Source organism: Pollachius pollachius, assembly GCF_949987615.1.
Source record: "Pollachius pollachius genome assembly, chromosome: 13".
NCBI lineage: Eukaryota > Metazoa > Chordata > Actinopteri > Gadiformes > Gadidae > Pollachius > Pollachius pollachius.
In genome coordinates, this window is record NC_136946.1 from 13,916,784 (window position 1) to 13,976,783 (window position 60,000).

Below are 60,000 nucleotides of genomic sequence, written 5' to 3' on the forward strand. Positions count from 1 at the left end.
GCTGGATCGACTGTCGAGTGGTTTAGGTAGTTTCATGTTGTTGGGATCTGTCTTCTTACTCTGCAACACGAAACTGTCTTAATTGCCTCAGTTACAAACATCGAGTCCTCGGAGAAGATGTGATGTCTCGAAAATAGTGGAAAAATACCGGAGCTGTAAACCATTTAACCTCACACCAGTCAGGAGACAGGTTGTTGGCTGTGTTTATGACTACTCGGCAGTGTCATTTTTTCAAAATTATTCTTTAACTAGTGCAGTCTCGGTCCACTTTAGTGAAAGTAGTGTGGCTGCACCTATTACATCCAATTGTAACTAATCTATATCGCATCATAGCCGCGTGCATATAGCGTAAGGCTAGGAGAATATTTGCTCTGTTGTGACGCACACGCGTCAGACAAGGCCTCGGTTACGACCACTGCAGTGGAGGGGAAGGGGAAGTTGAGTGGGCAACAGCGACATCAGTGGCGCGCCGGTGGGGCAAATAGCACCGGATGCTTCTGCTGCTCAATGGTGTCCAAAGACAAAAGGGAGGAAGGACTTTATGGCGATATTTAGATCCGCCAGACAGCCTCTTATCTTCGGGCAAAAGAAGTGAATAGCCCTGCGGTAAACTCTGTGGCCCTGTTAAATCACGCGGTTCTGGGTTTATAACCTGAGCGCCCATTGCTCAGCCGGTTTTTTTCCAGAGGTGTTTGGCACTAACAATTCCTTTCTGTTAATTCCTCTGATGTCTCCCGTGTTTTTAGGATACTGTTACAAAGTGATTGAGCAACAAGGTTATGTGGTAGCCTACAGTTGTAATTGCGTGTAAGGTGAGCTTGCATGGTGGCTAAATCAGAGGAGGATGGGATTCCTCTTTTTGTTTAATTACTTTGCAACGCTTTGGTTCATTTGTCTCTATGCATAAGCCTAATACTTTGTTCATTTAAACAGAAATAACCTAGTGAGCGTAAATTCACTGTTTTAATTGATAGAAGTTTCAGTAAAACCGTGTGAACGTATAGGCCTATTTACTATTTCACACAAAACATTTAAACCTTTAAGGAAGGCTAGAATTAGTTTTCTTTCAATAATTAGGCTAATATCTAACATCAAAAGAGTAAGGGTGCTTCATATGTCGTATTGAATGGGTTAAGTTTAAAGAAAATATTATTATATTCTAAATTAGAGACATTTAGGCTTTCATAAAGACGATTATAGATCTATAGCATGTAGCAATTAATAACTATTGGAATTATGCTTAAAAGGCAGATGTGTTTTTATGTGTTTTTATAATCTTGCTATGAGGGCTTCGTTTTGCGTACTTTGTATGCGTAAATATATTATGTATTTTTCCATATAACCGTCCCTGATTCCAATTATAAATATTAGACTGGCCATAAATAGGTCGATATTCTAAATATTAGTAAATATTGCTATTCTTCTAAAACCCAATGTGTGTGTGTGTGTGTGTGTGTGTGTGTGTGTGTGTGTGTGTGTGTGTGAGTTTGAGTGTGAGTGTGTGTGTGTGTGTGTGTGTCTGTGTATCTGTCTGTGTGTGTTGGTTGCTGTGTGTGTGTGTGTGTGTGTGTGTGTGTGTGTGTGTCTACATGTTTGTTAGTCTGTCTTGGAGTATTTAACTTATTTACGTGTGATGAGAATAGCTTGTTAACAGGCGCTGTTATTGGTTAATGGGAGTGATAATAACAGCACAGGTCAACACAAGGGATTATGATGTTTGCTTTAATAGCTCGTCAAAAACCTAAAGGAAATAAAGTCGGCGGTGGACGTAGAAAATAAAATATGAGGCAAATGCGTATAATAACAAATACAATATATAAAAAATAGAAATATTTTATAAATGTGTGGCTATGAAACATCTATGCATATTATATATATGTATTATACTGATGCATTTCACATTAGTTTATGTATCACTTTACTGCAATGATAAATAGGCCTCCAGCTTGAACTATAGCATTTCTATTCATTTTTTTTCTTTTTCTATGCCGATAAGTTAAAATGAAGAATTACAAATTGATGAATGCCTTATTTGTTATTTTCCACAACAAAAAAATGTTTCATTTTAGATTAAAAACCTATGACATACATTTGTTGTTTGAATGTTTTATTTCGCACAAAAAGCAATTGCCGTAACCTGTGAGCCTAGCATTTCATGCAATCCGGCGCCACACTACTATCACATGGCTATATTTTAAAAACTACTAGGCTTTTGATTCAATGCAGAATTTGTTATATTGTTGAACAATTTACGTTGTGTATCGTAAGGTTGAACTTTCTCTGTTTCTATGTTATAGCCTATCTATAGGCCTATTCTTTATGTTTCACTGGTTCCAGCTTCCACGTTGAATTTAGTCCGGGGTTAGGAATGTTTTTTGCACTAGCCATCCATACGGCCATCAAACGGACGTTTGAAACACCTTATTTCTATCTTTATTTAGGTCATAGCTCCGTATAGTTTTTAGGTTCGTAGGTTTTCACCAATGCTATAAACATTGACCAATGAAGACATTGTTGGGCATAAACCGCTATGTGTTTGATACTTCTAAAGGACGATGTTCGATAATCCATGTGTTTTGGAGAGGGTCGGTCTGGGTATTTCAGGTCCTGTAAAGTACCTCGTAAAATAAACCCTTCTTAAACACACTGTATAATTTTGGATTGGTCTACTATGTGGTCATTTGAACACACACACGGCCTAACTCGACATAGATACATTTCTCAACATTTTGTCATTTCCCCATCTGATAGATTTATACGTTAGATTCTAATCCGATGTTAATTATTTGCCTTAAAACTATAGGCCGTTATAGGAGAGAACCGCGAGCATTTAATAGTCACTAGGATTGATTTATCCTTTATTGTTCAGCCTTTATGGTCACGTGCGCCTTCTCGCCCAATGGAACCCGAGTCTGCCTCTCCACTACGAGTCGACTGTAGTTCTTTGAGGAGTCAAGTTGCTACTTGATTTGTTCACATTGATGTTTGCGAGCCAGGGTTTAGTGAATGTGTTGGGTGCATGCATGTGTTGGGTGAGCGTTTTATTGTTGTTGTTGTTGTTGTTGTTGTTTGCATCTGTATATGAGTGGGTACATGTTTGAGTATCTTTGCCATGTCGACGTCCGGAACGCTAACTAGTTACTACGTAGATTCACTAATCCTACCCGAGAGTGAGGAGCTCACTGCGCCCCGATACCCCTCTGCTCCGGGGGGGCTACAACAGTCCAGGCAGTCCGCCTCCATCAACGACCACAATGATATTGGGACCTGCACGTTTTCCACCAAAGCTTCGGTATTCAGCCCGTCTTGGAGTCATGTCCAGGCGCCGTTCCCGGGCTCCGTGTATCACCATCACTACGGGCACCACCAGGGCTCGGTCAGCGGAGACAGCGATGCTCGCTACATGCAGTCCTGGCTCCTCGAGCCCATGTCCGGCTGCTTGCCCATGTCCGGATTACAAGCGAGCCACAATTACGGGATCAAACCGGAGGGTCTCGCAGCCAGAGGCGACGGTGCGCTCCCCGGTTCCCACACGGCGCTGCTGCTCTCCGATTACGCCAACGGGACGGTGGCGACATCGCCGGTAGAAAAGGACGCACCGCCGCTGCAGGGAGGGGACATTAAGGGCGAAGGAGACGTCAAACCGGCCCTCGATCCAAGTAAGTCGTCGCTGCCGGTCTTAAGTGATGTTTGTGTCGCGTAAAGCCGTGGGAATTCAGGTGGGCCTGCGTGCTGGAGTAGACGGAGGGGAGGGGGACGCTTTGGGAAAATGACCAAGCAGTAGCGAAATGGGATCCGTCTCTAATAGACCACTAGACTCTACTAGACTTGCTAATATGTTAGACCTTTATCACCATCGCCTCTTATGATATATTTGAGGTTTCAAATGCAATAATATATGAGAAGTAGTTTGCAGGGTAAATTACAACCGGATATTGCACGCCCATTCTAACAGCATAGCCGCCTAATGTACCCCCCCCCCCCCCAAAAATAGAAAATAGAAACAGGCTTATTTGTTGTTGTTTATTATTTTTGGACGGTCAGCTGGGCCTCACACCAGTTTCAAACCCCTCTTTCCAGATAACCCCGTGTCCAACTGGCTCCACGCAAGTGCCACGAGAAAAAAACGCTGTCCGTATACCAAGCACCAGATCCTGGAGTTGGAGAAAGAGTTCCTCTTTAATACGTACCTGACGCGGGAACGTAGGTATGAGGTGGCCAGGCAGCTAAACCTCACCGAGAGACAGGTTAAAATATGGTTCCAGAACCGTAGGATGAAGATGAAGAAGTTTAACAAAGACGGCAGACCGAAAGATGAATAACACTAACAATATATTCTGCAGCATGGGCTACTAAGGCTTGATGCGCTAAAGCTCTATCCTCTGCTGGACCATCTTTTTTAAACATCTTTGTTATTGTTTATTTTTTGCCCACAACAAAAGCTGTTAGGCATATTTGTCTTATAAAAAAACGCATGTCGGTTTTAAATGTAATGCAACTGCCTATATTGCACAATTTGACCAGTGCCCGTTTGTTGATTATGTTGGAATCTCGAGTCGCGTGTTAGTTGGCCTTGCCCCTGTGTTAGTTGTATGGATGTTTATAGGTGTGAATGTGTGTGTGTGTTCACTGGTTTGTAGCTATTTGTTGTCTAACTCAATGTCACTGAGCGTAGTTTGTAGAGTGTAACTAATTTTATTGATGTATGACTCTTATTGATAGTGCTGCTGTTGGAAGAACTGCAGTTTTAATTTAACATCTGGAAATCAGAATAATCGCATTAGATGCATCGGCCTTTTAAGCATAATTCCAATACAGTTATTAATTGCTACAGGCTATAGAACTATAATCTTCTTTTTGACTGTCTAAATGTCTCTCAACTACCTACAATAACCTATTTTTTTGCCAGCGATATGTGCTTGCATTAGATAATGACCAATGACTGAATTTCAGGGAGTAATAGTATTTGGAAAGGATATACTATTTGTTAGAGGGAAGGAAACACTGTAGTGTAATTAATAAATACCTCATGGTCTGATGACCCTTCAGATTTTTTTTTATTTGGTTCACAAATGTAATTTGTACTTTATTTATTGAATAAAACAAATTATATCTGCGAATGCATTCCCATCGCATCTCCAAGCCCTGTCGTGTATAGTTACTTTTTTCGTCACCTAATCCGACACACAATGCTCTACTTTGGCTAAGCTAACTTGAATATTATTTTAATGATGAGAGTATGTTTAAAAATGCTATGCTAATCGCTGTGCATGCTTGTGTGTGCGTGTGTGCTGTGTGTGTGTGTGTGTGTGTGTGTGTGTGTGTGTGTGTGTGTGTGTGTGTGCGTGTGTGTGTGTGTGTGTGTGTGTGTGTGTGTGTGTGTGTGTGATGTTTGGCTCGGATGTGTCTCAGATGGATTTTGAACCGAGTCGAGCAGCGGGTCTTGGCAGAGGATGTTGTTAGCTGTATACAGCCATAAAAGACAATTACCGCTATAACCGTTTATGGGGTGCAAAGCGCTGCAAGGCGAGAGGACACAAAACAAAAAAGACATCGACGACTTCGACAGCTGAGGCCTAACATTTTTAGCCGCCTAATTCCTCACTGACAATTTGTATTTTCAACTGATTATGGAGGATACAAACATTGACAGATACATCGACCATATTAAAAGTATTTAAATTATTTTGTGTACACACACACACACTCACACACACACACACACACACACACACACACACACACACACACACACATAATATATATATATGTATATATATATATATTATATAGATATAAATATAGATATAGATTGGATCTATCTTGGAACTTCAATACATTTTAGAGGTTTTGGAGCTACAAGCTATTTGCTTTGTTGTGACGCAGATGGACACAAACTTCAAAGAGTCGACCAGAGACAGTGCAATAAAACGCCTGGTCTGCTATACTGTCTGGCATTCCAGTTGTAATGGTTTTATGGCCATCCAGACACAATTAGCCCGTTTCCAGAATGGCAACCATTTGTTTTTTCTCTTTCTGTAGGACTGCACACGTAACAAAAGGTCCAGCGGAAATGATCGACTTTATTGGATTCTCTTCGACGGTTACGCGCAAGACTCACGGTCATTTCGAGCGACCCTTTGTCTATACCTGACTTGGGAACCTTTGACCCTCCGTTGCTTCGGGAGCAAACGCTGTAAATAAGGAACAATAAACCTTAGAAATGTGCAGGCGGGATTGAAAAAAATAGGCAACCAGGTTGCTGCAGCCTGAAAATACCCTCATCGTGCATACAACTAGATACATTCCATTTGAAATATAATATAACGGCCAATTAATAATAATACATTTAAGTCAATAATGCTTAAATAATAATTTCGATATCCCTCTTTTTTGAAAAAAGCTCTTTGCATCATTTGAACGTTTGTGCCTTGGTTAATCCACGATGCAATTCCAAGACATAACCAGGGGATGGCGCCAATTCTCTAGTCAACATTCTCACTCGCAGTAGTAAGTGTTCTACGACGTAATCAAACCATATTCATTCCAAATTACTCACGAGATATATAAACCTGGCATTGAATTAAAGATCCACTGGTTGTGTACATTTTAAACGAAACTCTTCTTCTCATTTTGGATGGAAAGAGGGCTTTTGCTTCTCATAGTTTATGCGCATATGCAATGTATTTGAGAAGATTTTTAAATTACCCAGACGCTTGATATAATTGACTAGAGCTCACACATAATAACATAGTAGATACCCAAAATAGCCTTTAAACAATAATAAGAATAACGAAAATTTCATAACATAGAACTACGCGTGGTGCATTATTTTTTCCTAAAAACGTTGTCATGTAAACTTGGGTGGTTATGGAGTTTCGGTAACATAACCAATCAATAATATTTAGAAAATGTAAAAATAATTGGCTTCAAGAAATAAGAATAATATAGAAATCCCTTTGCTTATTTCCTTATAAGGAAACTGTATGTTCTGTATACATTTCCAATTATATAAATATAAAAATATAAATAATCAACGCAATCTTAATTGTACCTACAATTCGATTTGATTTCTTCCTGAATTAATGTTTAAGTGAGCGTGCTTGTTTGTTTGTTCGTTGGTGTGTGTGTGTGTGTGTGTGTGTGTGTGTGTGTGTGTGTGTGTGTGTGTGTGTGTGTGTGTGTGTGTGTGTTTGTGTGTGTGGATGGGTGAGGATGTGTGTTTTCAATCGTGTGGGAGCGTAGCCAACGTGAGAGCATGAAGTTAATTGTACTCCACGGTCGGCGCCATAATGAAATCTATGTCCGGCTAGTGATTGGACGACAACGTTTAGGCCCAGATCACATGGGTAAGTTCTTTGGTCCAGGGGAAAATGGGCTTTGGTGTAAATCTAAGAGGTATTGCTATCATATATCACAGCTGCTCGTAAAAACGACACTGAGGATTCTGGGACAACAAATCAGACCGAGAAAATATGAGTTCTTATTATGTGGATAGTCGTTTTTTGTGCAAATATACGGCGGATAGTTATGCTTCCCAGAATGTAGTTTGGACTTTTTTAGGCGCTATTACACTGACTATAAAGACCTATGCTAGGACACATATATGGCGCCATTGCAAACGCCCTGTCCTTGCATGGGGTTAACGTGAGGAATGCAATGCAGGCCCATTCAACGCCGCAATGTTTACCTCGGGGTGTAGCCTGGGACTGGACATTTTGACAGTGTGTGTTCCTCAGTACCTTCGACCAGTCTGCTCAGTAACAGCTGTGACCGTCTGACTCAGACCAGCAGACAAGTTCCACTGTGTGTGCTCAAGGATTTCAAAATCTGGTATGACGGCGTCTCTGGATCCTGTGTGCATGGTCATAGAATAGATACATCTTGTTTTTCTTAATATTTACAAAATTTACTAAATACTTATTACATGGGACGTAATGGCTCGGATTATTTCGTATATACCTTGACCCATTAAACAACTTTCTTGTAAAACAAATAGGCCTACATTAGGCATTCGTTTCCTCTCCGTATTCCTTGTTGTTTTTCTTGTTCTATTATTGTGTTTCTGTCGGAGTCTATTCTCACCTTCGTGGTTGTTAAAATCAGAACTTCTCTTCCTATTGAGCAGGACTTTACAGTTTAACATTTAATTTGGGTTCAGGCGGCGGTATAGTGACAACACATGAACCATAAGGCCGTTTATTGCGGGCTTTATATCCCTCAATAAAGCGCCCGGCGGGTCTTCAGCTCTCTCCATATAGGATGGGAATTTCTCAGGGATTTAGAAGAATCGGTGATTCCCTTCACATTTGTTTAACACTGTTAGTGTGAAGAGCAGGTTAATATGTCTACACGGCTGAATCATACAAGAGACAGACCACTGTGCATTGTTTTTATTGAATTATAATTCGTCCAAGACATGTAAGTCATTCTTGTGGGTAGCATCTATAAACATAGAAATAATATGTTGGGTTGTTTTTTCCCAAAAGAGTGTAGTGTTACACAAACCTAATGGGATAAATGTTTCTATTTCTCACAGGCGGCAAATCGGTGCGGGAGGCACGCGCTCCATCTGAACTGGAATATATTTTTATCCATTTGTTTTTCTAGTGTGGTTATATCAATACAAATAAATGATATATAAATAAATACAAATATGGTATCAACCAAAACAGACCAACTAAACCAATTGTTATCTACTGGTTCTAAGAACATGCAATACATCAATACAAAACTATACGGAGAAACGAGGCCCAGATGGAACTGAGATCCGAACCCGGGGAAGAGGTCACTCTGATTGGTCCGAGGGAATTCTGGAGGAGACGGACAGAAAGACATCGATAGTTAATGAAGTGGTAAGGGAAAATTTACAATAGTTAATAGTCATTATGTGATCCTTCTGATAGGCCTATGTGTTCGCCACAAGTTTCATATGCCTAATAATTTCAACAATAAATAAGCTAACATGTATTTAAATTAGCTTTGGAAATTGATTACTTTATCGATTAATATCTAGATATGTGCAATATATCCGATGAAACGGGGGTGTTTCATTTGCAGTTCTTATTTGATTTGTATTAAAGTAATTTGTCAATGTAAATGATTGTAGTCTACCTTAATATTTTCAGCCTGTCATATTGTAAACATAATCAAACCCTCCTGGGCCGAGTGGCAATGCGTTTTCGGAGGGGAATGCAAACGCATTCAAGTGTCAAATGTAAATTCCCGAATGTTATAATGCTACTGATATAAATAAATTTGGAAAAAGGTAAACGCCTTAAATACAACATGAGTAGGCATTTGTGAATTATTAATAATTTCAATTATTACATTTATTATAATTATTCAGTGCACATTTACAAATGGAGCCACGTCTTTTATAAAAACAGCAATAATTCTAACAATAATGAATAGGCTACTAATATGAAAATGATTTTTTATACTAATATTGCTATTAAAACAACTAGAACTAATAGGCCTACTACCAACGATAATAAACAAAAAGGGATTTATCACACTCATCCTAATGATTATTGTGATATGTTATGCTTTACCCATACATAGCTCACTATTGGCCCATTCATGGTTCAAGGAAAGGCAGACATAATTTGGGGAATGCGAGCTATGGGGACGCGAGATGGGGCATGGCTGCTAGCTCGCAGGCTCATGATGCATGGGAAAATGCTGTTGAACGCTGCATTTCCTCTCCCCTCGGTAAGATGGCGCCTCTCTCACTGACCAAACCCCTTCCCTCATTCTTTCTCCCTCCCTCCTCCATTCCCCCCTGCTCTCCTCGCACAGGGTCATAAATCCGCCGTTGTTTATGGAAATTTACAACCTATGCAACTTTACGAGCCGTTGTGGTTTCTCATTGGCCGCAGATGGTCACATGGTAAAGAGCCGTGAACATGAACTTTTTTATAAAGGCCTATATATATAAATATATATATATATATAATAAATTATACATGTATATACTTTTCTGTAGCCTACCGATACAGAGAAGGCGTCATTTGACCGTCTCAGTCATGCACGGAGTTTGATTCTTTGAAGTACCTACGTTTTATTATGTTTGACATAATTTGGACCATCCTCCCTTTAAAAGGTTGACGATTTTATCGGGAAACAAAGAAGAGCCCAGTGGACAGCGCTGGGACTAGAGTTTGGACTAAATCGAGAAGGTATTATCATCATCATCTCGGAGTTTTGGAACAACATGGGAACGGACCCGGGCGCGTCTTTACACCCTGAGAGTGTTCGGATCCGTCAAGGGACTAGGCGGGTGCGTCACAGGGCAGCTTCTTGTCACCACGCGAGTGTACCTGCTAATTCACTCAACACATCTCGGCCGGTTGCAAGCGTGACAAGACACCGCATCAAGGTAGGACACGACTTATAACATTTTGCTCTTCCTATTTTTGCAGGTTAATCCAAAAAAATTATACTTAACCACTCCGTTGTTTTTTTTGGTTCGGTAAAGCTTATAAGTCAACTTGACATCTAAACCTGTACCGCCAATGCGTTGTAGGTAATTTTGATTATGTGCTAATGGTTGATGAACTGGCTGTAATTGCTCTGTACCTGTTCTGTTTCTATTCAGTCGAGGTTGACTATACTCTGTGATAGTTTCGTCAATGCTTCACGTGGTTTGGTGTAGATTTGATATGTAGGTAAATGACCTCTTCGTGTTAGTTAATTTTCTCAGTTGATTGTGGCAAACAAACATCCTCTCTGTCGCCCTCTTGTGGGAAGAATGTTAGATGCTTGTTTGTGGCCCTGCGTTGAACTTGCCAAGGTATATTTATTCATTTATCTGTGTCCGTGTTCAACCTTTAATCAGTTGCATTGTGTGTGTTGACAACCACATATTATTTACATTTCGGGCTTCTTTTTTTAAAAAAACTTTATGCTTATTTCATCTTCAAACTGTTGATTTAAAGCTTGCTGTGGCCTGTATGATTAACATGCTAATCTTGGCTATTTACTCTTACATAAGCATACAATGTATATACTATGCATGATGTGCACACAACTGTTTGTATGCCAAAATCATGCTAAGCTTGTTTTGGTGTTCTTACGGTTGGGGCGTAAACAGTCATTTTTACATTTGCCACATGTGTTGGCTTTGTTATAAAAAGCTGTTGTTCATCTATACGCTATAATATTATATAGAATGTTTTTGTTTTAGCTGCTTATTTAGACACATAAAATCGGCCTAGGTCCTTTTTAAATAAAAATAGTTTACGTGATGATAGTTGACATTTCCTCGCTTGACGCGCACAGGCAGTGATCCCTGCATGGTGTTAGTGTCTAAACGAGCCAGCAGGGAGCAGTGCCCCACCTTTGTTTCGCCTGCATGCTCCTGCTTCAAACCACATCACACGTTTGGCTATCACATTAGAGTCTACTGTTACAACGTTGTCTACATGCGTGTAAGGTTGTACAAACGTGTTGGTGTTTTTTTTTTCAGAAAAAATATATTTACTATAAACCTTATTACCAAACACAATAAGTAGCCTCCATAAATTCACAGCCAAAATGCATGGAACAGTTCACACACGCTCTCTGACCAAGGTGACGCAGTCACACCTGGAAGGTTATTCGGTTTGCCACCAAGACAGAGATATAATTACACACGTGCTGCTTTTCTTCATCAACTCAACCGGACAGAGAATATGTTGATATAAGCGACGAATCCATAGCAAAGCCTGAACTGTCCGTGTCGGCCAGTCTTGGCCGCAGCTTGGCGTGCACTGCTGCAGGCTGCTGGGTGCCCTATGCAGTTTCGTGTCATCGCTTTTGAAATATCGGAAGTGAATGACATATACTTTTATTTTTTACTTTGCTTATGTTCACTAGTGCGTTTAAATAGAGTGTCAACTAGGATAGGACTATGTGGAGTCTTTGATGACATTGCTATCACTAGGCTAAGGCATATGATGCACTGTATTTTGTAACCTACACGTTTTTTTACTTGCTATGTTAAGTTATATTATTATCGATAATAATTTAAATAGTAATAATACAGAATAGCTTATACTGATACTTATGATATAATAACACTATTAATCATGATAATAATACTCGTTTTTATTTTTATATTTCTTCAATTTTACCGACAAGGAGACATCGTATTGGATCTGATAGGACACCGTTTTAACATGTTGGTTGTATTGCTCTGAATCAATAGACATGGGAAATCTTATAATCACAACATTTTAAACGTATACGTTTATAAACTAAACAAAATGTAGGCGAAATAAAGAGCGTAGCTCAGCTACACTACGATAAGAAAAAATATTTGGTTTTTGCTTAGGCTACTTAAATATCTTAGCATGAACGGTAAGAAAGCATATTCAAAAAATATTTCTGCTGCTATTATTTAATAATAGCCTATTCAACGTTCATTCTTCTTAATTTATTAAAAACCTAACGACTTATTTCTTAAGTGTAAGTGCAGCATTTATGGGACAATTCAGTTTTTCCACTTTTGTAGTGCCTCCTCTGAATCTAGGCTTCTTATCTAGTGGAAGACGGTGTTTCCGATTTCTTTTTTGAAAAAAACCCCGTTATTATCCTGGTATAGGCTATATATATTTTTTTATTCTCAGAAAATTAAAATAGCGACATATCTGTATTTTTTCTTTAATTGAATATGGGATATACTGATCTTAATCTGCTTGCACTCCCAGCATGTCACTCGTATTGTTTGGAAAGCCATTACTTGTGCCGCAATGATCGTTAACCTCTGAATGACCCCGTTTGAAGCCAACGCCTCTAAAAATGACGCATTCGCGTAGTTCCCCAGTTCCGCCAGACGATGGTGCACGACGACAATTCAGATCACCGATTTCGAGCTCCCAAGATCCAAACTCAGACGCGCGTCGTTGCGCGTACCCTTTACATCCCACCCATATTTTCCACCGTGCACGAGTTTACCTCTGGAGGTCATCAAGCAGGATTTACGACTGGTCAACAAAAGCACGTGATTCTAAGCCGTACCCCATATTTGGGTGTCTACGTAAGAGAGAATCAAGTACATGTCCTACTCATTTCCATAATTCATCATAAATTGTGCAGGGGTGCTTTAGAACGCGCTAAACCATCAAGAGCCACAAATCAAGTACGTACGTTTATTGTATTTCTAAAATATAAAAGAAACTATACTTAAAACGAACAACCGTGGATTGTCAACAAATGAGCTCCTATTTTGTGAACTCATTCTGCGGACGTTACCCCAACGGCGCGGACTTTCAGTTACATAATTATGGAGATCATAGTTCGACAAACGAGCAATACAGGGACTCAACAGCCACCATGCATTCCAGTAGGTATGGCTATGGCTACAACGGGATGGACCTGACCGTCGGTCGGGCAGGACACTTTTTGGGCAACGAGCGATCGCAAGGCTACTCCCCGAACCATTCGGCGGCCACCACGTCCTCTGTCGAGCAAGTCAGGTACACTCAAACCGCCAACAGCACTGGGACCTCTTCGCTGTCCCCTCCACCTGACCCTCTTCCGTGCTCTTCGATCGCGAGCTTGTCCCCGGTCACCGAGCCTCAGCAGCAGCAGGTTCAGCACCGAGCTATCAAAAACTCCATCGCCAGCGCGTGTCCAACGCCGTGTTCCAACTCGAATGGCGGCGCGATGCTGAACCGGGCTGACTGTGCAGCCAAAGCCATGCCCCTGGAGGAGGACAAGCCCGCGGGAAGCGCACAGACAACTTCCCAAATTGTCACCGACTCAACCCAACCTCAGATCTATCCGTGGATGAGGAAACTACATATAAGTCATGGTAAACTTTCAAACTTCCCCATACTTCTTTGAAATGGTGTTATAGTAGCATGATTGACGATAGACGTCTTGGATAGTATAAACTTTACAAGAAGATTTAACGGACGTGTAGTCCTTTGGATTGCTATTTTTTGTAAAAGCGCTATTAGAAAGTGTCAATTTCCATCAGCACCAGTGATCACCTGTTTGTAATACCTAATTTTAAATACACATAAGCATAGGTTACCTCAGCGTCTTGGTCCATCTTTATGTGATAAAATATGCTATATGTTGATTAAAATGCCCCACGTGTAAACTTTTGTCGAACTTAGTTCATACTTTAAACTTAGGCTAATAAAATATGTGAGATGGCACATATCAATAAAGAAATGTGAATTATAGTATATTTTAAAATATAATTCGTAGTTCACACCTGCGGACTGCAAATGTTGCTAAAATCAATATAAGAAATTGTGGGTCAAATAACGATATGTATGCCCTGTGTTTTTGCCTATATCAGATATGTCTGGTCCAGAAGGGAAGAGGGCGAGAACTGCGTACACCCGGTACCAGACCCTGGAGTTGGAGAAAGAGTTTCACTTCAACCGGTACCTGACGCGCAGACGGAGGATCGAGATAGCCCATGCCCTCTGCCTCTCTGAGCGGCAGATCAAGATCTGGTTCCAGAACCGGCGGATGAAGTGGAAGAAAGACAACAAGCTCAAGAGCATGAGCATGGCAGCAGCTGGTGGCGGAGGCTACCGGCCTTGATATTGTGTCAAAGGATAGCACTCACAAAGAGAAGGTTCTGGAAAGTTCTGGTCTTGTATCATTCCCCCCATGCAAATTGTGCGAGAGACTTCTTGGACTTCTTGGTTGGGGCCGTGGGGCCCCTCGCATGCCAATGACGGGCCCTCTATTACTTCCGATACAATTATTATACGTTTTTCCTATTTTGGACCGTGTTTATGATTGTGTAAGTAATGATGATGTACAGTTCTGTTTAGAGTTAGAGGAAAGCGCAAAAATAAAATACACGTGTAACTTATTCCTTCTTGAGAAAGAATTCAATACAGTCATTTAAAAAATGTTGTGTCGCAAAAAAGCCAGTATGTGTAATGTCGCCTATACCAGAACAAAAACAGCCGAATAAAATAAATACATATGTTGGTATGAACTCTAGCTGCCATTATGTTTAGCCTTTTGTTTTATATGTATGTAAGTATGTATGTATGTATTTATTTAATTGATGTATTGTACCGAACATTTAACTTGCTTCTAGACCAACAACGTAAACCTTGTGTGGTTATTCTGTGCGTTGTGAGCCGTGTAAGGGCAGACGTCCCAATCCAATGTTGTATGTAGCTCTGCCTTGTATTCTCCTTTCTGCACGGGCTGCTACTTTGTTTTGCATTATTCGCCTCTCGCAGCATCTTAGTAAAATGTGCTTGTCTTTGTTTTATATATATTTTATATGTTGAAGGTCCCGCGGAGACCCCCAAATTGCATTAAGTGTATAGTGCCATCGTGATAAACCTTTTTGTAAATGTTTTTAAATGACTGGAAGTCGAGAAAATACTATAACGATGATGATGGGGATTATAATAAACTTTCTACTGGAACGGAAACACCAGACTGCATGGTTATTGAAAAAAGATATGGGCATGTTTGTTTATATATATATATATATTCTCACACTCATGGGTAGGCCTACAAAGTGTTGGAAGTCAGTATTTGTCGTTTACAAAACATTCTATTTTTTTTTTATTGCCCAGGTGTGGCAAAAGGTCCAATGAAAAAAGTTATATAATTCACAACTGTAAAATATTGACCACACTGCGTGAATTATTAGGCTGGCCAACCTCCCAAATGTTATCTTCCCAACAGGTAGACCCAAGGAAATGTGGTTGTTTCACTCACCTTGATAAGGTGGGCATAGATCCGCGGCCAGAGACCAGCTAGAGGACCCGTCGCCTGCTCCTGGGCTCGGACTTGGCGCTTTACTCAGACTTTGCCAGCTCTAAACTTTATTAGTCGGGTTCTGGCTCTCTGACATTTGGTGGCTAAATGAATGGAGGTTTGTCAATGAATTAGATCGTAAAATCATCCAGAGCGCGACCAGATAGGCTCGCTGGCCATAAGCGGTCACGTGGTAGCCATTAAAGTAAGTTTTATGGTTTTGGGGAGTTGACAGTATATTGCACATAACATATAATCGCCCTGACGCGAGGCTTCGTCTTTTACTCTCTCCTTGCAGGCTGTAAGTGTTGCTTGACCGTTTCACCACTTGCCTTGCTCACAGTGGTGACTCAAGATGGACCAGAGGCGCGCCAGGAGAAGGAACATTTCTCACGGTAAGTTTCTCCAGAACAAGTAGACTTGTTCATTTCTAGCGTGTGCGTGGCCCCAGAGTGGCCGGCCCGGTGCTAAACAGCGTTATGATTGTATTCGCTCTCTCTAGCTAGCCTGTATTAGTCAATTAAGCTCATTTGTGAGTTGTGCGGTGCTTGAATGCTGCTCTCGGCAGATGTTGGGCAGGGTAAGGTCCGGCTCATGGCTATTTAATTGCTTCCTTCCCCACTGTAACTTGTTTTCCTCCATCTGTGGTGTAACTCATAATCTATTTTACATGTTGGGTAATTATCTTTTGTCCTCATCCACCCCCTTACTAACCTCTGGTTGTTTAGTTGATTACTTGTTAGGATCAGCAGGCCAACTCTAAAGCTACTAGACGTGTCTGAAAGTTGGGGTTCTGGAGATGTTATCGGGAAGGGAGCACGCGCTAGAGGTACAGTTGAATTAGTCGGCAAATTTGATCTAATGGGCTTCCTTGAAATAATGTAGCGATACGCATCGACAAAGGACTGTTGCTTTTTCTGGACACTATTTTGCGCCACATGTTGGTGTCTTAATTGTTTTCGTTTATAGTATACACTGCCAAGTAAACACAATCCACGCGCGCACACACACACACACACACACACACAAACGCACACCCACACACACACTCACCCGCACACACACACACACACACACTCGCGCCCACACACCGACACACCGACTAACTCCGACACAAAACGTCACACACAAACACACACACACACACACACACACACACACACACACACACACACACACACACACACACACACACACACACACACACACAAACTTGTTCGTTTTGTTTTGTTTAAGACACGTCCCTTTCCAGTAAAAAGTCACCAAAAAGCCTCTCGTTTGAGTCTGTGCCTCTTTTCCGTGTGTGCACGCTCTTAAGTAAAGTTCCAACATGTAGGACTAACCCCAAGAATTGTACCCTACATTCAACATTTGAAATTGTTCATAAAAAAGTCCAGAAGTGGGATTATAATACATAATTTAGTTGGTTTTGTTGTGTAGTGTGGCGGGAGTGTAGGAAGGTGAAGCAGTTAATGGGAGTTCGATTACTTCTGTGTCCGAAAAAGGTTTTAAGGAAATCTTATTCCCATTTTGGGCACTAGTGGATTTAAACGTGCATGTAATGATTAGTTGATACAACAGACCAATCAGTTATTGTGAAGCAGTCTACCTTTACTTGTTTTTTGGCTGCAATCATGAATTCACACACATACACACAGACACACACACACGCACGCACGCACCAACTCTCCCTCACCCTCTCTTCTCTTCTCTCTCTCTCTCTCTCTCTCTCTCTCTCTCTCTCTCTCTCTCTCTCTCACTCCCTCAGCCACAAACACAGACACAGACACAGACAGACACACAGACACACAGACACACATACACACACGCGCGCGCACGCACACACACACACACACACACACACACACACACACACACATACACACACACACACATATACACGTACACAAACACATGGTACCAGATAATCATCCCTACAGAAAGCCACAAACGCGTGGTTTGGTTAACCTCGCGCACGAGTAGAACGATCTCATCCACACTGCTAAGAACCCTGATTCAACTTTAACAAGCAATTATTACGTTCTGCGGGCCTAAATGGACCTGAGTATAAACACAATGAACAATCATATTAGCTCTGCAGCTGGATTCGTCAGCTAGATTTTAATGAAAACATATTACGGCTTACATTGGATTTTTTTTTGGTAAAACAAGAGAAAAATACGCAAATTTCACATCATGGAGCAAAGGCATTTGCTCAGCAGTAACAGCAGCAACAGCAGCAGCAGCGGCAGCGCTACAGCGCCGCTCATAGAGGAAGGACGCATCCTCAGCTCTGGAGGTTCAACGGGAGGTCAGCCGCAGCAGAAAGATAAATCTGCATCCTCTCAGCGCCACCAGCAGGGCTCGCTTTAGGCCAAGTTCACTGTCAGCCTCCGCCTGTTCCCTCTCCGTATGTTCTAGAGGAGAACCCCCCCCCCCTCTCCACCCGAATACATACACACGTAAACACGCGCACAAACGCACACACACATACGGACAAACACACACACACACACACACGCACACACACACACACGCACACACAAACACGCGCACGCCCGCACACACAGGATAATATATTATATGGAAATGTTTCTGATGCAATGCCTTTGTTCTATAGGCCTGTATACATTTCGTTTGTATAAATTGACTATAACAAAAAGGGAAATATTTGAGTATAGTCCCTGCTCTCCACATTGCGTATTTTAACAAAATTGCAAATACATCCATTGCACAAAGGTATTTTCGTTGTTTTACTGCATCAACTGTTGAACGACAAGAGTTTAAGAGTCCATGTTTTCGTTGACAGTATTTTAGATTCGCTATTTTTAGGAAAATTAAGCAAAGTAGGCCTGAACGACATTTTCTTTCTACTATCATGCCTATTCTGACATCTTCAAACAATAAGCGTTAAATGGATGCATCAAAACAAAGTAGGCTAACAGAAAGATATACTTCTTAACAATTTTCAATCAAATGGCGATGCGATCATGCGAGATGCTTCTCGAGGGGTCAAAAGCTCGCGGAGACCGACGAGAAGGAGATAGGGGGTCAAAAGTGTACGCGCTGAACATGTCTCCCTCATCTGTTCTATTGGGGCTTGATGCCAGCCTTATAATGGCAGTCTTCGCGACGCAGACAAAAGATGGAATAGCGTTGAATTACATATGTTGGACGTTGCACTCCAGGTGAACCCTGGAAGCGGAGTGACCCCGCGCGCAGGACCAGGGGAGGGTCCCCCCTACACGTCCCAAACCTCAAGATTGAGTGTCTGGCGTTTTATTAGGGCGGTTGATTGGTGAATTTCCTTTGAATAAATTACATTTGATATGTTTGGGGACGAAGGCAAAATTAGCATTTTGAGGATTGATTCTTTCGACCGGGTCACAGGGTAATGGATAGGCCTGCAGGCCCAAATTATGTCCGTGGATCCTTTAAAAAAAACTTAGACTTCCTTATCTTGATCAAATATAACGGTATTTGGTAACGTAGACTAGGCATATAGAAAGTGTCGTTACTATGTGTATTATTTTATGTTGACCCACGATAATATATTTATAAATATGTGTATGTTCACATATTGGACTTTCACCACAGAGTATCAGACAACAACGCATTTCAATACAGACCCCTTTATCATCAAATAATGTTTAGAATAAAAAATAGAACATCGTTTCGATTCAAGTTTAATCTTAGAATTTCGATTCTGGTTTTGTAAGCATGATCATAGGACGAAATAGGAATACAAATAAAAATGAAAAAATATAAATACAAAATAAGTAATACGCCGAGAATTCTCAGTTGATATTGTAGGCTACATTCCAGGATTCAAGAGCACCTCTCTCTCGCAATTTACAATCGTAGGTCATCTGTAGTAATTCAATATCAACAACATCATCATTATTGGCATAAAATAATAGGTGTGCAAATGTGAATACTTTCGTTTATATAATAAATTCATTTTATAAATAAAAGGTCTTGAGGGTTGACCCGGTCCGTTGCGTGAGACTGCATCTCAAAGATATGTTCAACTCAACTCATACAATATGGAAAACCTAGGCTGGCCTACACATTTATAAAATGTATAACAATGCTAAATCCGTTAACTTAGGTCACAATATTGAATAAAAAAGAACAACACTAATTTAAAAAACATATACCAACTACAAATATAGAAATATACAAATAAAAAATGCTATTTAAGCCTAGATAATTATTACAAAACATATATAAATGTTAAGAACGATAATGTGTTTTTTTTATTTAGACTATGTTTCTCCAAGGAAACGTCTTTAAAAGCCCGTTATCGAAATTTGACCTATTTTTAGTTTTTTATAAACTGAGCAGCCAGTCAAAGCCAGGAGTATATTAAATAGTTTTAAGTTTGGGTTTTGTATTGATTATTTAGTGTTGATAATATTGGCTACTTGTTTGCTTGGTTATATGTTTCTGTAAAAAAATATCTGCATAAATGTGTCTGTTTGACGTTGAATCCGTTATATGAAACTGTGTTTGGCCATACTCTCAATACAACTCATTTATAGCTTTATGTATTATCCACATGGACTTCTATGCCTACGTATACATCTGCCCGATGTCGCATTAGCTTACCGGTTGCTTGGTTTGTGGTAACGGAGCATTAACAAACAGTTTCTCTCTCGATAAACATCGACATACAAATGAGAAGGCCTATCTATAAAACAGTCAATGGTGTTTCTTCCATAAACTGGATGGTTTAGCCCAGGCCCAGCTTCTATACTATAGTGCAAACTCTCCCTTTCTACAGGAGAGGAATGTATAGCGAGAGCAGTATTTAAAGTGTCGCTATCGTCACAGCACTTGTCAGAAAACCTACATGTACAGTGCACTGTCTTTGTGATGGACCATCAGTTCAATAGACATTCACTTCACAGTATATCCTTTCCCAAGTGCCGGCTTGTTTTGGATGTAGGATTAGATTGATGTAAACACAACCTGTCACAAGCGTTTAGAGCCTACCAATTTTTTAAATGTACAATTGGATATTGTAAAAACTTCTAAAATAATTTGCATTTTCTTTATTTTGGCCTTTATTTTGGCCTTTTCAATAGTCTTAATAGAGTTCAACAGGCTTAAGCAACATTTTCGTCATAATAAACTATAACAAGCTTAGGGCCTAGCTCAACTTCTGCAGTTGTTCAACATAGGCAGTAGGCTTTCATTCTGCAGGCATACTGACAAAGTATGCCCCACATTAATCAAAGTTGATACTTTAATACCTATCCCGAGGTCCTTGCTACAGCAACAAGTAGACCGACCTGTCAAAAAAAGATAGCCGTCATTCACGCAAGGATGACTTACTGTAAGTGGATAATAGTCCCACTGACCCAGTCCATCCCTTTCTCTCTATCTCCCACCCTCTGATACATTGAATACATTGGCAGCAGACTGTAAATTTAGATATCATGTGAAGTTGTCTTACCTTGTAACATTATGTTGATAAATTGCCTCTTAGGTGGTCTTCGGAGTATACGGGTATGCCCATGTGTGGGGTACCATTCGCTTCTGCACGAGTTAGGTGAAACAAAGGGAAATTTAATGAAAAACATTCCCTAGCTAAATTAACTTACAGCAAGTGGTGGCTCTTGTATATTACATTTAAAGATGCATACTTTATTGAAGAAAACAAATAGACAATAGAAAACAAAATACTTCATATGTTAAACGAAAAAATGAATAATACACCTAACAACGTGGTCAGGCCTCTACATTCACGAGCTGGAGAATATTGTTGGTCAAGTTGGAGCTACAGGATTCAAATAACTGAATTAAACACAAAAGTATTCAACATGGAAAAATAGAGACAATGATTGCCAAATATTATATCTTAATATATCTATTTAACATTTTATTATTTTCGTGGGGCTTTCGCCTCGCTTTAAGCAGTTTAATACCACGCTTGGTGTTTTTCAAATGGCTTTGTGGCATTTCAACAAAATTGTAGTATCTTGTTGGGACGTCCCTGGGTGTTGACCCACGCTAAGTGCTCTCCCATCTCCCCCAGAGTTGGGCAGACGTTGGAGATTGTGAAGTCCAAGTCCGGGGTGAACTCGAGGTCACTGCGTCTAAGAGATATGAAAATGTCGCCTCTTTGGAGAAGGGCACGCCTTGTTGTTTAACAAAGACTGTCAATGCCCAAGATTAATCAGAAACAAAATGGAAACGGTGTCACTCTGGGGTCAGCAGAAGTTATCTCTGTTTAGGGCCAGGAATACAATGGCGGGGAGAAAAAGGGGAAAGAACGCTTTCAATATTTCCGAGGTTTGTCCTCGTCTTTCACGACGCAGGGGCCTTCTCCGAGTGGACAGTTAAGGATAACTTCAGTAAAGTCTCTTTGGCTCAAAGGGAATTACACAGTTGTTCACGTTGGATTTGTTCTGTGCGGATATGTGAAGAAACAAGTTGTGAAGATGGAGATTTGCGTGACACTGTGGGCAGAGGAGCAATACGGTCAGCGGCTGCTATATTTATCTCATTGGTTTATTGTCTGCCTTTTCTCTTTTCATCTGGATCATTTTATTCTCCGGAGCGTATGAATGCATATCTTCATATCATAGGAATGTAAGCATATTTGTTAATATTGAACTCTCCCTCTACGTATTACTATCTTCTACGGCTTCAATCCAAAATATATGTATAATTCATATAACAATAATAACAACCATCATGATAACCATAATAATAACCATAATAGTAATAATAACAGATATAAAAAATAAGCACAATACCTGTTATTAATTCATACTTGGCTACCCCTTATATATTATTCATATTTTCATAGAGGCCTACTAAAGCAGGCCTAATTGCTCCAGCCTTTTGTTGCATGAGGGTGTCTCTGCACATTGTTTTACCCGATTTTGGAGATTTCATTCAAGGGCTTCTATTTTGGACACTAATTACTTGCAGGGAAAGTTGTGGTGCTACGGCGTCAGGTCATCCACTTGTTATATGATTGTGCGGTGTAAATCCCACTATCTATCTTGCTATCGAAGGACCAGGGGGCTCGCACGAGGGTGTGCTGCTACATGCACTTGTTCATCCAAGGGAAAAACACAAAACGAAACAACGTTTTTGATTGGGTAGAAAATAAATTATATCTCAGAAAGATATTTGATTATGGTTGCAGTGCGTATAGGTCCATTGCTCTGTAATATATGTTAAAACCGAGGAGGAAAAATCGAGTTATCTTTATTTTTGGTAGGAGAAATGGTTTATTAATGACGTAATGCGTAAACCTCTTGGATTGATGTTGCCTGAGCAACATTGTGTTTAAAGTCGAGCTCACGAGAAGAGTAGGGAGTCAAAGGTTTCTTAATATCGTTATATAAAACCGGCTGCTCGTAGAGAGTCTCTCTCTTTCTCTTTCAGATCAGTAAAACATATCTGTTTTTTTATCATTTTATTTAGTTATTTTTAATAACGTGACAACGTGCTAAAATGACTGTCTCTTTCTGTTCTGGTGTCAGTTAACAGCCTCGTGTGTAGAGCTGTGCACGAAGACGCACGCTAACCTAAAATTCATTAATGTTCCATCAGAGATATTCTTTTGTTTGTGAAGAAGTACATTCCCATCCATAACTTTGATTTCATGGGGATGCTGGATTTTCTCGGATATAGGGCCAAATCAAGGTCGGCGGACGCTGCCCATACTTTGGTCCATGCAGTAAACAAGTCGCTTGATTGGATTTTCTTTATATACTGTGATTTAATAAGGAAAACACAAACGTAAGCTAGTCCGAGCAATTTTCGTTGTGCAAAATGCCATGCTTTCCATTGGTTCCTGTTTACATGATGCCCACAGGAGACACCGTGATTGGTGGTGCTTTACACGTGACCAGACAACTTTGTACATTTGACAGGGAGTAGGAGGGTTTTGTGGAGATCAGAAAAACGACAGCGCGATAAAAATTAGTATTGTTGCACTTCACAAATTAATGACCATGAGTTCCTATTTGATAAACTCGAACTATATCGAACCATCCTTTCCTCCATGCGACGAATACCAACAAAGCGGATACATCCCCACGCCCGGGGATTACTACGAACGGCAAAAAGACACAGGTTTTCCCCATCACGACGATGCATCCTATCCGAGGTCAAACTACACAGATCCGAGCTACGATTACGGCAATGTCCCCACCAACGGACTGGAGGATTTCAGCGAGGGGCATCACGCACAGCCGCAGCCCGTCCCCCAGAGCCACGGTACTCGCCTGAACACGGTTCCCGAGAGCGGCGCAGGGACGAACACCAGCAAAGACTGCAGCCTCGCAAATGAGCCATATCCCGGCGTACCAAAGGGCAAGGAACCGGTGGTCTATCCATGGATGAAAAAGGTCCACGTTAGTAACGGTGAGTTATCGTTACAGTTAAATGGTAGAACCACAGAGAGCCGACCGCTGGAACATACGCAAACCCATTGAGGCAGCACTAGTAGCGCCCCTTACAACAGCAATTTACGACTATCGAGCAGCAGGGTCGGTAATTAAGGACCCTCGTAAATTTTATTGCCTGTGTTCGTCTGTCTGGGCCATGTGCCTTTGTTGCTTTTTAACCTAAACTACCTCTACGGGTGGACCAAAGCCAAAGTATGATATTTAGTCCTGCTGTTTGGTTAATCATTTGTACGCTTAATCTATCCCTGGGTACGAATTCTAACACAGACGGCATCGCCAAATTAAGCGCATTTCTGCGCACGAACGTGAGAGGACATGATGCAAAAAGTGGGATAGTAATCGCCATTTATGTCACATCGTCCTTATAGTCTTTCATTTTAGATAGAATCTTGGGAATTTTTTTGTGGAAGGAAAACCTTTCGCTTCACGTAACACCTGCTTGCTTTGCATGTGCATGGTTTTTGCAGTCAGTGCCAGTTACAACGGAGGAGTGCCCAAGAGATCCCGCACCGCCTACACTCGCCAGCAGGCTCTTGAGTTAGAGAAAGAATTCCACTTCAACCGTTATCTGACCCGACGCAGGCGGGTGGAGATCGCGCACACCATGTGTCTATCCGAACGCCAGGTGAAGATTTGGTTCCAGAACCGGCGAATGAAGTGGAAGAAGGACCACAAGCTGCCCAACACAAAGATCCGCTCCTCCAACACAGCCTCGACTTCAGTCTCTGGAGCCCAGCAGCAGCAGATCAAAACAGGCCAACAGCTCGTGCCTACACCGTGCGCCGCCAGTCTATAGTGCGTGAACCGCAGCAAACCCACACCACAACACAGACTGAGAATGCAAATTACAAAAGTGGAAATTTTTGTGGACCGACTTTCCGGTGTGTTACACATGTTGTAATCCCCCCCCCCCTCTTTTCCCAAACTTCTGCCATTGGGTTTTACAAGTCCATCGTTCCTTGAAAACCACCTCTGCTCCTCGTTTGTCCTCGTCATATAAGCTTGAAATTCACCTCTAATCACCCAAGACGGCAACTGAAGTGTACATGTATTTGTTTAATTTTATGATACAAAAAAGTGGAACGCACGTTCAAAGCAAGGACTTGGGTTATTATACAGGTTAAATGAAGTGAGGCAAACGTAAGTCATTTTTTATCAGTATTATCATTTTTTGTATTGCTCATGGAAAAGTCTAATATACTTGAAAGATATATAGCAAATCTCTAGGTCATGCAGAGTAACATTGTAGTTTTTTTTCTGTGTGTGTAAGAGAGAGTGTGAGTGAGAGTGAAAGATAGATAGTGTGTGTGTGTGTGTGTGTGTCTGTCTGTGTGTCTGTGCGTCTGTCTGTCTGTCTGTCTGTCTGTCTGTCTGTGTGTATGTGTGTGTGTGTGTGTGTGTGTGTGTGTGTGTGTGTGTGTGTGTGTGTGTGTGTGTGTGTGTGTGTGTGTGTGTGTGTATCAGAGAGAGAGAGAGAGAGAGAGAGAGAGACAGAGTGTGTTGGTTTACTGTTGAATGTAGCCCAGGTGACTTTTGCATCTGATGTATATAGACAAATCACTAAGAAGGCACAATGAAAATAACATTTTGTCTTTAGAATTATGTTTGTCGTTCTAGTTAAGTCGTGATAGTGTACCACATGTCGTGCTGTGTTCTAAACTGTGAATATCTGTATGTTCTGTCGAAATAATTGTCGTTGTAATGTAGGCTAAATAGCTGTTCTTGTGAAATAAATATATTCTTCACTGAATGATATGGCTTGAAAAATCTGCATATAGAAATGGCGCACATCAAAATGCTGAATAATTATAAACGGGCCAATTGCATAGGATAATATATTTTTTCGTTTTGTTTTTTATTTAGTATTAGGGCATCGTCCGTCCGTTTTATCACCTTCGTTGTTTTGAGTAGTCAGTTTGTGATTTTTTGTAAGGGTATTAAAAAAAACCAATTGATATTATTTGCTACTTTAAACGGTGTCTATTTCATTTCAAACATGAAGAAGAGTTACCCTCCTCTGTTCTTAAAATATAGCACGGACGATTTGTCTCATAAGAGGCCACACTCATTTGTTCCATTCCCGATTGTTGTCTTTTTCTGTCAACTGACTTTGTAGCAATATCTGTCAACACGTTATTATAAGTATCCCTAACAAAGTTTATAGACGTTTTCATCGAATAAATTATTGAATAGTAGTTGTTGTAGAATAATTTGTTTGTTCTTATTGCAGAAACAGCTTGAGGTGCTAATTCTCCACTACTCGCGTTAGGTCTAAACATCGAAAGGGTTTATAGTGATCCAGCAAACAGTCTTTTTTGGACACTAATTCCATAGCGAACATAAGTGAACTAATGTTTAACTGTTGTTTGCTACCTGCTACATCCAAACAATAGGAAGTTCAACCAGAGGACACAACCGTCCCTGACCAATCAGCGGCGCGTAGCCCTTCTCCTGACCCCTGACCTTAAGACACGCACAATGTTCATATCATACATCAGTGCAATACCACTTTGGCTTTCTTCATTTCGTGTTTTCTTCATCAAACAATGCCCTGAAAAAATGTGTAGACCTTAATGTCTGACTTGTATTTCTAAACGTATTCATTTTCCTGCACATTTCTATACAGCAGTGTTACGGAAATAGTTTACCTGATGGCCAGGATACATATGTACAAACAAAATGCATTTCAGCCCTCTTTTTAGCTAATGTATCTTTAGGAAATACATTGCCGATCACCTTGCACGAGGCCTAATTGAAAAATCCTATGGGCCATAAACAACCGTTCTTGGCGTGAGAGTCCCATTGCTGCGTCATTTGCATTTATTCTTTAGTCATTATATGAAATCGTCATATAATGGCCACTAACTTATCATCTTCTATTGTCAAAATCATTCAGGGCATACTTTACGCACAGACATAGTTGTAGGGATGTGCAAAAAAATTGCGGTTGACCTGATTGGCACCCATTTTACGCAACCTATCAAGATGTCGAACAAGTTAAATTCAAGATTTCCACTCATTTTATACCACAATGGAGGTCACTTCCAGGGTTCTAAAAATTTAATTCGCTCATCCACGTGACTCGATGAATAATGAATGCCCTCGGGTCAGAAATAGATATGAAATTCGGCCGTAATTCCATTTGAAGTGATCCTCGGCAGTGTGCGAGATACAGTTCTGGTGATAAGCTCTCGGTTATTCCTTCGTTCTGTTGAAGAAGCCTTCGTGACTCTGTGTGAGTATATTTCAGATTCTCAGCAATTCCTTTGGGACTTTAAAATGATGTAGTTTCGGCTAACCTGCACGTAAGAGTAGGCCTAACTAATTAGTTGCATGTACAAAGCAAAACAAAATGCAAACCAAAACAAAACGATAGTCTTTTGGTGCCGTGTGTTATGATCATCGCACGTCCATTCATTTCTTCCGGGCGACTAACCATTTATGTTATCATCATGAAAAAAAGGGACAAACAAGACGTTTAGTAATAGATGTTTTGGGTGCTTAGCTAGTGTCTGCCTGATTTTACATAATTGAATATGTATATTATTGTCTTGTTAGCTGTAGCATAAACTGTTTATAGCCTGCTCCTGTGCTCAATGATAATGCCAAATACCAAGACACAAAAATCTAAACGGGGGCTTCAAAATATGAACATTGGTCTTATAAATATGAGGCCCTAAATGTAGGATATCATCCAATAAGAATCCACTGTGTGACAAACAAGCTGATAAATTCGATTACAAAAGCTAAATCACATGGCAACTTGTTGAACAACATAGGCCGAATTTAAACAAATATAGCTTATGCCTCACTAATGTGAGGCTGTTTCACCTCATTAGTAGGCCTAATCTTTATTCATTTGATTTATGTGTAACTTAGTGTTAAAACTTTAAAAGTACAGTTAACTGTTATTTTGAAGTACCATGAAAGATCTAAAAGGCTTGACCACATAAGGGACAGAAGACTGACAATTTGGGGGATTAACATTCCAACGTCTTTATCATATACGGATTATTGGTGATATTGGCATTAAAATTGTCATTACTTTTATTATTTATTAATATATTATTGGTATGATTATTGTCTTTATGATATGCTATTATTATTACTATTATCATGAGCCCTAATATTAAAGCGGAGCCTGTTATTAGCATCATATGTTAGTACCTGAAATTCTAGTGGTCTTATAGTTTCTGTAGTTTGAAATAGAAAAAATACAAAAAGCTAATACAACACAAACAACACAAACAAATATTAACTCTTTATTGAAACTAGTTAAACAATCCACATGAACGACTCACAGTACAAACATTGAAACGCCTTCAAACTCTCCTTCTGCCATTAAACAGTGAACCAGAAGGGCACTAGATAAACTGTTGAATTTCACATTAGCCTTGATGTTGGCGGTTGTAAACCTTCGAGTAGCATTTATCTTTTGTGGAGTTTATCGGTAACCTAAGCCTACTCGTTAGACCTCCGGATGTCAACATTGTGGGGAGATATGTAGCGCTCTCTGGCCGCCATCCAAAGAGAGAATGGTGACAAGTGGTTTGCGCCTTTAGTTCCCTTTAGTTGTCAGCAAATATGCATTTGCGATTGCATATCTACCTCTTTTCAAACAACGGAGCAGTGTTATAAACGTTCAAAACAATACGTTCAAATTATATTTGCCTACGAATTGAACCACAGTTAGGGTCCAGGTCTTATGGGTCTTATAAGGTAGTGTATACGTTCTTAGGAATAAGATTGATTGTCTGTAAAACAAATGTCCTTGATAGACTATGTGCCTTCTTTTCCACGACTTCTGGATTTTAAACTTCACACTTTGGTTGTCTCTCCCCGGGTCAGGGAAAAGTTCAGGTGCGGTGGCGAAAGGCTGCGTGGGAGTATAGGGTCTGCTTTCTGTCCTGCGTTACGTCCGCCAAACATTCTCCAGCGCCTCCAGCATTCTCCAACTTTCCTGTTTAGTTGACGATCCTGGATAAACACATGGACCGCGATTAGAAAAAAAGTACACAAATACAATAAAAGAACAAGAAAGTACAACCGTAACAACGACATCCAAACAGCATGCTCCATAACACAATCAAGCACCGCGTAAACTATCTAAATTGTATTACGCGTAAACTATCTATTACGCGTTCGGTGCTCTCGGCCGTTATATTTGCATTGTGAAGATGTATTGAAAGATATGCTCTTCTCCAGCCCGTGCCTTTAAAAGTTTACTGCTCAACTTGTAGTTTGAGAAAACAAAGGCTGGTGTGGGAGTGGGGCGATGTTCATGTCCGCCCAGAATGATTAATAGTTGTGGCTGGTCTTTTCCACGCCTGCAACTCCATGTTGACGGGAAATAAGCGCCAAACCTTGCAGAGAGAGAGAGAGAGAGAGAGAGAGAGAGAGAGCGAGAGAGCGAGAGAGAGAGAGAGAGACGTCTTCTGGTCAATACTTTTTGGCAATATCTCAAGAAGCTATATAGGTCAAAACATTTATCCAAGAGGTCAAATAACCAATGATGCAAAAAATTCAACAAAACATATCCATAGTTAGGGCAGACTCATATAGATATGGTTGGCAGGTTATTGGCCGATAAAAAATACCATACAAGATATGATCCCATTAATAGCCCCATTTTAGATATCGTATAGCCTATACTCTTGGCACCGGACCGCCATCCCCCTTTGCACCGTCTGTACTACTACATCACTAAGATGTTCATAGGAATCACGCAGGTCAATGTAGGCGGAATGGTGATCCCTGTTATACTACGTGGGGTCACGGACTCATGTTTGGTGGTCACGTATTTAGAGCTACACTCTCAGCCCACCGCTGACTGACAGAGGCTATAGGTACATGTACCACTTAGGACCACCGCGGCGCACGCGTCTTCTCAGAAGACCCAACAGGTAATGCTATTGTGTGCTGTGAGTTATAATGGGTCCGCATCACGCACGGCGGTAACTGAGACACACACAGGGCGTTATGACATAACGCAGGAGTAAAGAACGGGGGGGGAAGCATTGAGTACTTGCTTCAGGCTTTTCACTGTAGGTCCTTGATTTCCTAAAGAGGAGATGTTGTAATACCCTAATTAGGGCACCCTAAAGGGATGTTTTGGAAGCTACAATCCTCTCCATCTTCTTCAGTACGAATTGTCTCACCTCGAAGCGCAAACGTACTACTACTACTACTACTACTACTACTACTACTACTGCAAAAGCAGTCGCTGCGACTGCGTTTAAACTGCAGATAATATAGCAGGTATAGCACACTAAGCTCACTTACCGCTAATGGCCAGTAAATATATGGCACTTTAAAAGCGACAGAACACCCACTCCTCTGAATGGGGCGACATGTGGAAAAAGCTGCTGCTGCTCTGCGAGAGACCCGCTCCTCTTGCCAGATACATTGTAATGTCATGTAACCCTCTTTTTTCTCCGTCCAAACGGATCCGTTTCTCCTCGGGGGCAACGACTGCCTCCATTAATGATTCACGGACTCAAATAAAACGGATTTAAGTTGACGTTGCGTCACGTGAGCGGACGCATAATAATGTTCCGTGTTATGGTACGGGGAGGAAAAGCGTTGTCCCGATGCGGGCATATGATGCTGATTATGTGCGAGTTACCCCCACTTTCCGCGAGGGGGGTCTGGGCTTTGTTTTAATCGAGAGAAATAGGGAGATACGTTGAAAGGGAGGTGTAGGAAGAATCGCGGTTTTTGTGGATGGTATTTTACGGCTTTCACCGACGGATATGTTTTTTCCACGGGGACAAAATCCGAGTCCATTCGTTGGGAGGATGGATTTTATTTTGAGGTATTTCCGCCGATTGTTCATTATTGTCGTGAGTTATGGCCGCTCGAGGTTGGGGTCAGTTGAAAAGAGAAGCGGCTCCTCGCCTGGGTGCAAGAGGAGCCGTAATAGGAGGCTATTAATATCAGGATATCTGCAGGTATCGAGGATTTAACAAATGCACCTTAACGTAGCAAGCTTTTCAAATCAATTATAAACAGCTCTCAAAAATGTACAGCTTATTTATTGTGATCAGGATTGCAAATGCCTTGTACTTGCATTCACAAGGAGCGCAATTATTGTAAATATATATTTGCAATATATAATTGAAGACCAATAAATTACCCTACATTGTTTTTGAAAACAGACTCGGGCAAAGCATTCATTGGAACGCCAGTCCTACAATGTACCGCACCAAGGCCTTAAAGTCCTTCCTACAATTGTGCAATAATCTTGTCTCTTTACATGGATTAGTGGAGTAAATGATAAATCAAACACGAGCCGGTTTAAAAAGTAAGGGAAAGCAGTAGGATTGTGTCGCTCCACGAGGGAAACGAGTATATAATGGAAGACGGAGTGCCATCGAGGACCGCGCGGCCGCGCTGAGGTCACGACGCCCGCTTGTGATTTATGGGCGCGGGGACTCAGGGAAGCCGCCGCGCGACAGCTAATGACTATTCGATCAATTTCTCAGCATAGTGGTATAGGAAATACACGAAACAAAAAAAATATATACATTTAAAAGGTACTCATAAAAAATAAGCACAAGTTGTGTTGTGAGTTGTGTTCAGTGCGAAGCTATATGTGATTCAGGTTGTTGTTGTTGTGTTAGTAGACTAAACAACGCGTGTGTGGCGCTATAAACGAGCTGGCCCTTACTAAAGAGACTTGTGATTCAGACACATTTTTTCGTTATCTTAGTTGCACTGATAACAGACATTATTGACTATTTAAGCAACCAAAATATAAATAATATAATCCCCGGGCTAATTAATTGCTGTAGCGTATTTTGTTCGAATTATCGCAACACTTATGTGTAAATAAACTCCATATATAAACAGTGCATTAGTTGACCTATATATTTGATTTGCTGGATGTAGGTACAGGCCCAAGCGGCGTTGAAGCTTATGGCTAGACATACGAAGCATGAATTTAAAACCGAAATTAAATTAATAATATCACACATATTATCGCAGTATAAACTGTTCAGTGTTTGTGCGTGTGAGTGTTAGTCTAAGTGCTCTGACTCTTTGTTTCAGACCGCTGTCGAGGTGAACGCAGAAGGCCTTGGTACGATCGTCCAGAGAGCCTGCTTAGCCGCCGGTAAGTCCACACGCCCAGCTCCATATCTGTATCGATTTTAAGCTATGAACGCTCGGTGATAATATCCTTATTCAATTTATAATAACGCAGCACGCGCGCCCGCCAAGGCGCTCACAGGGAGAGGCGCGCGGCCTCAGCACATCTCCTCCCCGCTGCAGCGGAAGAACCGCGAGGAGGCTGATAGCAATAATCCCTTCTCGTCCACTTGTCTTTGTCGCGCCATTCATCACTATAAAAATGACGAAGGGAATCGTACCTCTTAGAGCGGGCGCCTTACTCCTCGGAAGATACTTTCTCGGACGCTCACATGGTCTTCCCCCAAATATAGTTGGCTATTTCCAACTCAAGCAACCCCTTTTTTTTTACTCACATTTTCAGAATAAGGGTAAAATGTTTGTGTCTTATTATTCAGCCCCGGCAATGCAACCCACTTACTCCTTTGACATTTAACCCTTAAGCTATAGTGACTTCAAAGAGAAACACGAATCAGCATTTCACCAAAAGACAACGGAGTAAATAATTATACAAATGCCCCCGTACTCCTGTTAGGAAAAGCCACGTTGGCTAAAAAAAACCTAATGCGTGATTTTTTTTGTCCCACTCGCCCTCCCACGCCGGTGTGCTCTACTTTTTAATTGTGTCGTTGTGTCTCCGTCCCAAAACCAGAAGGAGCTACTGACGTGTTTACAGCCTGAAGAAGCGAGAGGACATAAATCTTGTTTTTTTCCCTTTGGTCTACAAAAGACACCATTAACATGCAGAGGGATTCCCCGGCTGTCGGCTCCCCTCTCTCCCTCTGATACCTCTCCGCGCGTGCTCCTCCGTCCGCCTTATGAAACCTTAGATTTGTATCGCCAAGCTTCTGGTAGCAGTCGTCGTTTTGAATCAGGAAATAAAACAAATTCCATTCAACTTGTTCCTTTCCTGGATGACGCCTAGGTTTTTTTTGTTGGCAATCCGATTAAAATATCCCCCCTTAAAAAACTAGAAGCGACCGTGTCCATTAAAGCCCGTTTTGTGTATGAAAAGAAGGATAGAGCAGTGTCTTGGAGGGCTTGGTTAATGATTAATCGGTGAATAGAAGCTCTGTGTAATCCCTGGGAAACCCTTGTCAGCGGTTGCTCCACGCTGCACTATACACAGGCATGCCCTAATATTTCCTCGCAGAGCATTTAATGCAAAGAAAACACATATTTGCAGTGGGCTCGCGTGCATTGTTTTTTTTTTCCATATACACTAACTGATTTAGTGGGTGTGGAGAGGCAGTCACTTGATTTGAACATAGCGCTGCTTAATTTGCATAATTGTTCTTGTCTACGGTGACGCTATGGTTCGGGGGAGTTCACTGTGAGTGTGCATGGTGGACTTGTGAACGACGACATAGTCCAGCCTAGCCCTGGCTACGTTAAATATGTGTATGAAGCCCGGGTATAGCTCGAGCAGCATGTGATAAGTTCAATCGTCAGGGCAGATAGCGCTTATCGTCGTGACCCGAGTGCTCACGCCTGCTTTCGTAATCTCAGTTTACCCATCCACGTCAAACAGGAGAAGGAGAGAGAAAGAAAAAAAGGAAAAGGTGAAAGGATTTTGTTTCTCCTGCACGAGGAGTCCTCCTGGTTCCCTGCCTTTTTTGTGTTGTGGTCGCCAATGCATGGTCTATGGGTCGCAGTCTGTTGCTGTTCAACCCCAGCTGCATTTACCTAAACTTTTATCTGGATTACTGCTTTGATCGATTTGGTCGCTGAATGAGAAATTATTGCGGCGTGCTCTGCATTCGTCGTCAGAGGATAAGGTAAGCAGGCCAGGAATAGGCTCCCTCGGTTGTAAATGGCAGAGTTTGTGTGTCTTGCGGTGATTTATCACCGTATGACTTACATCTCGGTTCAGGAAGAGTTCACACAGTCAGGCAAGCAGATTTCTCTCGCGTGGACCGTGGAGTGCACAGAGAGCTCGTCTGTCTTTTGTGTTGCTTTTGTTTTTTAAGGAAAGATTTATTTTGTTACATATGAATATTCCCGGTGTCTATTCCCGATGATCCTTTGTGGAGCCGATTTAGTCATGCGTCCAATTTGCACACAACGGATTAGCCCACCTTGGCCACGGCAGAATATGGGTTTGATTTTTTACAGATTTGTCGGTTGTAATTGAAGTTTTACTGCGAACATGTTGTTCACGACTTGCCATGCCACTTTTACCTTTTAAATATATAATTAGATACTATCTTTGAAATCGAGTAGGCATACTAAATGAGCAGTCGTCGTTGCATAATAATGTAATTTGTTAATGTAATGCCCACGGAGTATTTTGGGGTCGGACAAGCTTACCTTACCTTAACCACAACGAGTTGTATATCTTTGTATTTGTTGGAGATAAGGGCTATTTGGTCTTATTTTAACTTGTTTACTTACTTGATTATATGATAGCAGTTTTGTATTTCAGATATATTTGATAATAATCTAGCATGTTCACGGTTTACATCTGACAAATAAAGGCCTCTTTGACTTGTCATAAATCATAGACTATGGGCATTAAATATATGCAATGTTAATTTTATTATTGTTATTATTATTCTCAGTAGTATTCTTAGTATTACTAACATTAGTAGAAGCCTATGTTTAGTAGGTTCCCCAGTGTTGTATTAGTTGGATTATATTTAAATGTCTATAACTAGAAACAAGCCGTTATTATGGTTTATTATTTATTATTAGTTTAATATTTTAGATCTATTCGTTATTTATACCCTGTACCTTGCCGGAGGAGATAATGGGAATCATCTTATTCAAACAGGCCTAGCGGAATATCCTGCTTTCAAAGAAAGAATCTTGTGTTATGTCGATCAAGATTAACGGTTTTATCGTCAATAAAATAACAGCATATATGGACATTAGGAATATATATATATTTACTTATTTGGGTCCTTCACGTGTAGATTAGTCGGGCATATAGTTTCTCTGTTTGAACACAAATCCTGACTGGACTGGTAACTGGGCCGCTCTTTCCTCGTGAGTTGTCTCGGTACGGTGACCCCCATATATCACTGAGACTGGCCACTGCCACCGGCAAACGCCACTGATTGAAGCCATTGTTACGAGCCTGCAAGGAAAAGTTCACCGTGGCCGCGGAGACGCACCGGTGCAGCCCGGTTTTTCAGGTTTCGTTGCGGCGCGTTCACTTATCTTGCAAAGAACAAAAAAATACTTTTGCGAATGTTTATGCTTCGCGCCAGGTGGCCGTGCAACCAGAGCTCACTGTTTTTTTTTGTCACGATAGGACGTTTGGTTTGTAGTTACAAATAATAATGAACCGTGTGTAAATTGCATGTGAGGTGTAAAGACACTTTGAAAGTGGATTGAGATCAAATAATAGGCTGCATCGTTAAAAGCACTATACAGCTTATCCATTTGGACTAAATTATGTATGCATTATATCCATGGATGTTCTTTAACATTATTATCTACGGTTATCCAGCGATTGATAAAACTGTGTTCGCATTTGGATAACATTGTACCAAAATGATGTTGCAAAGTTGTTATAAGATTCAATTGGTTAAAAAAAATAGAAAATGTGAAAACGGTGTAATGCACAGATGGTAATGCACGGTTAGTACATGCCTTTGTGCCCTCCTTAAGCCATAAGGTAAACGGTAATATTCTACAGGGCTGTTGGCCCTATCTTGCCTCCATAGTCTCCCGTGTCATGCCTGTATTGAAAAGTAAGATGGATCGCCACCATTTCTTCCCCTCACAGTGCTTCTTGTAACCCTAGGTTCACCCGAGGAGGCCATTGGCGGAGAGGCGTCACGTGATCAGAGGGTGCCAATGTTATTCTACAAGGGTGTCAAGACCCTGTCAGTTTCTGAAATAAATATTGGGAAACGGCGAGATGCAAAAGGCAACCTACTACGACAGCTCCGCAATTTACACTGGCTACCCGTATCAAAGCGCAAATGGCTTCAGTTATGATGCCAATCAAGTCCAATATCCCCGGGCTTCTCATGTGGAAAGTGAGTACCATCGACCTGCATGCTCCCTGCAGTCTCCCGACGGCTCCGTGGCCTTGCAGAAGCAGGGGGAGATGGCGGAGAGCTGTGACAGAACCTCCGCCATTCAGGCGGCACAGTCCACGGTACATCCCGAAAGCAATCAAGCACAGGTGTCGGTGTCAGGGCCTCCTCCTCCCCCTCCTCCTCCACAATCTCCCGACGCTGTCGCCCAAAACACGAGCAACGGGTCCAACCAGCCGGCTTGTGTAAAGAATGGCTCGCCGACGTCATCGGCACGCAGCAAGCAAATCTTTCCCTGGATGAAGGAATCCCGCCAGAACACCAAGCAGAAACCCACCAGTAGTACCAGTTCAGGTAGGCCCCACACCTGGTCTATGACACCCACAGAAACACGCGTGCAGGCCCCCACGCCCAAGCGCACGCACTTACACGCAAAATCACTCACACACACACACACACACACACACACACACACACACACACACACACACACACACACACACACACACACACACACACACACACACTCTCACACACAAACACACACACACACTCCCACCCACACACAAAAATACACAAAAACACACACTCTACACAGTGAAAAAAAAAAGTGTAGTAATTGCAGATACACATGCATGCATACCCACGTACGAACGCACACACACGTTCGGCATGCAAACTATTGATACGATTCAGTACTAGTGAATTATAATGGGCGGAATGATCTGTAGCAAATCACTCTCCCGTTCCCTCTCCCTCTGTCCTGTACTTGACCCGCTCTTACAGTAAGCACACAACATTATGCAGCCCCCCTCCCTTCTTCCCTGCGTGTCAATAAACAAACAAAACAGTTGTCGCGTTATTTTCATTTGTAAAGATCTTGCTGAGTGGGGCGGTAGGCACTTGTTTACACATGGAGCCTTCAGTTCGCAGATAGATTCCCACGACCCCTTCACTGTTATCGCGTGGCTGTGGAGTGAGGGGTGGGGGGGGCGTGTGGGGATTTTTATTAGCTTATAACGGAGCAGATTTGTATTTCAAACGGTATGACGTCATCACAGCAAGGAGATCGTTGTAACTTTTCCCAGATATTAACCTACATTGTCAGGATATTACAAGAGCAAGAAATGAAATTCCTTTTACCCTAATAATGTTGTCCAATCCGTCTTCATGATACAGCATCTAACGTCTGACTTCATTACGCAGTTAAGCAATACAAAATATATCGGCGATTAATTGGTATTCATTGAATTAATAATATTGGTAATTGTGCTGAATGGAAACCGCATTAGCCCCCAGCCCACCTTCTCTAGATTCACTTAGCCCTCCTTTTTTTTTTATTAATATATGTTTTTAACGCAGACAAGTTATACAATATCATGGTGCCTTTATTTTGAACAGCGGCCGGTAAAAATGTATTAGAGCTTGGCAGTCTGCCATACACCTCTCTGCTCTTGCAGCCAGATTCCAGCCTCTTGGAAGGTGAGGCTTGTCGGTTACGAGCAATGGGAGCTAACTTTATGTACCCTGAGGAATACATAACGTATGTGTTCCCATTACACGCGCTTCCACCATGGGCTACAGGGAGAGATGGGGGTCAAATGGCTTCCAAGTGGCTTTTTTGAGGTCATGTTTTTTCGGAACGAATTTTATAGGCTACAACTCGTGGCGGTGTCGGGTGCATCTTTGTGATGTGTGATTAGTTTGAACGTGAAAAAGGCCCTTCCACGCGGATTATATTTTAAATGTTAATTGGCTTAGTGGAACCCTGTAGATAACCGCGGTATTTAACAGCAGGAAGAGGATTTATCAAAACCTCATGATGGTACTAATGTGCAAGCACAGGCATGCATGCACACACACAACACACACACACACACACACACACACACACACACACACACATACACACACACACACACACAATCAGATGATTCAGGTTCTGTTTGAGCAATCAGGCCCAGCGAATTTATCTTCAAAGTATATGATTCATTTCTCTGTAAACCTCACGGTTAATACCCTCCTGACTTTATATTCCTCACTGCTTGTGTTTGATTGTGTGATTGTGTGTGTGTGTGTGGGGGGGGGAGGGGGGGGGGGGGCGCACGGGGTGTGTGGTGTATGTGCGCGTGCGCGCAAGTGTGCAGGGGTGTAATGTATTATTGACTAACATCCCCTCACTTTCCCGCCCTAACAGTAGAGAGTTGCCCCGGAGACAAGAGTCCACCGGGGTCGGCGGCGTCGAAGAGGGCGCGGACAGCTTACACGAGCGCCCAGCTGGTGGAGCTCGAGAAGGAGTTCCACTTCAACCGCTATCTCTGCCGGCCGCGGAGGGTGGAGATGGCCAACTTGCTGAGCCTCACCGAGAGACAAATTAAAATTTGGTTCCAGAACCGTCGGATGAAATACAAGAAGGATCAGAAGGGGGTGGGGATGATGCCCTCCCCTGGCGGCCAGTCCCCGCGCAGCCCCGGGGGGCCAGGTTCCGCTAATGGCGGAGGAGGAGGATACCTCAACTCTATGCATTCTCTTGTCAACAGTGTTCCTTATGAATCCCAGTCGCCGACGTCGTACAACAAACCACACCAAAATGCATACGGTATTGCGACGTCATATCCCCCTCCGTTGAACAGCTCTCTGAACAACTGCCCGCCCTCCCAGAAGAGGTATGCTGGGACGGACTCGGCCACGCCCGAGTATGACGCGCACCCTCTCCAAGGCAATGGCAACTACGGGACGCACATGCAGAGCAGCCCTGTGTATGTTGGCGGAGGCTACATCGATTCAATAGCCAACTCTGGGCCCTCCGTGTTCGGTCTGACGCATCTCTCGCACCCGCCGTCCGCAAACATGGACTATAACGGAGCAATCACAATGGGCACCAACAGTCACCACCACGGAGTGTGTGATCCGAACCCGACATACACAGACCTTACGCCGCACTATTCTCAGGGAAGAATTCAGGAAGCGCCCAAACTGACGCATCTGTAGCGGTGTGGCGCAGCCCGCCCCATTGTCTTATACTTCCAGACAAATTATGTATTTCTTTCTCAACGACCTCCTTGTCTCTTTCTCTCTGCTTTTAGTTTTTTCTATAGTTTTTTGTGTGAAATAGCTTAGGAAAAATAATCACGCTTGCTTGAATTCGTCTCTATTTACTTGTGTCATTGTTCCACAAAAGCATTATTTGTGCAGTGGGGGGGAGGGGGGATGGGATGAGGGGGTGCGCAACATTATATGCATACGCCTATTTAATCTTTTGCCGTTGTTGTTTTAAAGCCAACAATCAAACAGGGTATTATGAACATATTTTTATGCTATTCATTTTTAATGTGAATCTGTCCGTTGTTTTTATTTATCCGCATTTGAAGAAATTGTGTTTTGCATTTTGTTGCACGTGTGGAAGGATTATAGGGAACCACGAGCCGGGTTCACGTGGAATGATACATTTTCAGAAGGAGGGTCTTGAGCTTACACATGACCCCACCCCCTCCCCGCTTGTTTTGTTCATATTGACCTTCTTATGTTATTTATTTTTTTATTTGAAAAATAGAATAGTTTAGTATTATTTGGAGGATGTAATTGAGCGTATAGCGATCCGTCCCAATTCATAGACCTACCTGTAGTTTCCATCAGTTACTCAGCACCAGACTACTTTATGGTCGCTGCTATGGTTCTTTGTGTGTGTGTGTGTGTGTGTGTGTGTGTGTGTGTGTGTGTGTGTGTGTGTGTGTGTTTGTGCGCGTGCATGAGTGTGTGCGTAGGCGTTTTTTTGGTTTCTTGCAGGAGTTTTTATTTTTCTCTAAGAATGTAAAATCAATCAATCATGCAATAAGGGTGGGAAGCGTTACACATGAACAATTTCTTTTATTGAACAGAGAGAAATAAATATCCTCTTTTTTATTTCAAACATTCCATGCTGCTCCAGTTTGAATAAATAAATAAATGAATTAAGAAATATATATAGATTATCTTCAGTCTTAATGTGATACGTTGCAAACGTTTACTTAAATGGCCGACAGTGTAAAACATCGAAATAAAAAAATTATGCAAGCATTAGAATATGTCAAAATATCGAAAATAATTTAATATTTTAGAGAACAATATAGAGACTCACAAAAGTAGCTCATGCCAAGCTTTAGGTATTGATATGAGGTTTAGCATCCAAAGCTAAAACAACACAATTTAAATGGCATCTTTCAAATGAGGACACGAATGTACACGTGTCTATCAAGAAAACGTTTTTTTATTTGGTTGAAATGAATTGACAAAATGTTTTTTTACATCCACAGAAAAGGCTGGCAATGTTAACTAGGCCTATTCTTAAGCCCCTGAAAACGCTCACGTAGCATTCACTCCGGATTCTTAACTGCGTGGTCACAGTCACAACACTTCGCAGGACCTTCTTGAATATCTGCAAGAATAAGAGAAGCATAATGAGAAATAGCACAAAAAATAAGAAATTTAGAGATCCCTTTAAGAAAAGCCTGACGCGCTACAAAGACCCCACTTCAATACTATGACCCCTTACTTCATTATTTGGTCAATTCCAACGATAATGCTGAAAACTGCATTTCATTTGAAATGCATCAAGACTCTTCCAGCAAAGTTTTCAGAAACGAACCATCATTCAAAGTGAACATATTTTAGGGCAATGCTAATTCAATCAACTATAGGCGACATAAGCAATGGGCGACTGTAGTCCTACATCATTTCTCAAATGTAGCGAACCAGCCTGTGTACCAGAACATTTATTTTTGTTCAGAATTGTCATTCTGTTGTGGTGCTACTAAATTACACAGCTTATTATTTCCAAATGGCATAGGCTGGCTTCTTTCGTCCTTTAATTATGTGGGTGTTTGAATTATGTTTTAAACGTGTTATTACATAATCTACTCAGACTTGCTCATCATTTAATGTAGCAACTGTTCCTCCATTGAAAATGATTGATATTGGAGGGCATGAACATTACTGCCCCCAACATATGGTTAGCAGGGGAACCTAGAACAATTGAACCATGGTGTGCCTGTGAAAAGAGATGATGTATATGACCAAATCTGGATCCAGCATGCACTCACACGCTGTTAAGCACTCCGATACAACACAACAGCGACGTCCAACAAATATGTTACAAGCACAAATACAATTATGTCCATTTTTTATTTTTTTATTTGATCAAATTCCCATTCACTTATTATTGTCCAAGACGCTGTTAGGAAAACTGTGTAGGCCGACCATGTATCCACAGAATGCCTCCACCCACTCCCTCTCCCTGCACACAAAGGCTTGAATTCCCAACGCTGCTTTATCTCAACCCAAAGATAAAGCAACAGCAGCCCTAAAGTCACCATCATTGGAGTAAACCTAAAATAAAATAGAACGAATAGCAACGAATTCCCTGAATACATTGACAATGGAAAGCACCGTTACTGCTCCACCTACCGTGCGCGCATTGTGGCTCGTCACAAGGTAATCCTTGCGCCAGGTTGTTCGATTATTTTTATAAACATATTTAAAGATGTCCCTCCAGCTATACGCCGCCTATTACTGAGAACAGAGACTGGTTCCAATCTGAGTGACCAGTGTTTCTCGCTACTTCCTGGCTGCATTTGATCCGAGAGAGAGTTAGAAGCCTTAAATGTGTTCTGAGGGCACCGAGCTGTCAGACCTTTTGGCGAGTAAGATTGATCGCGTGCAGGCTTCCAGGACTCTTTGTTTGGTATATAAGCAATAAACAGAACGAGACCTACCTCTTCTCTTCTTTCCCCTTTCCCACTCACTATTTCAGTTTTTGGGAGAAAAAAGACTTGATGAAAAAACATCCTAAAATGTGGCTTTCCCAGAGTATTCAGTGGCAGCCATTACACAGCATAAACACGGCGGGGTGGATTTATAGTTAAAGACAATCTCCATCAGCTTTACATCTTATTGAAGTAAAATACTGTTTCAAAATTGTTGTTTCAGGTCAAAATAACAAATATACCTCAGAACGATACGAATCGTACCTATTGCTAGTGCATCCAACACCTTTTCCTGATCTATCCTGGGTCAGAGCACTCAATTGTCATGTAAAGATGCCTATGCGACTGCAGATGTATAATATTAAGAGAAAATGGTAGCGGACTTCCATTTGTGTTATTGTGTCATTTTGTGTTATTTACACTGCACTTTGTGTTATTACTGCATGTATTACTACATGCATGGTTCTTACAGTATTTGGTTGTATATTCACACACTGTGCTGCTTGAATACACCCTTTGTGGGTGATATGCTACAGACAATATCAGTAGCTAGCATCTCTCACGTGTTGCTGCTAGATATTTGGATGAAATGTTATTGACCTTTCTTATAGTCAATGGATATATCGGGACCAAACACATCTCACATGTCAGTCATAAGAGAGAAATATGTAATTCGGTGTGTAGGCCTAAGCTATGCAGTTTGTTTGACCTATATTTAGGCACAGGACCTCAGATGAATAGTGAGATTTACTATGGGCACTTTAACACCGAGTCAGAGATTCTTACTGTACGTTTGTTGGTAGATTATTTCATGGCTTTCAGTTTGACTTGCCTGTATGAATAGCTAGATTGGCTAATGACCGCAGGCTTAGCATGAGGCAAAGCTACTGGTGTGATTTGTGTGTGGTGGGGGCGTTCTCGACTGACATTCTCTAACAATAAGAGAAAGAGGAGTGCACGAGCCCGCGCACCCCGCAAGCTACTTCCCAGTAATACCGAGCGTCAGCCATTCTTAAAACATTTGGTAGATTAGTGGAGTGGACTGGGGAAGCGAGAGGAGGATAAACTAACCGGACAAAGATGTAAATAAAAACAGTCGTCCCCACAGAGCGAGGCGGTCTTCACCAGAGTGTTTTTGGATCAATCAGGCAGACAGTGGCTTCTTTTGATTAAACACTAAATTGTCATTGGGCAGAAGTAATCATGTGACAGGCAATTCGGTCCAATTTCAACCTTGTCTCCATGAATTCAATAGTTTAATAGCAGCTCGGTCCCCACACGGCCGTAATCATTGAAATAGGAAAAAAGGACACGAGGAGATTTTTTTAAATGTTTTTTTCTCTCTCTTTCTCACTGAGCCGCCACATTTATAAAAATACTCGTGCAAACTTTCCTCGGCTCTCAGGGAGCGGAGATGAATTACGAATACGAGCGAGAGAGCGGTTTTATCAATAGTCAGCCGTCGCTTGCTGAGTGCCTGACATCTTTCCCCCCTGTCGGTGATTCATTTCAAAGTTCATCAATCAAGAGCTCGACGCTTTCACGCCCGACACTTATTCCTCCTCCTTTTGAGCAGACCATTCCCAGCCTCAACCCGGGCAGCCATCCGCGGCACAGCCGGCCTAGGCATAGCCCCGATGGATGCAGTCCACTGCCCACAGCCTCCTTACCCCCGGAGTACCCATGGATGCGGGAGAAGAAAGCCTCCAAGAAGAACCACATGCCAACTTCCACCGCCACCACAATCTCGAATGGACCTATGTGCTTCTCTCCAAAAGGTGGGTGATTTTTGAATTACAACAAATTAGGAATATAATTGGTAAAGAACAGGGTGGTCAAGTGTGCTGTTCATTAACTATTTATTGCTAAGTTGGAGCCCCAGAGTAAAAGGCCCAACCCCAGAAAGGCATAAGCTAAGGGAACTCCTTGGGTTGTGACAAACCTAGTTGTATATAACTTAGCTGTTCAATAATGGAAACAATCCTATGGGTGAAGCAGTGTAAGCTACTGTACGATGATTTATTTGATTTCAACGCTGGCCCTCACCGCCTAGCATTGCCAGAGTTTTGATATGTGACAGTAATGAAGAGTGATGGAGTGCTTTTGCCGAGAAGGGCAGCTGGAGAATTCATTAGATCCCCACTCTACTACTAGGCGCCATTGTCTTTAAAGCACAGCTTTTAATTGTTTTACGTTTTTGTTTATCTCTTTGCGCGTAAAATGTGGAATCCAACGTGGAGCGCTCTCAAATATAACACCACATAATCTGTGCAAATGTATGCTTGTGTGTTTGTGGAGCCAGCGGCCATTTTGCTGCAGTGACCAATGCGTTGTGGACTAGCCTCCAGTAGTTTTTACCGACTGTGTTTTATAGCCCTAACTGCGTGCTTTACTTTGCTTTAATATCCCACTAATTTATGGTGCTGCTGTTGTTATTATAGGCTCGCCTGAGATTCTGGAGAGTGGTGGTGGCGGAGGAGGGGGCTCCCGACGACTGAGGACAGCCTATACTAACACACAGCTGCTGGAGCTCGAGAAGGAATTCCACTTCAACAAGTATCTCTGCAGACCGAGGCGAGTCGAGATAGCTGCCCTGCTGGACCTCACCGAGAGGCAGGTGAAAGTGTGGTTCCAGAACCGACGCATGAAGCACAAGCGTCAGAACCACAGCAAAGAGAACCACAACGGAGAGGGGAAAGCGCCCGGCTCCGAGGACGGCATCCACAGCGATGAGGACGACGAGGGATCAATGTACGAGAAGAGTTGCAACCCTGGGAACGGAGCCCTGCTGGAGAGAGATACCTGCTCCTTTCAGCTCAACCCGCTCGGTTCAACGCAGCAGCTCCAGAATGTAGGCCCGCACAATAGCGAGGTTGCGGGCTTTACAGTTTCGCCACTGAACAGCAATGACAAAAATCTGAAACATTTCTCCAACCCGTCTCCCACTGTTCCAGGCTGCATGTCAACAATAGGCCCCGGCTCTGCATCTGGCCCGGACAATGGTGACTGTCCCACAAGCCTGGATCTTTCTATACACGATTTCCAAGCATTCTCTTCGGATTCTTGCCTTCAGCTCTCCGATGCAGCCTCGCCAGACTTGTCAGAATCACTGGACAGTCCAGTGGACATATCTACGGACAGCTTTTATTTTTTCTCGGAGTCTCTTACTACGATCGACTTGCAGCATCTAAACTATTAAGGGAATTCAATCAAAAACGTGTTTCTTCAGGGACGGTGCAGCCAGGCAGTGATGGTATTAACTATAATGTTAGTTCTGTTTCTGGTTCTGTATATCCGGGACAGTTATTAATTATATTAAACAAGGAGATTAAACCAAGGTAAGGAAGAAAGTTTATAATTTAACATTAAAAACAACAACCGTTCATATAGTTACCATAACAAATTGTTCTCCTTAAATAGAATTTCTGAGTGTATGGGAAATATATGAAAATATTAGGCAAATGGAACCTGGTAACTTTTATTTTTGTATAGCTCCAATGTCTTCGATATTTTTTTTAGAATACAATTAACTTGCTACAAATACCTTTTCGTGTGTCTCTTTTTTCTTGCGCAGTCATACTTGTTCTGTTTAAAGATCTTTTTAAAAAGTATTAATATGTTAATGTGATTGACTAGCACCCAATGACCTCATGCAAAATGGCTATACGTATACAACAATACGGAGATAATTATTTACGGCTTACGGTTTAACGATTAAAAAATAGTAGAATTCGCTTGTATGCTTTTGTATATACTTGGTCAGTACAAATATACATTTTGATATAATTTTCAAAAACCAAGAAAATACTGTGTAGTTCGAACAGACCTTTCTAGAAAACTACTTTGAAATTTTGAAAACTTTTACTTGCAAATAGGCCATTATAAAGAGGCCTAATCTTATCCTCTTAATTTAATTAACAAATTAATGTGGTATATTTATGTTGAATTAAATTGACTGCACTGGTGTTTAAATCCAACACCAACACTTAATCCAGGGTAAGTGCTGTATTATGTTACCAAGAACAGTAGGCCTATAGCATTTTTAGGGCTATAAACAAAATAAAAACTATAAACAAAATAGTATTGGCCAAGCAAACCCACAGCAACTACTTTCAAAGCATTCATTTAAAACATCCAAACTCTGTCGAGTAGGCTATAACGAGTAAGTAGGCTATAACCACTTAGCTAGCAAGAAAGCTCATGGAGCACATCTCCTTAGCACTGGGTGCACGCGCCGGCGAACACAGCGCGGGTGTTTGCCTTCGCGAGCTCATAAATCAAGCCGTGGCATGAATGAGACGGACAGAGAGCAATTGTGACGCAATGTGCACAAATAAAAACCCTCTTACATTTTCATATGCTTCTCCCATAGCCAGTAGAAAAAGGAAGAGAGGCTTGGCGTACGTTTGGCAATAATTCATTTTTATAGCTTGTTTAAACACGCATCGCGCGGCGAGAGTAGTGGTAGCAGTAGCGGCCCACCCAAGCTAAGACTGCATCCCTCCTCAGTTGTTAATAGCGGGGTGATTCAAAACAGATTGCATAGGAGGCCAATTTATTTTACCTTGTAAAATTTCATCAAAAAATAATACATTATCTGGTGGAAATTGTATAGCCTAGGTATATTGGGTATTTTTATAGAGTGTGATAATGCAAATAAAATAGCAAGTTTCCCTGCTGGGTCTGCAATGGAGGTAAAGAGCGTAATGTGGGACTATTTCTGAAATGTACTAAATGTTTTGATTAATGGAAATTTTGTGACTTGGCATAAAGTGTGCGTGTGTGTGTATGTGTGTGTGTGTGTGTGTATGCGTGTGTGTGTGCGTATGCGTGTGCGTGTGTGTGTGTGCGCGCGCGTGCAAAAAGCTAACAACCACCAGTTGCAATCCCACTGTGATCGATTCATATACTAATCTACATATATTAAGTCCATATCCTTGTGAGTATGTTTATCAGCGTCCAGTATCTGGTTTATCGAATATTCTGGAAACAATAAGCAGCAACCATTGACTGTTTGAACATATGTTTGAGTCGAACATGGGTTAGTGTGTGTGTGTGTGTGTGTGTGTGTGTGTGTGTGTGTGTGTGTGTGTGTGTGTGTGTGTGTGTGTGTGTGTGTCTGTGTGTTTGTGTACGTGGGCGTGTGCGTGCGTGCACGTGCGTATTCCTTTAGTACTATCCCTACAGAATTTTCGAACCAATAATGACTGAAACGAACTAAGGACCAGTAACAAAATCATTCCGAGAGAGCGCGCCTTTTCTCTGAGCATGTGCTCACACAAAGGGCTGGGAGCTCCGAGGTCTGCAGTAGGGTTGCACAAAGTTTGGAGAAGCCAGGGATTCATGCGCCCACGCACTCCTTTTCGGGAACAGAGGCAGCTGGCGAGAGGAGGGGGGATGGGGAGAGGGAGACCGATATAGGGGTCCAGTTATAACGGGCCTATCTATGGGAAATACTTATCTGTTTAATAAATTAAATAAAATAATAATACGTAACATTTTTTTTTTTTTTTAAAGATTTACTCTTTCACTTCACCAGGTAGGCTGTTGCTATATTCGGCTAATGTCATGCTCCTACCTTCCAAAGCAAACTTTACTCTGTACAACCATTGCACTACTGCTTTTCTTAGTTAGGGTTAGGGTTAATGCAACCCGCAGGAAACCAAAAATATAGCACATGCTATACATTTAGTCTAATGTAAGTCTACTTACAATCTTATTATGCACACGGTATAGGGTGTAAGCCCTAATACATTTTCCATTGGTCTTTAGGAGATTTGAAAAAAAATCCTTATTTCAGATCTGCTCTTTAAAATCGGACTGAATATGGGTTCGTTACGGCATGTGCCGTGTATTTTTGGCTAAACGTCCAGTGGGGGCGCAGATCCATTATCCGACAACCCTTTCTCTGCCCTCCCTCCCTCTCTTTTTTTCCTTTTTTGCCTTCCCCTGTGTGATGATTGGAGTGCTGTTCATCGGCTGTGCGACTACATCGTTTTTCTACAACAGCCTCCTACGCACACATTGGCCTGCCTTAAGTCTTTTCAGGAGTTCTTTTCATTAAAACCAATTTCTCATCATGGTGTATTTGGTAAATAATCTTAATAAGACAAGCAGCAACCCACGTTCCCGCCTCGGGTATTGCCTTGACTCCAGCGACAGGGCTCGCTATCAAATCAAATCACCTGATGAGTGTACATCCATAATTAAAATGTCTTGGCGTGGCTGTCTATGGTAGACATATGACCTCGTGACCCTATGCCAGGAAACAACCGCACAATATAGCGTGTCGTAATGCCATTAGTGACGTTCCCTCAAGATGAAACAGCAATAGAGCATTTTCACCATGACCTGCGTGGGAAAACAAAGAGCAGGCTATCACTAACTGTCATTTATTAAAATATAAATTCTGTCTAATCAATCCGCATCGTAATCCTCCACCGCAACACTACTGTGGAAACTCGGGAAAATACATCGGTCACATTAAACAGGATCACAACCACGTGACAATTGCACTCCACGCCTTCCAAATGGATGCGCCTCCTCAAAAAGAGACCGTTCGACGCGCTTACAAAGAAAATAGGCTGCACGCACCGAGGGCACGCTCAAGCACATCAACATACAACCACGCACGCTCTCTTTCTCCCTCTCTCTCTTTCTCTCTCTCTCTCTCTCTCTCTCTCTCTCTCTCTCTCTCTCTCTCTCTCTCTCTCTCACACACACACACACCCATCCACCCACCCACCCACCCACCCACACACACACACACACACACACACACACACACACACGAGCATATTCCAAAATGCCATACCTTGTTTCAGTGTGATGGTATTCACAAGAAAAACCTCTAAGATGCAACCTTTTCCGTTCCCTGCTCTCCGTGCGACCCTGGGGCTGCCCACTGCCGTCTGCCTCCCGGCTCATTGTTTGCCCAGCCAATACATTAGTGCAGACGCGCGTCACCTTGATCGACGAGCGCTTGGAATTTAAATACCCTCTCAAACACCAATCTGTCACCGCGAAAGGGGAACGGGACAAGTACCTGACTGGCTGACCCCGGGCCACGTGACAGCAAGCGTTTATTGATATCGGCACATGCGCCCCCTCCCTTTTTTGTGATCGGGAAAGAGTTTCCCATAGGTAAACGTTGGCACGGTCACTCAGGGTAAAAAGGGAGATTCGTCACCACCTGTCTCCTCGCGCACCGTCCCTCAGTCCGATTAAAACAATGCGACAATGAGCAGCTTCTTAGATTACTCAGTGATGAGCGGAGAGGGCGGCTCGTGCTCGGTCAGGGCATTCCACGCTGACCATGGGATTACAACTTTTCAGTCCTGTGCTGTTGCCCTGAACAACTGCGGGGCGGATGACCGCTTCACGTCAAACAGGGCTTCCCCAGACAACGCTTCCCACCAAGCCGGGTCATACCAGTCGAATCCGGGGTCTCTTGGTTTGGCTTATGGGGCCCATCCGGCGTGTAGCTATGGGCCCCAAAACTTCTGCGCAACCTATAACCATTACACGCTCAACCAGGAAGTGGAGTCAGCAACAGGGTTCTCTTCGTGCGGCCCCTTGATGTACTCTGGGAATATCTCCGCCTCCATGGTGTCTCAGCATCGTCAAGGTTACGGGGCTGCAAGCTTGGGCCAACTTCAATACGCCCAAGCCACCTACGGCGGCGGGCACGAGCAGGGCAGCCTAAACCACTTCGCCGGGTGTTCGAGCTCTCTATCGCCGCTGCACGCGGGTCACCTTGAGGCATGCTGCTCGCCCCTGTCCGAAGGCGCGTCATCCGCGCAGACGTTCGACTGGATGAAAGTCAAACGGAATCCTCCTAAAACAGGTGCGTGCGTAAATACGACATGGGTGGTCCTATGGTTACTGAGAGTGAGGTAGCCTTTATCGATATCAACGATTGGCATAAAGATGACGTTTGTTAAGATGCCGGATTACAATCGTATGGAACTTTTAGAGTGAATGTATAGCCCACTGTCCACTGTCCACCGTCCAGTGTGAAGCTGCACATTAGGGTGTTATTAGTAACAATTACATCCGGGGGGTAATTGTCTGGAACTATTTTAGTCTGGCAAAGTAGACCAACATACTGGGATCACGTGATGTACTGCATCCAAACTTTCAAGGGCTGAGAGGACATAAATCAAACCCCTAAATCTCAGGTGACCAGTCTATTGTTTTTTGCAAAACAAACTATCGCGCGAGTATAAAGTAATCTACTACTTACTTCCACTTACTTTCACATTTGCATGAGCAACAGTAACAGCAACTAACGGGGCCACGGTAGAAGTGTTTTGAGAAATAAATTCCGATGTGCACCACCAACAACAACACCAACTTCTGCGTAAAAGTGGAACAATTGCTGCTGCTCGTGGTGCCAACAAGTGGCTCTGCACTCTGAATGTGATCATAGTGTGAAAAGTTATGAAAGTGTTACCCCTCCCCCCCGCCCCAACACACACACACACACACACACACACACACACACACACACACACACACACACACACACACACACACATACACATACACACACACACACACACACACACACACACACACACACACACACACACACACACACACACACACTAGTCATTTAGCTCGTTCATTGACGGTTGCAATTTCATCTGCAGGTAGGTCTGGCGAGTACGGCTATGGCGGACAACCGAACACCGTCCGGACCAACTTCACCACGAAGCAGCTGACGGAGCTGGAGAAAGAGTTCCACTTCAACAAGTACCTGACCCGGGCGAGGCGCGTGGAGATTGCGGCCGCGCTGCAGCTGAACGAGACGCAGGTGAAAATATGGTTCCAGAACCGCAGGATGAAACAGAAGAAGCGTGAGAAGGAAGGACTGTTGCCGGCTAAAGCTCCTCCCACCAACCCGGGAGACAGTCAGGACAAAACAGACGACGTATCATCTGAGAAGTCTCTCTCGGCACCGTCCACTCCATCCCCTACGCCCTCCGCTGGGACGGATCCTTACGTGTCCAACTGAACAGTTCAAGCCAGCATACACGTGTGTTTTCAAGCAGGACTACCAAAGTCGCGTATCCAAGGTGTGATGGAGGACATTTGGAAATGTGCGACTAGTTCAAATACGGTTGAATTCATGCACATGGACACAGTCACACTGACAATAATGTCGACTGTTCTGTTGTTTGACTTCTTCAAAAAGAAGTCTTGTTTGACTTCTTTCAGTGTCTGGAAAACCAAAGCATTTAGATTAGAGATGACCAAACTTGGGTTTGGCCGCCCATTTTGAGATTTATTTCTGAAATACTGTGAATGTGCCAACGTATCCGTAGTCTTTGAATGTTCCACTATATTATGTACAAAGGAAACAAATACCTCATGTGTGCCAAAGTTGTAAATCAAAGACAAAGTGATTGCACTTGATGTCATGATCACAATCAAAGAGACGAGACCTCGTGCAGGCCTATATTGTTTTGCTGTTCTATGTTCTTATTGAGTGTTAACAATCTGTCACCCCGTAGTGTCTGATCTATCTGTATGTCGCGAATACCAATCTGGATTGATCACGTGCGACATTTGCATGATGCGTACACCGCTTTTGAATGGGACTCTGGACGCTGAGTTTTATCAGTTTAGGGTATGTTACACGTCTCATTTACTTTTCTTTCGTATTGTCGGGGCAAGGTTTACGGGTCAAACCATGTGCATTAAAGTGATTTTACTTCTAAGAAAATGTTTGGTATCTTTTTTTTGGCGAGGTCCACTTCAATGAAGATAGTTTATGGAATGCTTGAAGATGCGTTATGCGTAAAAAGGGTGCTGTTGAGACTATTGTAACGTATTTGTTTTTCCTTTGGTCAACGGGTTGACCCTGTATTCCCTTCTTCGCTTGATGATATACGTGTTTAAAGCAGACTTGTTAATTTCTCAACGTTGCCCTTTGCGCGCCTTGGAACCTTTCAATGTATGCAGACGGGCGCGCTCCCGTCCCTTGGGCACAGCAGTATTGGCATAATAAAGGCATGTTTATCCACGGAGGATATGTGAGCGCAGACGTCAGCGTCATTTGTGATGACAACCTTATCGAACTCCTGACTTACAGAGGGGACAAAAATAAACCGTATCGATTAAAAATCGAGGTTATGCTATTGACAAGGGGCTGGTAGCTCTGTCAGTGTCGACTCAGCTAAGTTGCGTGTACGTGCGGTCATGCGCACCTGATGAAAACACTGTAAGTTGGTACTATCTGGCACACATTTGCTAATGTATGTTTTCATCTGTAGCTCAAACTCCAACTGTCAGGTATGACCTACACTACCCCAGACACAACCACACATGGAGAAATTCGCTGAGAGCTATACAAGAGTAGGACGCAAATTGATTCAAGATATTCACACAACTGTTCAAAGAAGCCCAGATAACCGACAAATTAAGAGCGAATGATCCGATGTTTTTTCTTGTTTTTACCCCTTCTTAACTGCAAAGTATTGGTTCCTGTTTCCAGGGGGGTTAAGTCGTCCTTGCCAGAGAGGGAATGCAGGGCTGAAATCGTACCATGATTAATGACTGACGTTTACCTTTACCTTGAATCCACCTGGCCGGGCTGGGAGCCTCATGTCTGGTGCAGGAGGCCCACCGCGGACGTGGAGCCTCTCCTTCCCATTCAAGGGCAAGGAAGCAGAGAAGCAGGCCTTTAAGAGTGACGCCAGTGTTATATTATTAGGAAGGCCGATACTTGCTTATTCATTAGTGATATGTGAATACCACGAAATTGTCTTGATCATTCTTTTTCAACCCTGAATTATTTGAACTTGACATATAAAAAAGAAACATGAAAAATACGCACGCGTGCCCATATCTGCCAAGGAGATCTAACGTAAATACGACCATGAAGATATTGGGCATTCAACATCTGCACTAAAAACTGTTAAAAAATATGCGGACGTTGGAACATCTGCATACAGACTAAGATATGTTCACTTTAAGGAATTTGCAGTGAATATTTATTTGTGACACTTTTTTTGTGTCGTAGGCTACATAAAACCAACCGGCTAACAAGGTTTGCATTTTAAGCGAATCCAATGGAGATTAAGCCTATTTCAAACAAAATGCTACACAAATATAACTGTATATATTGGCATAATTTATTTCCCCGAACCACATTTCACATAAACTTGCATATTATATTTTAACGTTCACTTTCCCATAAATAATCATTTGTAGAAAGGCCTTTATACGCACTGCTCCCGGCTTATTGGCGGGACGTGCACAATTATGTGTGCAGAGCTATTTAGAAGTTAATTCTTTTTTCATTCGGAAACAAAATATTTCTGTCCTTTCGAGGCACATTTTAAAATACATATACACTAGGATACAATTCCTTGATATTAAGCTTTGTTAAAATAAGCAATATCCTATATTTTATAAAAGTAACTCATGAAAATAGGTCCATTTGTCTGAAAAAAAAAAGTATTTACACAGGTGGAATACATTTAGGGAAATTGGCCATAAATTCAGGTCGCTGCTTTCATTAACAGGCCTATACGCAATATGTACGATGCACAAACCTTAATGATGAATATTGTATAATGTAATCTAATATTATCTAATATTATCTAATATAATATTAGATAATATAGTCCTAATAAAGCCTAGTAAAGGCCTCTTGCAATGTTATTGTCTGATGAATTTGTATTCGTTTAATAACAAACAATAATGGTATTATAAAAAACAATGTTCCTGTTGGTTTCTATATTCGGACTTGTATTCCGGTACATCATGGTTTATTGTGATTAAAGACAACATAGGCCTATATAATTGTTGAAAAGCGTAGGAAGTTGGAATCCAAAGACTGCACCCCTCAGCCCCACAGACCCCTGCACCAGGGACGGCGCTGATTGGATTAGAGAAGCAGCTGACCCTCAAAAGAGACCCCGGGTTCAAGCATCGGTCACCGATCAGTTAGGTGTCACAGCAACCGAGAACCTAAACAACAGTTTACAAACCACAACATCGGCACACAACTAGACACACAACGAGAACGTCTCGCTCGAACGGTCTGTTTTTTGCAAAATACCACTGTGGATGGTACGGGTTGTATTTGGCCTTTATGGCGCTGACTAAAAGGGCCTCAGAATATTAGAAAGGTGGGTTCAATTCTGATCGCTTCTTGCAATTTTGTGCATTGCCTGATTTATGAGAAAACAGACAGATCGGATAAAGGCACTGCGATCGGGTAGAATAGTATAGGCAGATAAGCACCGTGATCGTAAATTGCTATGTATTCATCTTTCAAACTTTTATGAGAATAGTTTATGAGTATTTACAAGACGAGCTGTCATCACCTGTCCTTCAAAAGGCCGTTGATTAAAGTGCGGGAAAACAGGTAGAACAATTCCATGGTTTTGTTAGACACTTTCTGAAGAATCGCTTTCAATATTAAATCCCTTAAAGAATGCCTCAAAAAGTTCCGTCAATAACTATAATAATAACTTTCGACCTTTTAGAAGAGGTAGAAAGAAAAAAATATTAAAATATTTTGACACACAGAAATAAGAGCATGCATGGGCTGTGTTACTCGTTTTTTGCGATAGCGACAAAGTTCATCAAAATAGATTGCACTTAAAGAAATGTTCCTGATAAATACAAAAAGTATCATTCTTATTATTAGTTAAATAGGCTACTATTTAGTAGACTATAGAATATAAAACACCCATATAAACAATCAGATAAATATGAGATATTTGATAAAAACGGAATGGAAGCTATTTTTTCCACTTTGTGCACAAATATTTATAATATTTTCATTAAAATTGTGCTAATATCTTCCACTGATATCTAATTGGTCACTATGAATAATCATTTCTTTACATCGATTCAGTGTGGCAAGACAAACAAAAATCTGTTAAATTGAACAGAAATACATTTGTATAATTGCTCATTTATGTTTTGACAACATAATACAACATATTTACTTTGACCATTGGACAAGTATGGCTTAACATGATTGAGCTAAATAGTATTAAGGGCAACCAAAGAAGCCAACATTGACAGACATACCCACTAAAGAGGCCAGTTTGACGGTTATGTGAGAGAGGGAGTAGAATATAGGCAGTATAAGGGAGAGAGAAAGAGACAGATACATACACAGAGAGAAAGACAGAAAAACAGGAAAATAGCCCTAAAGACACAGGGAAAGAGAGAGAAAGTTAGCATGGATTACAAGGTGAATGCCTTTTGTTGTTACATGTTTGTTGCCTAAAAAATGCAAAAAGCAGAGCTGATATTTGACTATCTGTGACACCAGACACCAGGGACACAGGTATTTATATCAACACACACAAACGCATGCAAGCACACACAAACGCACGCACACACACACACACACAGACACACACACACACACACACACACACACACACACACACACACACACACACACACACACACACACACACACACACAGATATGCAAGACACGTTTATGCAGACACAGATATGCAAGACAGACAGGGAGAATATATTTCTCTTTTGCAATCCCCAAAGTAATGGAAAATTTATTTTGGAGGCTTTGGTGCATGTTCGCAATCAATATAAAACATGATTTTCATACATCCTGCTCACAACAGCATGAGAACCACATGGCATCATTTGCATACCAAATGTAGAATATTTTGACATTTAACGAAAGAGATAGGAGAGAGTAACGCAGGGAGTACGGGAGAAAGGGAGAGAATTTGACCCCCGCAGTGTCCTTGCCTCAGAAGTTCCTCCGTGTCTGCTGTTGTAACGACCAGAATGAGTGCAGCAGGAAAGAGATGGAGGAAGCCACCATGAAGCGATGATCAAATAATCACAAGGAACCGGGGGGAGAAAGCGGTGGGTGTTGTCAAAACAGAACAGACCGCAGAGACAATGGAAATACACAATAAACCAAAAAGAGCCTGGATACTCGATCATGAATTGTAGGACGACATTACACCAACCTCTGGTAAATATCCTGTGGCATTTGCATTGCTATCAAAAAGCTATTGACCGCAGCATCTGCGGTTGAGCATCATTTCACCATCGTAATTGAGAAGTCCTACGTCTGCCTCTGACATTAATCAAACGATTGCTCTGGGGAAACGCCGGGGAGTGTGTGCGCTAGCAAGCCAAAACCCGAACCGCCACAGTGTGCATATCAGTTTGCGTGTGTACCTATCTGTTTACGTGTACATCTCTGTTTGCTTGTACTGCGGGGGCCCGCCTGCTCTTTCCCTGTAAGAACCCTCACTACCTGTTCTTGTTTGCGAAACGCAGGCAGTGCGGAAGAGTTGCTTGTTGCCGTTTTCCCCGGAAAGATCCTTTCAAAACCTAATGAGACAGGGTTGAGAGCGGAACAGAAGAGCAGACGGATAAGAAAAAAAAAAGAACGAAAGCGAAACTTGGAAGGGGAAGAGAGTAAAGTAACCAGTTGCCTACAGTGTTTGGTAGAGGTATAGAAAAAAAACAATAAAAAAAAAATCCCAAACTCTAAAACTGAGCAAACCAGTTTGTAATTTTAAAAATGTCTCCCACAGTCGACATGAAGAAGTCGGTGTTTGGGGGAATCTTCCCGAGGCAGGACGAGACAGACAGCGGTCAAAGACAGTGAGAGAGAGAGAGAGAGAGAGAGAGAGAGAGAGAGAGAGAGAGAGAGAGAGAGAGAGAGATTGAAACAGAGTGAGAGAGAGAGAGCGAGAGAGAAGTCACTCCTCACATCAGTCGAAGTATTGGCACATCTACCCTCAATGACTACCTTCAACCTCCCTCCCCCCACCTCCCCTGTTCAGATTGGCAGCCAAAATGAATACCTTCATCGACAGATGTGTGTCTCTGAATGCCAATAAAAGGGGCCCGGCCGCCAGAGGGATTGACAGCGAAGAAGAAGAAGAAGAAGAAGAAGAAGAAGAGAGAGAGAGAGAGAGACAGAGAGAGAGAGAGAGAGAGAGAGAGTCACGGGCTGGAAGGGACAGTCAAGCCGATTGCATAGGCTGCTCGCTTTGCCAACTCTTTCTTTTTTGGAACAGGCTACCGTTGGAGCTCAAGCCAACCAGGTTTCCGATCCAGACTGTCCCTAACCCTGTGCTTTTGGGCCGCGTTGAGAGAGGAAAACCAAATGAGATCAACATCAGAGATAGAAGAAATAGTTTGAGGTAGGAGCAATGCTCGGCAGGCCGCCATAGAGGCTGGGACAGGGGGGGAGGGTGTGGGGGGGAAGGGGTTAACTTACCTTGAATGGGCGTCCTTGAAGTCCTTCCCGGGGAGGTCTTTTTTTGTGTGTGTGTGTGTGTGTGTGTGTGTTTGTTTGGGGGGGGGAGGGGGGGGGAGGGGTTGGTGGCATTGAAGTGGTTCTTCTTCTCCTGGCTAGATGAAGCAAATAAAGGAGCCCACAATACGCAGCCCAGAGAGATAGAGGGAAACAGAGGGAGAGAGATACAAAGAGAGAGAGAGAGAGAGAGAGAGAGAGAGAGAGAGAGAGAGAGAGAGAGAGAGAGAGAGAGAGAGAGAGCGAGGGGAGAGCGCTAGGCAGGGGTACACAGACAGACCGGTCCATCCATCAAACGTGGCCCGACCCCGGGTTGACCCCAGCCCGGCAGCCAATGAGGCGCCCTTACGTCTTGAAGAATGCCCCCTACCACAAGCGGCACACACACGTAAACACCAACGCTGACACACACACAAACACACATGCAACACTACGCACACACACGCACGCATGCACGCACGCACGCATGCACGCACACACACACACTCACACACACACACACACACACACACACACCAAGGACTACAGAAGCACACGCACACACACATAAACACACACACACACACATAAACACCAACGCTGACAGACACACAAACACAAACACACAAGACTTCACACACACACACACACACACACACCAAGGACTACAGACACACACATGCACACACACACACACATTGAGGCACACACACACACACACACACACACACACACACACACACACACACACACACACACACACGCACAGGGGATCGGGTGTCTTGCGTGGAGTGGAGTCCGACCACTCTTTGTGTCGGCCATCAGCACTCCCCCAGAATGCTTTGTTTTTACGTGACTAATGTGAGTGCCACCACCTGACAGACAGGGCGCTCATCCAGCCTCCCCACATATGTGCACGCGCACAAAAGCCCCGGCGCTCTCACACACAGATACCAACACTATGGACCACTCTGGACGGGGGGACTTGGAGGGGACGGCAGGAAACTAGGCCATATTGAAATGATGATAAGGAGATGATCAATTTATAACCCTCTATGTTTTCGATGTCATACAGAGGGCTGTTAAAGAGAATCTCAGCACAGTATGAACTCAAACCATAGGGCCCTCCAGATTGTTACTATCTGGTCTTTCACAGAGCAGAGGACCATATTAAAGTCGGTTAATTAAAGCCTCTCTTTATCAAGGGTCCTTTCTCCGTTATCAACACGCCTCTCTCATTTTAGTCGATCTGGTGCATGTTCCTTGAAACACATTTTTCTTCCATCGAATGGCCACAACCTGAATGATGTTGTGACTGAAGGGTGACTCCCCCTAAAGTGTGTTATCACCCGAGGGCCTAGTGGGACAGCAGGAGGTGGGCCCCTGACTGAACCAGTCCGTTGAACGTGAGCGTAGACTTTAGCTTGGTGAAAACCTGGTTAAAGGGAAGAAGCAGAAGTAGCCAAAGTGTTCAGGCACTCTTTGCACATTTTTATTGGCGGTTGAAGTGTCTGTTTTGATAAATGTCTTCCGAGATCAGCTTGGTCCCTGTTTGATTTCTAAAGCTGATTAACCATACGGAAATTGATCACCCTGGAACTGAACCTTAATCGTTGCTTGTTTTCACAGTGGAGTAGTTCATTTATAAATAATAGAATCAGAGGGAATTGTTGGAATATAGGGAACAAAAATGCAATATCTCAATTTGAGCAACTTGATAACTTAACAACTGCACAACCATGATCATTGGTTAGTGAAAAAACAATAATGAACTGTTTCTTAGGAAGCTTCACATTTATTTCGGCAGATTCTAACCTACAATCTCACTCAGGTTGAAAAATGTACTCTTGAGGGAGGAATAGAGGGAGAGAGGGGGAGAGAGAGAGAGAGAGAGAGAGAGAGAGAGAGAGAGAGAGAGAGAGACACATAAAGTATCCAGGTCCACCCAGACCACAGCGCAGGATCAGCTGTACTCTGGGACCAGAACAGACCACCACTGACACCTTCTGTTAACAGGCAGGTTACAGTCCTGGCAAGAGCTCCATATCAACACTTCACATCTCAAGTCTTTGATCCCCCCCCCCCCCATCCCCCCCGCCTGGTGTGTATGACTGCACAGGTGGGGTGGGGGACGTGTGGAAAGACGGCCCGGAGGCCACAACCGTACGTAAGCGCATCGGAGAACATCCACATTGCACAATGCCTTCTCACACACACACACACACACACACACACACACACATAAATACACACACGCACACACACGCTCAGGCTGAAGCATACGCGGTGCCCAAAGCTAAACTGCGGTTTCAGCACCTGACAATAAAAGGCTCGGTGTCAGGGGAGAGGCCTGAGACCGGCCTGAAGGGGTGGCTGGGTGGAGGGGGGGTGCTGGGGTTCCTGGGTGGAATGGAAGCGATCACAGGGTTTGTTGGGGCTCACCTGACACTGTTTTCACCTGAGAACACACAGCGTCGCTCAGACCTGTCAGCCGCCGTCTCAGCGTACGGAGAGACATTGTGCGCACGTGCGTTGTGACAGGGGACTATTGGAATTACAAACTGCCGGGATTAGCGAGACATTTGTGGGCTGACTGTCACAAACGGAGGCTCGCATTCTCTTTGATGGTTAACTCATGGTGTCACGGTAGCACGTGCACACACACACACACGCACCCTTACACACACGCATACTTAATCACCAGGCTTC

The 60,000-nt window shown here is 42.5% G+C and overlaps 6 protein-coding genes and 2 long non-coding RNA genes across 11 annotated transcripts; 6 read left to right on the forward strand and 2 right to left on the reverse strand.

The window, feature by feature from the left end:
- Window positions 1-3,112: 3,112 nt before the first annotated feature.
- Window positions 3,113-4,322, forward strand: hoxa9a (homeobox A9a; the record flags this gene model as incomplete). Its single annotated transcript, XM_079749913.1, has 2 exons — window positions 3,113-3,659; window positions 4,081-4,322. The coding sequence occupies 2 exons, from the start codon at window positions 3,113-3,115 to the stop codon at window positions 4,320-4,322; spliced, it is 789 nt and encodes a 262-aa protein (XP_079606039.1).
- Window positions 4,323-13,194: 8,872 nt separating this feature from the next.
- Window positions 13,195-14,547, forward strand: hoxa5a (homeobox A5a; the record flags this gene model as incomplete). Its single annotated transcript, XM_079748952.1, has 2 exons — window positions 13,195-13,798; window positions 14,297-14,547. The coding sequence occupies exons 1-2, from the start codon at window positions 13,198-13,200 to the stop codon at window positions 14,545-14,547; spliced, it is 852 nt and encodes a 283-aa protein (XP_079605078.1). The 5' UTR covers window positions 13,195-13,197.
- A 9,121-nt stretch (window positions 14,548-23,668) lies between these two features.
- On the forward strand, window positions 23,669-25,210 carry hoxa4a (homeobox A4a). The gene is made up of 2 exons (XM_079749658.1): window positions 23,669-24,126; window positions 24,638-25,210. The coding sequence occupies exons 1-2, from the start codon at window positions 23,709-23,711 to the stop codon at window positions 24,964-24,966; spliced, it is 747 nt and encodes a 248-aa protein (XP_079605784.1). The 5' UTR covers window positions 23,669-23,708; the 3' UTR covers window positions 24,967-25,210.
- A 3,225-nt stretch (window positions 25,211-28,435) lies between these two features.
- On the reverse strand, window positions 28,436-33,425 carry LOC307085166. The gene is made up of 3 exons (XR_013812350.1): window positions 33,087-33,425; window positions 29,383-29,533; window positions 28,436-29,147 (listed from the first exon to the last, which is right to left on the reverse strand). It is a non-coding gene; the product is annotated as an uncharacterized lncRNA (long non-coding RNA).
- On the forward strand, window positions 29,532-40,111 carry hoxa3a (homeobox A3a). Of its 4 annotated transcripts, XM_079749853.1 has the most exons (4): window positions 29,532-30,984; window positions 32,220-32,283; window positions 36,049-36,640; window positions 38,484-40,111. In XM_079749853.1, exons 3-4 carry the CDS (start codon window positions 36,166-36,168, stop codon window positions 39,275-39,277), a joined length of 1,269 nt encoding a protein of 422 aa, XP_079605979.1. In that variant the 5' UTR covers window positions 29,532-30,984; window positions 32,220-32,283; window positions 36,049-36,165; the 3' UTR covers window positions 39,278-40,111. The 4 variants fall into 4 exon arrangements, with proteins under 4 accessions (XP_079605979.1, XP_079605978.1, XP_079605980.1 ...); XM_079749852.1 differs by lacking the exons at window positions 29,532-30,984; window positions 32,220-32,283 and adding an exon at window positions 33,663-34,075; XM_079749854.1 differs by lacking the exons at window positions 29,532-30,984; window positions 32,220-32,283 and adding an exon at window positions 33,663-33,859.
- Window positions 39,961-42,556, reverse strand: LOC307085167. Its single transcript, XR_013812351.1, has 2 exons — window positions 41,729-42,556; window positions 39,961-40,700 (listed from the first exon to the last, which is right to left on the reverse strand). It is a non-coding gene; the product is annotated as an uncharacterized lncRNA (long non-coding RNA).
- A 199-nt stretch (window positions 42,557-42,755) lies between these two features.
- Window positions 42,756-45,572, forward strand: hoxa2b (homeobox A2b). The gene is made up of 2 exons (XM_079749856.1): window positions 42,756-43,805; window positions 44,469-45,572. The coding sequence occupies exons 1-2, from the start codon at window positions 43,442-43,444 to the stop codon at window positions 45,224-45,226; spliced, it is 1,122 nt and encodes a 373-aa protein (XP_079605982.1). The 5' UTR covers window positions 42,756-43,441; the 3' UTR covers window positions 45,227-45,572.
- A 3,694-nt stretch (window positions 45,573-49,266) lies between these two features.
- On the forward strand, window positions 49,267-51,046 carry hoxa1a (homeobox A1a; the record flags this gene model as incomplete). The annotated part of the gene is made up of 2 exons (XM_079749950.1): window positions 49,267-49,877; window positions 50,686-51,046. The coding sequence occupies 2 exons, from the start codon at window positions 49,267-49,269 to the stop codon at window positions 51,044-51,046; spliced, it is 972 nt and encodes a 323-aa protein (XP_079606076.1).
- Window positions 51,047-60,000: the final 8,954 nt, after the last annotated feature.

Coding starts and splice junctions, on each gene's coding strand:
- hoxa4a (XM_079749658.1), top strand. CDS start 23,709: ATGACCATGAGTTCCTATTTGATAAACTCGAACTATATCGAACCATCC. Junction 24,127..24,637: donor AAAGGTCCACGTTAGTAACG/GTGAGTTATCGT, acceptor TGGTTTTTGCAG/TCAGTGCCAGTTACAACGGA.
- hoxa2b (XM_079749856.1), top strand. CDS start 43,442: ATGAATTACGAATACGAGCGAGAGAGCGGTTTTATCAATAGTCAGCCG. Junction 43,806..44,468: donor TATGTGCTTCTCTCCAAAAG/GTGGGTGATTTT, acceptor TTGTTATTATAG/GCTCGCCTGAGATTCTGGAG.
- hoxa3a (XM_079749853.1), top strand. CDS start 36,166: ATGCAAAAGGCAACCTACTACGACAGCTCCGCAATTTACACTGGCTAC. Junction 36,641..38,483: donor CACCAGTAGTACCAGTTCAG/GTAGGCCCCACA, acceptor CCGCCCTAACAG/TAGAGAGTTGCCCCGGAGAC.